The sequence below is a fragment of the Streptopelia decaocto genome, assembly GCF_964273445.1.
Source record: "Streptopelia decaocto genome assembly, chromosome: 4".
Classification (NCBI taxonomy): Eukaryota; Metazoa; Chordata; class Aves; order Columbiformes; family Columbidae; genus Streptopelia; species Streptopelia decaocto.
This window is the reverse complement of record NC_138658.1, coordinates 5,779,646-5,851,734: the sequence shown is the minus strand read 5'-3', so window position 1 is coordinate 5,851,734 and position 72,089 is coordinate 5,779,646. Positions and strand designations below refer to the sequence as shown.

The 72,089-nt window shown below is 38.0% G+C and overlaps 1 protein-coding gene across 1 annotated transcript; it reads left to right on the top strand.

Annotated features, from left to right (window-relative positions):
• Window positions 1-37,509: 37,509 nt before the first annotated feature.
• Window positions 37,510-67,319, top strand: TACR3 (tachykinin receptor 3; the record flags this gene model as incomplete). The annotated part of the gene is made up of 5 exons (XM_082050774.1): window positions 37,510-37,985; window positions 53,039-53,227; window positions 54,658-54,808; window positions 63,739-63,935; window positions 67,004-67,319. The coding sequence occupies 5 exons, from the start codon at window positions 37,510-37,512 to the stop codon at window positions 67,317-67,319; spliced, it is 1,329 nt and encodes a 442-aa protein (XP_081906900.1).
• Window positions 67,320-72,089: the final 4,770 nt, after the last annotated feature.

The window sequence follows — 72,089 nt, the reverse complement described above, 5'->3', positions numbered from 1 at the left end:
TCTGCTACATGACCCGCATTAAGCAAGTATTCCTGGGCGACACTTCTACCACCAGTTAACCTCACGATTGCTTTATTTTTGATTGAAAACTGGCTCTCATTCTTGACACCTGACACAGTGTGACTTATGCCCGGTAGCCCACAGAGAAAAAACAAAGCAAGCATAAACTTAGCACCTGAGTCATTGACAGCATCCAAGACATCACTCTGTAAAAGCGTTAAGAACCAGTTAAATGCTGTTTAAGGCTCTGATAGTATTAGTAGTTTTACTCCCACCGTGCAGAATCCCATCAGTCATTCAGCATCGTGCCCACTGCTCCCGTTTCCAAGCAGACATAAAGAAAAAGTGTGAAGCAAAACTTCAGAGGAAATGAAACCAGCCATTTTTTTCCTTTCCTGCTAAACTCGCTCATTCCCCTCCCCAAGTTACCTATTTGCTAATGCATGGGTGAACTGCACTGTGGAGCTGATGAGGATTTAAACACAAAAAGTGTAAATATAGCATTCTGTATAGTTTGTTTCATACACTTTACAAGCAGCTGGAAAGGACTGAACAGAGTGTTTATGTGTGACACATGTCAACGTGTTTCTATGTTTGCATTAACATTTTTTCTCTTAAAATCTAAGAAGCTGAAGCCCTCTCTAGCATAGCACATTAAGCACACTTGTGTTTGCACATGTATTTTCGATTATGTATTTCACAGGATCATTAGCGGGCCTTGCACAAAAACAATTTATGAGCTTATTAAATTCATCCTTGTAGTTAAATTCATTACTACAAGTTTATTTCTGTTTTGGAACTAGATATATATTAGTTCTGTTTGAATTGGATAAATGTTTCATCAGCAGCAATATACCATTATATTTTCATTTTGTCCTTTAGGATACAAAAATGTTGTTTACATTTTGAGTTAATGCCCATCATTGAATCATAGAATGTTGAATATAGAACAGTCTCCTGTAACTTGTTGCCATAAAAGTTACTTCTCGGTGTAGAATATGGCACAATTGCGCTCATTTCACGCTTTAATAGAACAATGATTCAGATAGTTGTATATGCAACTAGGAGGAGATGACTTTTTCAGTATCCAGTTGATTTAGAGATACTGCAGATGGATTAAATTGTTTTAGACTTACACCAAAATACTAATGTAGCTTTCATCAGTTCCAGCATTATAAAAATTCCAGTTGTACCTTCTGATGTTAATTAGACACAATCACTTAAATGCATCTTTGTAATTACATCTAAAATTAGGTCAGACCCTGCAGGGAATCTTGTAAATTTGTCATCATGTCAAGCTGACAACATCTACAGCATTCCAAATTTCACTCAAATCTCCTGTGATTCTTCTAGGAAAGAAATACCTCAGCACAAGGGCAGAATGGAATCATTAAGAACAACTGCAGAACTTCAGTTCTCAAGTTCTTTGTACATATAAAGATATGTTTCCCAAAAATTATTTCAGAAAATCAAGCAGACAGGATCTTTGCTACAGCAAATAACTCTGCGATGGAGCAAATTTTAAGCCAAGGGACTCCTACTAGAGACCAGTATATTGTAATAGAATTAATAGTGTTACTATTATACTGTAATAGTATTAATAGTATTAATAATATATTCTATCTGAAATGTTTGGAAGGAACACAAGCACCATTAGAAATCAATGGAGACTACTAGCACTTGGCAAGAGAAAACACGATTTTAAATGACGATGTTAAACTTTGTTTTCCAGGCTTCAGGTGCAGATGCCAGCACAGTGGGAAAAGCGTTAAAAAAGAGCTTTCTTGCTTTAAGCAATAATTCCACAGTCATTCATACATTAATAAACATGAGCAGAAAATAGAATGGTTCTGCGACAGCAGCCTCAACCTACAGAAACAGAGAAAATATGTGTGCAAAAAGGAGAGGTGCTAAGTAATTTTATTATTATTTATTTCTATTACAGTATTTTTTGCCTGCTGACTAGTAGCTAGGTTAACTGTATTATTGAAATGCATGCAGCATTTTAATAACTGTTTACATCTGTCAGTCCAAGATAACCAAACATATTCTCTTTGGACAAAATATAAATCTGACTTCAGCGAGACAACTTTCTCTATGTGAGCTCTCTTCTTTTCTCTAATGGAGATAAATAAGGTAAGGTAAGGGAAAGAGGAGAGGGGGAAGAGAAGCTACTTAGAGATTATACCCATGATCAACATTTGTGTAACAAATATTCAGCTGAGTTATCTAATTCCCTCCATTGAGTGCCTTTGAAAAACGTTATCTTTCCTTCATAGAAATATGTGCAAGGCAGTTTGAAATGAAACAATTTCCTGTTCCTATGCAAAAAAAAAAGAAAATGGGAAAAAGCTTCCTGAATCAAAACTAGCAAATGCTCTTGACTTTGCAAGAAAATCAAGTTTATTGGGGATGTTACACTGGAGTATTGACAGTACTGCTAAGGTGTAGGTGGCAATTTTTGTAACAATAGGAAGAAAAGTAGAAATCAATAGACTGGAAATCAAAATCAGACTTTTTTGAAAATTAGCTGGAAAGCTGCTAAGTGTCCATATGTGGTTTATTACTTTGCCACTTAGGACACTGGCTGTCTAATAAATAAACTGAATGAAGAGTCCATAAAAATATTTATCTCTATTATAGAAGACGCCAGCCCTCAGAGGCTTTAGACAGAAATTTCACCGGCAGCTTTCCAGAATTTTGACAGACATGAATAAAGTCAAACCAAAGGAAAAACCAACAGCTGAGCTCTCTGTTGCTGATGTTTCCAAGACAGAGCAGTTCAATGATTCATCATTGAATATAACCTTGCAAAATGTCAGTAAAAGCAGAGAGGTTTTCATGCACTAGCAGTCCCATAATTCTGTTTTAACTTCCCTTCCATTAAAATTAAGATCTCCTTGATGTCTCCTGCCTTATGTTCCCTCAGGACCCCGCAGCCCTGATCTAAGAGGCTGCAGTCTTAGACATGCCAGAACATAGATACACCAACAGCTGTGTCAAAAACCACTGAAACTACAGTGAATATTCTCACTACATTTGTTACAGTCTAGAGCTCTGAGTTCACCCCATTAGAAATCCGTATCAGGGGCAAGACTTAGCTTGCATAGCGATACCCTCACCCGACATCCAACTATTCTGACAGTGGGCAACAGCAAATGCCTAAGGTTGTAAGAAAGAAAACACATTTATTCTTCCCCATGTAGTCATCTGGTCACAAGTAATCTGTGGTGCAAGAAATTCTGGGGTTTGAGGTAGTATCTTGGTAATTAACAGCCTCTGATGGCTTTTTCACCTATGGAGCTTTCTAGTTGGTTTTCTGCATCCATGTAAACATTGGCCTTTGCAACACCCTGTGGCAGAGCTCCCCAGATTCACTATACGAGGCAGAAGGAAAAAACTCCCCCTAAAAAATTAAAAAGTTAAAGAGATTAAAAATTCTACCTCTTTACAATTTCATTTTATAGCCCCGATTTCTTGAAATAAAAACCAATACTTGAATGACAAAAACTAAAATAATCATTCCCTTTTCATCTTTTCCATGCATCCCCATCATCTTTCCCTTCCATCTTCCCCTTTCCAGTCAGAAGATTCGCATCCTTTTACTGTTCCGTTCACTCCCTCGGTACTTGCACGGTCTTTGTATTCAGGATACATGGAAAGGGGGTCCCATCTGTATTCCAGTGTAGCACCCTTAGTTCAGGTGGTGAGCTCAGAGGATATCAGGTATAATTTCACTAGCACCCTATTTCCTTTTTGGAGGTATACCGAGATGGGCAACCATTGATGGCTTGCTCAAATCAATGTTTTCTGATTAATCAAACCCTAGACCTGCAGGCAGCTTCAGGGCTTGATAGTATTTCTACCTCCATACCGTGCAAATTGTTACTTTTCAGCACAGACAGAATGAACATTTATGAGCGTCAGATGATCATCTAGTGACAATGCCCCTCGTTAACTTTTTGTGATTGTTCATTTCATGGAGTTATCATCTTCTGAGACCAGTGGTGAAGGAAATTGCTTGGGATGATGGTGGTTCCTAAGTACAAAGGGACTAGGTAGTCCTTATTTGCCCTCTTGCATATTCAGCTCTTTCTTCTGCTCCATCCTTTAGCAAACCAGCGTACAAGCTCCTCTGAGAAGCAGGGCATGCAGGGTATATTCCATACCAAGGAATCCACTCTCATGTACTCAACAGAACCAATCTCCTAGGTCAGCCAAAGGGACATACAAAAGCGGCTACCCCAGCAGTGAGAGAGGAACAACTCTGACAACTAATGGAAATAATCACTTCCTCTAACGGTTGTGCTTTTCCCAGCCTCAGTGTGTTTCCTTATCACAAGCAGTCAACTATGAAAAATACAACCCACCATGACTGTTCTTTACTACTGGCTAAATTGAAATGCTGCAGACAGGATGTACCCACCGCATTCAGGTGGATCTCTCAGTGAGAGTGGCTTGTCTTTGAAAAATCAATTGGGTCTGCAGGAGTTTTTATTCCAGTCTCCCCATGGATCTTTAATGGACACTTGAGAGCCCTGTAGGTATTTAGATACCGTTAGAGAAACATATCTCCTCCTTTCCGCTACGCCCCAATCTGCATTTCTATTTTAATTATCTGAGTGGAGAGACTTATTTTTGCAGTATTTCAAAAGATTAGAATATCACAGTATCTACGCTGGTACACAGCAGTAAGGAGATGGTGGGAGTGTGGAATGCCAGATCAGACTAGTGATTGCTCTAAACCCTTGTCCTTTCTCTGATTAACGTCAGATTTTCACCTTTCTGTGTGAAACCTTCCCTGCCTGCAGAGAAAGTTTTATTCTCTATGCACTAATCAGAAAGTGATGTATACCTTAATCAAATGCTCTGTACAGTAAACAAAGAATATTTTCACCCTGCAATCTTTTAGCCCTTCTACTACTGCACTGATTTTTAAATTCATATATTTGTTTGTTTGGCAGTACTATTCCAGAGGTAGATTTCGGGTAGGCCATGTTCTTAGCACACCACACACTAGAATTTAGGGTTCCCTTGAAACTTCTCCAACTGTCCAAAACTGGATCTTGATCTACACGTCTCTCTTCATTTTCCATACACAATCTTCACTCTAGATTTCAATTAAATTTAATTGAAGACTACTGTATAAAAAGAGAATACAGGTTTTTCTGAGGACTGTTTAAGTAATCCTATCACTAAGCTATTAAAAATGAGTGAATCTCCTATTCAAATAAATGCTAACCTCATCATAGGAAACAGTAAAATTTATCTCTCAAACTGAAGGTATACTGAGCAATCACTGTTTCAGCAACACATTTCTTTTCAGGAAATTCAATCTGATTATTTATCTTCGAAAATACAGCAGACCACAGCCAGTTCTGTTTGACCACCCCAATGGAAACTTCTCATTCTTTCCATTTCAAAAAGAAATGGAAGCTTTGCAAACACAGAACACCATTCAGGCTCAGGAATTTGAGAACACAGACGGGCATGAAATTTTAGTCTAGAACAGGGTATAAATGTATGACTAGTGACATTTATACAGTCCTAAAATTACATTTGGCCCTTTGAAGGCAACCATGAGGCTGATGTGGCCTCCAGTGAAAATAAGTTTGACAGCGCTGGTCTAGAACTTCAGTCTACCCATTTGCCTCACTGAGTGCCCCATTCCTATCAGATGAGTCCCCACTAACTGTTCAGTTCAGCTTACTTTATATATTAGTTCAGTTGATTTTTTTAAATGAAGATCATATTCTATTAAGAAACCAAGAGGATGGGTTGCTGGTAAGATCACAAATCTGATTTTAATATGCCACAACATTTCAGGAAGGACCACAAGAGTTAACCTAAAAGTTTACCAACTTTATTTGCTTTCTTCAAAGTCCTGGAGATGTAATGCCACAAGCTTTCTCACTGTAGCAAACCAGATGAAATTGATAAAAAGTAAGCTTATGAAGTACAACAAAGTAAGAGTGGTCTGTCTGCCAAAGATTAAAGGACAGTTGTATTCTACTGCAGGAATAAAAATAAATTAGTTTTCCTGGAAACTGTCTACATCAGATGCATCTAAATTTACCTGGAAAGCAGAATGTTCTTTGCATGATGAGAATTCATAGGCACTCATCAAAGCCATGCTATTTTATCCAAAATTAAGCAGACTATTTCTCAAGAAATATCAAGGCCCTGTAGACCAGCAACTTTTATTCTAAGTGCAGCAATTTCTAGAGCTAGTTCCTGGACATAACTCTATGTTGATTTTTAAGAGGTCAGGAATGCAGGCAAATGGAAACTTGCAAGGAAGGGATGAGCGACATGTCGGAATAATATTTATTTTTCTTACCTAGAAGTGCTTATTAAAGCAATGGTATCTTTGTTTATTTACAGTCTCGTTCTTCCCATAAAATGCCTTCCTTTTAAGTGAGACTATTTGGTGAAAAACAAGTCTCTTATTGGCTCATGGACCACATGGACTCACTGACCACATCTATGAGCCCTGCTGATATTGCCTGGGAGGTAAAGGGGAAGATTTGCAATGGTGAAGATTACGTACCAGGTTTAAACAATGTAACAGCTTTGGGTTTAAAAAGATGCAGTGAGAAAAGGTGTCCAACCATGAAATAGAGGATTCCTAGGGAAAAGTATAATGAAAATGAGAGAAATATATTTCCCAATAACTGCCTCCCAGCTTTTAGCTCTTTGTTCTACAACTTCCTGAACAAGAATTGTCATCTTTTTTTAATAGCTCTAGATCATTTTTTCTTCTATTAATGTACCCAGTCAGTTTTGAAGACCAGCAAACTTTTGGCATCTGTGACAGCCTATGGCAAGGAATTACACAGCTTAGCTCTGTACTTTGTTTCCGGTTTTTACACTTTGTTTATTTTCAACTTGTCATAAGCAATTTCAATATATGCACATCAGTATTGGAGCAGCTATGGAGAGCAGTCCTGACAGCTTCATTTTTTTTTTTTTTTTGCCAAAATTCTTAAACTTCACTCCTATTTTGTGCACTCTTGAATTCAGTGAACAAACTATTTTAGAGTCTTTGAACCTAAGTTACCTTATATAATAGATATTGAGATGGTCTGTTTCCTTAGACAAGGAAAATCCTCTCAGTAGATGAATTATTTTGAAATTTCTTTCATTTGTGCAAAACTTTAGTAATCTGAAACTATTCAGTAACCTCTGTTACATCTACATAATTGAAGTTCCACTGTAATTAGCTGTTGTTCTAACAACAAGATTGGTTGGAGGAATTAGAGCAGTCCTCTTTGGTTTTGATCTTTAACACTGTTAAACCTTTCCCAATAACCAGCAGTATTGACTTTTGACAACTCCCTCCTGGAAGAACAGAGAAAGCCAGCTAACTATTTGAACTGTTAGTATTTGCCTTTTTTTTTTTTCTTTTCCTCCTATATCTACATTCAGCTTCTAAATTTTTCTGGGAAAATTTGTTCCTTTAATCGACTGAATTAATCACACATACCTCCCAGTGAGTTGCTTTCCTCTCATTTCAAATTTGCCTCTACAGCTATGTAACACTATGCTGGTTACTTATTCTATCACTATGGTTCAGGACCTCGGGAAACAGGTTTAGGTTATTCATATAGTAGCGATGCTGCCTTGATTATCTAGGGGTAAGTGAGGCAAGACTGTATTTTTAATATAAAACACACATCCCTCTGCAAATCCTACCTTGGCAATTACTAATATAGAGCACTCAATACAGATGCAAACTGTGCACGCTGGGATCAGCAATTTGGTTTGGGGAATGAGGAGAATCACAGTAGGAAAATGGAATAAAGAATTGAGGAAAATAAAAACTGTTCCTGAAGAACCAGTCAAGACATTCTCAGGTACTGCTGATTCCAGTAGTTGGCTGACAGATGCATAGAGGACTAGTGAGTAAGGTCTAATGCATCTTAGCCTGCCTGAACCTCCAAGGAAAAAGGATAAGTCTGAAATAAATGATTGTAATATTGATTGTACAAAAAATCATCAATCCAAGCCTTTTTGCAGGTTTTTCTACTGCAGTTAAGATTAAAGCTGTACTCTGATGGAGGAAACTTCTGTATCACTAGACTCAGTTCTTGAAAGAAAGACCTGCAGATGACTAAGTGCAGGGTTAAAAGCATCGTTATTTAGTGTACTGAACAGCTGTAAACATTGGAGCAGAGGAGAACAACAGTGTGCATAAAAACAAGAAACACACTACCTGCAAATGGTACACACAAGAAAATCGAGAAAGGAGATGAAGGAGCATTTGACTCTGTAACAGTGATACATCTAAGCTTTAAATTAATCTATCCCTCTCTGATCCCAGAGCCTTTGAAATTCCTAAGCTTTGTTACTTCTCTGATAGTAAATTACTCTGAGCTGTCGCATCAGCGCCATACAAAGAAGAGTTCCCTACATTAGATGGTTTTGCATGGCAAGTCAACTGCAAGTAAACTTGGAGTGGGTTCTCTTTGAGGCCACATCATAAGCACTTTGTTTTCTACCATATTTCTGTCACCCTAGATCTCTTTCACTATAACAACTTTTCATGTGAGATAAGACATCACTGAGATCCTCCTCAGCTATATAATTTACCAATTTTTTTTGGCCAACATTCACTCTATTTTCTCATAACTTCATACTTTCTTAAAGTTACCATTTTGTAATCTGCTTCAACTAGTGCAAGTATCTCTCTCATTTCAGTACCCTCAGATTTCACTAAACTATTATCAATACCTTCTCTCAGTGTTTAAACAAGGAGACATTTAATAAAACTGTTCTTAATACCAGTTTTCAGAAAGACTGCTGTTATTCATTGCCTGTTGCATTTACTGTCTGGCTAGCTTAAGATATATTATAGTAACCCTATTCAAGCTAGTTCATACTCATTTTCAGCTAACATTTTATAGGAAATTAAATCAAATTCCAAGCAGTTTATATTTTTGTGTCACTATCTTCTCTCACTGTCTTATATCTCTACCAATAAATGATCAAAATTTGACTGGCAAGATATGAGTGTATTTATAAAAAGAAGATGCATAACAATGTTTATTTTCTTATTTACAGAGGAGCTCTTAAACGTATCCATTAATATTTATCACATGCTGAAATACACTGAAAATCAGTTCCACTGAAAGTCTTTCAGAAAGCGATGCATCATTCTTGTCTAGATTTTGAGAGGTCTTGCCTGACCCTAAAGGTTACACCAACTTAACTAAAATCAACCTTAAAGTTCACTTAGTTGAAGCAATATATGTTAATGGAAAACAGCCTTATGTATTAATTGGAAATAAACTGCAATTTCACATATATCTCCTAACAAGTAAACTGATAGAGAACAGATTTGAACCCCAGTAGGTGTCTCATATGGCTTTGAACCCATTTTGTTACAATACTTTAAAATCCATTTGCGGATGTAATAGTTATCAGCTACTCTTCCTTCTTTCTCATCTCTGCGGTACATAATTAAATATCTAGGCCTTCCTTTCCTCTCTTCGGATCAATCATCTGATTCTTTCACTTTTGGATCAGACTCACACACCAGTTGTGTGACGTTCACCCACCCGAGCTCTTGTCTTTCCTGGCAGTTTGACTCAGCCAGACTGTTTGGTAGAGGGGAACCCAGTGACAACTTATAAACCAGCTTTTTGCCATGTCAGTTTTGATCCCATGTACTAGATTTCCCTCTCTTCCAGAACCTTGTTTCTTTGTTTGTACATAGTCACATTAAATCTCTTGCTACCTTCAGACTGGGTTTTCCCACGGAGGAGGGTTATCCACATGGAATTTTGTGAAAATGCTGCCATTTACTTGTTTCAGTATCACACTCTCCCATCATCAATGGACTGTAATAATTGCCTGGGTGGCTGTTACTACACTGTAAAATATTTTGATGGTTGAGTATATGAACAACAAACTTACTTTGTTGTTTTATTCCCCCTTTTTTCACTAGGGGCCAGACTGGACGGCCTTCAGACATCCCTCCAACTGACATTTCTCTCATTCTGAGAATGTCACCTTGGAAATGAAGCACAGAAGTTATATTAAAATCGCAAATTCAAATATACAATTGGATTGTACATTTCAGTTAGGCTTCAAATCTCTAACCCTACACCCTTACCCTCATCCCTTACTATTCTTTTCACTAGTCTCTAAAGCAAATCCCTATCTTGAAACTCCTAAACCTTATTTCCTTGCACTAACTAACCTCCCAGCTCTAACCCCAGTCGGTAGCTGTAGCTGTAACCTGTTTGGCCATCAGGAGGCAGAAGAAGTGCAGGGATTCTGAGGTTGTGGTGCAAAGAAGAGATTGCTGCTGCCCCAATTAATTCCTAGCAACTGGGCATACCATTTTCATGCAAAATGGCTTTATTCTCTTTGGATGTGTGAACAAACATGGTGTAGGGTTCAGGGCACATCTTCCCAACGTCAGAGAAAGACTTTTCTTCCATTGCAGTAAGAGTGGGATCCCAGCACTTAATTTCTCAAAATGAAGTAAATGTGCCCAGTGCTCTTAGCTTTCCACCTGTCATATGTGATTATCTTTTCTGTACTTATTCAGTGTTGACAGAAAAGAAGGTATGACTGAGTTCAGCATTGCTTCAGTGATTACACTGCAGAAAAAGTGGTATGTTTGGGAAACAGCTGCTAATCCCACTGTGATATATGCTGTTTTCAGCCAGGGATTAAAACGGATGTGTATGAAGTGGTCTATACAGTGCAAACATAGCAATGACTGTGCCATGTAGATAGATGCTATATAGGCACCATACTCATAGAAAGTATGAATTTTTTAATATATGAAAAAGTTACCTGAAAATATGCTTTGGCTCAAGAGACAATGTGATCTAGACAGTGACTTGGCCTATTTAATCAACAAAGTTTGTGCTTTGACACACTGCAAAGGCTTTCTGCGACATAAAAGCTGATTTTCAATAACCACATAGTTTCTGTGTATGCTTCAGAAATCATATCTTCTTCATGGTTCAGAAGAATAAGAATAGTGACTTTTTCTTAAACTGTAAGGAATCATATAAAGTGGATTTTATCAGTGTAAGTCTTGTAGAGAAATATCAGACCCAGGCAGGTCAATGAAATGGTTGTTTAATGAATGAAAATTCTACTTTCTATTGACATTCAGTTAGTAAACAGAAAGAGAATGGGCTGGGAGGGAGGAAAGAGAAGAAGAAAATATAGAATTAATGCCTCCAGTAAGAAATAATAGAATTCTAGGCCAGGCAGAATTTATAGATACAGACCAAACATAAATTACAGATATATAATTTATAGTAGGGGAGATGCTTTGATTTAAAATACCCAAGGATCTCATTAAAAAAAAGAGCAAGAAGTCACAAATTTCCAGATTTCTCCCAGCCGTATCTCACAAAAATTCCTTTTTTTTTCTGTGAAGATTAGTCTCAAGAAGATACTTTAGGGAGATACTTATTTTAAAGGAGTAATAAATACAGACATAAATAAGTCACAGTTGGTCTAAGAAATTCTCAAGACACTGTATTCATGCTGCGAGAGCCAAGGGTAAAAGTAATAAATGGGGCTGTGTGACAACTGGATGGTTCTGTGGAGGAAAAACAAATCATTGCAATCTCCAGAGATATGAGACACCAAATAATTACTTCAATACATTAGTTAAACTAATGAGTTGCAAATGTGTCCTCCCCTCCTGTCCCCTGGCATACATTTTTGGTACATGCACCATTTCATCCCTATTCAGATATTCCACCAAATCCTCCTTTTAAAGATGGAAGAGTCCTAAAGAGAGAACTGCAGCAGCACAGCCCTATTTCTGCCATAATAACACTTCCATTTCCTGCACTCTGTCCCATTCAGTGACTGACCCCTCTCCAGAAATAGCCCATATTTTAAATAATACATAAACTTGATCCCTAATCCCACAAGCATTCAACTACATGTGCATCTGCTAGCTTCAATGAGACATTAAGAAAAAATATGCTTGCGTACATGGCTTCATAGGATCATGTTCTCACTAGTGAAACTAGGATAATGTCATAGTATAAAATGATTAGTCCCAACTTCAGATATTTTGAGGGTTGAAAGGAGAAGTTTCAGCTGTTTCACAGAAGAAAATATGTCATTTTGCCCAAGCTGTTTGCTGAAAACCTATGGCATCTTATGATGCCTTGAAATTCGGCAGCATTTGTGGCTTGCTACAGCTCTTTAGGGTCACAGGTCCCACACGCTCCTCACACACTTGATAGAATTTGACAGCGAATATATCCAAATGTTGTACCAGGACTGTTCAGGTGTTATTTAAAAAAGGAGCAATCAGTGCCAGTTGTTTTTTTGTTGTTGTTTGCTGGGTTTTTTTTTTTTTAGAGCATTACAAGTAGCATCAAAAGGCTGAAGCATAATTACAATGCAACAAATGTTGTAAATGGCTCATTAGGAAATATCAGTTAATACTACCTTTGCATATGCTTTTGGCAGTATTTATAAAAGTACCACCAATTAGTTAGATTTTAACAGCAATATGGAGTATTACCAAAACGTTAACATCTAATAAATACTGATCACAGCAGGAGTTTTCAATTGCCGTAATTACTCGAGTAAAGACCATTAGTGTTACTTCCTCCCAGCTAAAACATCAAAGCATTTTTTACTTCATTTCATTTTCTTCAGATGCTAATAAGTGTCAGCATTTTAATTCATCTTAATGCATTTATCCTTCTCTTTGTCCAATGCCAAATTGTTGTTTATTTTCACAAGTTGATGCCATGTTATCATTACTCTATTTTGTTGTTGTTGAATCTCAGAACAGCAATGTATGCAGCTATAGAGCACTCAAGACACAAGTGTGGGGGAATATTCAAACAACAAACATTGGAATTTCATTCTTTCACAGTCTCTCTGGCCCACCTGTCTCTGTCTTTTTTCACCCTTATATCAAGTCAGGTTTAGATCCCAAGACAGTTTTGTTTCTTGAAGTCTTAAAGTCACAAAGTCTAAGTTTCATAGACTCATAAACCTCCTTGAATTGAAACCTGCTGGTGCTGATGGTGTTAAATGACTTCAGGAATAACCATGTAAATATGTTTTGAACTCTTCAGCAAGCGACATTTTTAGAGGAATTAATCTGTATGTGAAATGTTTCAGCCTTGACACTTGCTGGGGTTCACTCAAATGCTTCCTTAAAAGAAAAGCCAGAAACAGAAAAGCCCAGCATTACTGCTGAGTAATGGCACTCTTTGTTTTTTCTTCCCCTTCTAATGCAAAGTCATGTCTCCAAAGAATTATTTTTCATTTCTTTGGTTTGAAATGTAAAGTCAAGCCTCAATAGCAAGAAATACATGAAATGTCAGATATTGCTGCTTCTATTGACTGTCAGAACAACTGGCTTTTTCACCAAGTACAACTTAGCATGATGAAACAAACAAATATATAATCACAGAATGGTTTAGGTTGGAAAACAATTTTAAGATCATTGAATCCAACAATTAACCTCGCACTGCCAAGTCCACCACTAAACCATGTTCCTAAGCACCACATCTACACGTCTTTTAAATACACCCAGGGATGGTGACTCAACTAGTTCCCTGGGCAGCCTGTTCCAATGTTTGATGACCCTTTCCATGAAGAAATTTCTCCTAATATCCAATCTGAACCTCCCCTGGTGCAACTTGAGGCCATTTGCTCCCATCCTATCACTTGTTACTTGGGAGCAGAGCCCAACCCCTCCATGCTCCAACCTCCTTTCAGGCAGTTGCAGACAGCGATCAGGTCTCCCCTCAGCTCCTGTTCTCCAGGCTGAACAGCCCCAGCTCCCTCAGCTGCTCATCACATTTGTGCTGATATCAAATACAAAAGCTGCAGTTTTACTTGTCAAATCATCTCTGAACGCACCCAGATAGAAGTGAGAGTCCAGACTCAGGACAACTGAGCCATGGATCCTCCAGCATAAGACATCATCAAAACCTCTGTCTTGGTAACAGAAGTGGACCTGTCAGTTTGTGGCTGTTGGAAACCCCCCGTCCCTCTCCTGGTCTCACAGGCATCTCAGCTGCATGGATGTCTCTTGTCAGATGGTACAAGGCAGCAAATACCCTACGAGGAAGAAGAATGTAATGATTCCACATTACAAGAATCAGAGCAATCCAAACTCCCAATATGCTGGCAGGTATGGTGGTTGGTGAAAATCTTGGTACTCTGAGAATGAGATGCAGAGTTCTTGATGCAATTAAAGACCCTATGAATGTTCATACTCTCTACTGGACTTTTGCTAAGTTTTGGATTAGGTGTTATTTTTCACCCTCCAAAGGAGAAACCCAGCTCTAACTAGAGACACAAACCAAATATTTCCCCACTGAATATTGCTGCAGTTTAAACCTCTGTGACTGTATAATACGTAACAGATGTATTATAGGTACTGTAGCTCTGATAAACACTGTGTCTTTAGTGAAAATATTTTTTTGAACTGGTATAAAGAGCACTAGAATTGTAGTAACTTTTGGTACTGAAACTACTTCTAAATCTAACCAATTCAATATCAAAGTAATGTAATTCAAGGCATTGTAGAACATGTCAGACAGTAAACACATACTCACTTGAAAAAGCTCACGGTCTATTGCCTTTGAGCCTTCAAAAATAAGTAAATAAAATGCAGCCACAGATGCAGACAAATTCAAGACACCAATGACATTAAGCTTTTACAGCATCAGAAAGAGAGAAAGGGTAAATTGAATTCAGATACCCTCTGAATGGAAAGAAGTAAATTTTCCACTCCAAGAGATATCTGCATTCAGTATTCTTCAATAATAAAAACCCTAGCTGAGCATCATAATAAACACAATAACAAGATATTATAAAATATATTGAACAGGAAACTCTCAGCACTTTTGATGCAGTATTTGCAGAAAAATCCCTAGTGTAGGAAAGGATACAGTTAATGAATTGTCTTTACATTTCATTTAGTTTTTCCCTTCAAAAAGAGACAAGAATGCAACCAGTGTGTAGCCATCAGACAAAACCAGCTTGTGCACATGAGCACCTACTTCATGCAGAGAACAAATGAGCCCTTCAGTTGTAGTGGGCATGGCAGTAAGGTGCACACCACATTCCTGTTCTAGGAACTATTACAATAGAGCATCCATACTCTCCTTTGAAAGGAAATCAAGACTCATTGTGTCCATGTAGCTCTTTTAACACAATACACCAGGAAAAGTGTTAAAGTACTGACCCTGGTAGTCCAGCTTTGATACTCAGTGTAGACTGCAAAGAAATTTTCAAAGAAGAGTATTGAAGAGAAATTACTGCCCAAGGTCAGTGGGAAATCAAATAGCAAAGTTTACAGTACAACCGTGGGCTCCTAGCTCCACTTAGTCAACAAATTTTGGGCCACTCTACTCTCCTTAAATACTTGCTTCATGTGGATCATTTATCTTCTTGTCCCTCTTCTCCAACACCAAGTTGCTCAGCAGATGCCCATTTACTTTCCTGGCAGCTCCTGTGTTGCTCCCACTTTTCCATTGGAGCCATTCATCACTCTTTGCCTTCAGAGCCCAACTAAGGATCTAACACGACTTCAGCTGAAACAAGAGGCAAAAGCCCATCCTGATCCTTGCCGCAATAGGAGCTGGATGCAAATTAGCCTACAGTCTTCTGCTATAGTTCATCCCAAAGGGACAGAATTAAAAATGGTACTGAACAGAGAAGAAAGTAGGTCTTATAATACCACTGTACTCTCAAGACCATAGTAAGGCACTCAGGAATCAGAAGACAATCGCTTGCAGCTATTTTTCTTTTCTCTTATCCCTCACAGTCATCTTCAGTCTATCCCTACAGTTGTTCACAAGGCTGTGGTGCAGAGTGTGGGTTGGTGCCATGTGTTAAGCAGGACACATAAGGCAGCAGCTCTGAAGCCCCTCCAGGCTGTGCTTTTTGAAGTCCTCAGCAGCACCAACAGCTGCCTTTGTATGCTGCTTCAAGTTCCCATCTTTCTCTCTCAAGTCCTTATTCACAGACAGCTTTCCAGACAATCAGCTCGAGGAATGAAAGCTGTGAGAAGCCAGTCAGTTCACTTGTAACAGCAGCAGCACGCTGTGTTATTTGTATCTATTGGCCAACAATAACGGGGATGGAAATCAATTTAAATTTGGCTTATTTCTTCAACTATAAGAAGGTATTTTATTGTTGCTTCCACTTTGATTCAAAGTTTCTAAATCCTTCCTTCAGTATTTGTTGTTAGTTGTGTTTCTCTAAACAAATCTTAAACACTAAATTTCCGCAAATAGCTGTGTTTGCTCAGACCCCCATCCCACAAACTAAACACAAATTATCATCTTTACTGTTGAAATAAGGGCCAGTTCTAACAATGAATTTCATAACTTGTAACTGTAGCATGGCAGAAAGAGGATGAACAGCTACTGTCATTTCATCACCTTGAAGGAAAGGAGCTTCACAAAAGCGTTCTTCAACTCTTCTGTCTTTAAACCAAAACATTTTATCAGTAATTTATACAGCTGTGTACGGTTGCGATAGTTGGCAGTTCAGCGTGACTTCATTCGCATTTGTTACAAACACTAAACTTTATTTTTTGTGCACTGTACTTTGACTCATTGCTCTTTTTCACTGCCCTCTATTCCTCCCTAATTATGTATCTGTGGAAACAGACACTAAAAATGCAGCTCTGATTTGATCCTCTGTTATTCTGTATTTAGCCTGTAATATGTGGCTTCAAATGCGAGACACAAAACCTTTTCTTTAAATACAAATGTTTCTTCTGAAATCTTGTATCTTGAATATAAAGGGGCCAAAACCACTTCCATGGTAATAAAGGACTTCTAAAATCTAAGGTCTGGTTATCTTGACCTGACATATAACTGGACAGGTGCTAAAGCAGCAAAGAATCTTTTTCCAGAAATGTTTAAAAATTGTATGTTCTAATACCAGTCCTTTAAAATAATTATGATTTCTTATCAACTAGAATTATTTTAATTCACTAGATATTTAAATATTTTACACCTTAAAAAGTGTTTTTATTTCAATTTCCTGCCATTTTCTGTGGATTAAATTAAGACTAACTTAAAGCCCTACAAATTCAGCGTCAAGTTTTTTTATAGTCCAGAAATTAAGGGGGTTTAGTTTTCTTTCATGGTCTTCATTTAGAGCAAACTGAAGTAAAAAACCTGGACTTTGTAAAGCAACAGAGATAGAAATGGATTCAGTTACTGCACAGATCTCATCATCGGTATTTTATGCCTTTCATGTCAGTGTCTGGACAAGTGGAGAGAGGGCTGAGGAGAGATAAATGAATTGTACAAGAATCAGTTCAAATACATTTTCTAATAGCACTGCCATCGGCTTACATCAGCTTGGAAAACATAGATCTTTCTGTTTAGTCTCCCAGTTTTATTTTAACATGAGGCTGTTCCAGGCAGCAATGGCACAGGAAAAATGACCAAGGACAAGTCAGCTCTTTCGAACTGCCAAAAAGAATGTTTATGCTGCTGGTTGAACTGAGTACAAATAAGATAGAAAACGGCTTCCAAGGTAGCATGGGAAAATTGAGCTAAAAAGATATTCAGGCTCAGGCTTGGATTTACCACTGGAAGTAGAGGAGAGCCTCACAACAGTGCTGGGGGTGCTCACTGACACTGTACTCGGGTAGAACATGCAGCTGAGCATTCTTAATACTCTTTTACAGTAACATCATCAAGGGACAAGACAGGCAGTGCTCTTGAAACACAAGCCTAAATCACAAACATTTTGCACTGATTTGCCACAGGGCTTCATTAATGCTACTTATCCTTCCCGTTTATGAATGCTAAAAAATGCTGGAGCTAAGAGCCATCTGATTGCTGGAAAAATAATGTGTCTGCTAAGAAAAGAGAGACAGAGTACATAGCACAGTGATATACAGCGAACATAAACACAACGTTGCTGCACATAAAGGGATGGTAAAGTCAGAGGAGCACTCTGCAAGCTTTTAGTAGAACAAATACAGGAGATATAAACACAGCAGTTTGGCTGATGACATCCATAAGAAAGCAACACAGTAAAGAAACATTGAAATATTATCTTCTGTAATCCAAGACTGCAATTATAATGCTTATTTAAGATTCTCAGACACTGTGACTGTGGGATGATACAGAAAAACAAATATACAAGTAATGCCCAAGGAGGCTTATGCTGTCAATATCTGCTCCAGACAGTGCGAACAAAATGGATGATTCAAGAACTTCGTACATTCCTCTTTGCTAAAGTGTTTCCTCAAATATTTCTCCATTCTTGTCCATTTTCAGTCACTCACCTCCTGCACTCAGAAAAGTTTTGAAGTATGAGTGTTTGCATTCCAGCACATCCTACAGGTTTCTTAAGCCATGATGCTTAAGATGGTTCTGTGTTACGGCCTGTTCTGCACTGTTACAATAAGCGGCGGAAAAGACAAATAACAAAGCTCTGTTAGACTAGGTTTCCAAGGCAGTGAATATTTCTCACAACGTGAACAGATGAGAAATGGGATTATACAGCCTCCATGTGCCATCCTTGAAGCAGAACTGAAAATGTAGAAAGGCAAGCAGTTGTCATCAAAACTCCCAAATTGCTGGGATTTCTTTTCAGAGTCTCTGCCAAGAAGAGATGGCAGCCAAAGCTATTATTTCAGTACTCGGAAACAATGTGAACTAGCTGAAGAATTCACCTCTGAGTTCAGGGAGGCCATGTTGTCACCCTAAGCTATTTATCTCTACTAGAAAGATTGGGGTTTCAGCTTTATTTCCAAAGCCAACAATATTTTTTGCACCATTTGAGCAAATAACACTTATGGGACCAGCCATTATACACAAAGAAAAAAAGGCATAGGACTCCTATTAGAGTCTCTGTATATAATGATAATGTTGGGAAAGAAAATGTTTTTCTCCCTAAATGACATGGAAAAGTCAACTACTTTGGCTTACTATTGGCCTAGAGGAAATACATCCTATCAAAAACATCGGGAGTTGGATTAGGTCCATAGCTGAGACAGATGATTGTTGTTCTTAATACAATGATTCATGTGTAATAATAATAGTGAGCATTTGCACAGTGTTTCTACTTATATTTTCCAAAAAGCTTTATAAACACTAGTTATTTAATTCACAAAACAAGCATTCAAAGCAAGTGATTATTAAGTAAGTACCTAAAGAACACAACCCAGAGATGTTTTCTTTAACCTTGTCTCACACTTTGACTTCCACATACTTCTAACATAAATCTCTGCTGGAAAAATCGCTCGGATAATTACTGTGAAATATTGTTTGTGAGTTTGTTTTTCTACTTCAGCCACAGAAATGAACCATTTAAAAGATAGTCTGTCTTGCCCTATTTGAAAAGATCTCCCTATAAATTAGGGTCTTTGCATTCAAACAGCATCAAAGGACAAGCAATGAGTGACCTTGTGGAAGGTGGCTATTCTTCATTTTAAATGCTGTTGCTGTCCTAGCTGGTCCTATGCTTTTGAGCGCAGCCAATTAGACTGCATGCTCGACCTTATTAACAGCAAATTGAGCCGTTTCTGCTCTATGTTCCTTTCTGCTCCCAGCCAGCTAAATATCTTCATGTCATTGTACTTGGGGAAAAAAAGACATTTCCATTTTTTTTCAAAAGAGAATAACCAGCTTGACTAACATTTAATAAAAGCTTAGTTGAACTAATATTAATAACAGCTTGGTTTGGAAGTCCTTCTTTGCAATTAATTCTGCTACTTTTACAAAGGCTTGCTTTAATGGACAGTAGCTACAAAGCTCTGTCTTTTGTGCTTCTGTGTATCTACCAGCTGCTTCTTCCTCAAGGCAAACGCCTACACATTTTCTCAGCTCTCCTCCTTCTCTCTAACTAGCACCAATCTTTTAGGTTTCTGCAAGGTGGCACCACTCACAAGTCATTACAAAAGACATGACGAACGCTCTCAGGTTGCACAATTTATTCCTGGGCTTCCATATCAGAGGGAGTCCAGAAATTCTTTACAGAGAGAGTGGTCAGGCATTGGAATGGCTGCCCAGGGAGGTGCTGGACTCGCCGTCCCTGGAGGTTTTTAAACTGAGATTGGACATGGCACTTAGTGCCATGATCTAATAAACGGACTAGAGTTGGACCAAGGGTTGGACTCGATGATCTCTGAGGTCTTTTCCAACCCAGTCCATGCTGTGATTCTGTGTGACCTGTGTAACCTCATCTGGGTGTTCCTGCTCCGGCAGGGGGATTGGACTGGATGAGCTTTCGAGGTCCCTTCCAATCCCTGACATTCTGTGATTCTGTGACTGGTCTGTATTTCCCCAAGTCATAAAAACAGACCAACAAAGTCAGAACATTTAATCACCAAAAATACAGCATTCTCTTCCAAGAAGTACAATTCTATACCTCAGTTTAGCTGGTTTTGAGATTATCTGAATGACTGTCATCATGTAACTGACAATAACTTTGCTTTACTCCAGGCTCAGAGGCAAACACCTTAGCAGTTCCTTGCAGTTTGTTACCTTCTACTGCACTAGCTGAGCTACTAAAAGGTTCACAGTTCGATATCACCTACTCTAAATCAAAATTCAAACCCGAATTCTTTAAATGAATGCCATTATTGTACTACAAATAATTTCATTCTCCTGAATGATAGTGTATGTTTGTAACTAAAAAATTACCACTAACTCTTATTCATGTTTGCAAGTACATAATTTTCCTTCTTCAATGTCTTCCATTGACTCCTACAACACCTCTTGCAAAATGTCAGCAGTCTTCTTCAATGACAGTATCTATTTTGTTACAGTGTTTGATTTCTTATTGTTATACCATTTAATTTATTGTTTTCTTAAAAAGAAACTGTATTGACCTTTAAGAATTAGGTATGACTGACATAAATGTAAACAGCCTCCTGCCTTTCTGAAACAAATGCTAGTTTTCCCCCTTGCCATTTAGGTTGTCTTCAGTTTTCTTTTCTGTCAGTGTAATTCTTAGATGTTTTATCCCAAGAGAATGACATTCAGTTATGCAATCAAAGTGTTTCTGGCACAGACTTTGATTTTCAGATACAAGGCAGAGTAGAAAACCAAATTAATCAACAAGCTTGATTATGACTAATGAGGGATTAAGTATAAATTCTGCTTCTTTTTTTATGCTAGTTTTGCCAGATGAAGGATACATTTGTCCATTTCTAATCCAGAGTCCTACTTGCTTGGAGATTAATTACTTAAAGCTGTTGTTTACTTTTCATCTACCCTATTGCATATTCCTTATAGAGAGAATCTCTGCATGTTACACATGATGATCGTCTCCCTCTGGAAACTTTAAACCCACCAACTTCATTCAATAGTTTTCTCTAGATTTTGTGGTTTCTATAATTCTGAATGGCACTTCTAAAAACTACAGTTGAAGACTACAAAGAATTTAATTGACAAATTCAGAATACCATCCCAGCTAGGAAAATCATACAGAATTTAGAAGAAACCAACTCATTTTTATATGATGTAAAAAACAGGTAGCATGTAATAGGGAATAGTATTTTTCTACAGGTTTTGACAATCTATTGCTGTTCACATTTATGTAATTTTTTAAAGCCTTTTATTTTCTCTTGATACTCCAGGAAAATATAAACAGGTAAAATCATATTACTGCCTCAGATTCTCACTGTGCAACAAAAACCTGCCCCTTCATTTCTCATTAGCTGACACAAAGATAATTCTAAAATAAATTAATTGACAAAAGCCCCAGCTTTCTTCCACCAGAGCCATTCCTGTGTCCCATCTATCCTAATCTATCCCTTCTCCCAAGGGGTGGCTCCTTCAAATAGTTATACAGCCAGTCCTGTTCTCTCTCTCTGGCCACCAACTGTTCTCTAACACAAGAACAGTTATCTCAAGGATCCAAACATTAGGATTCTGATCTCAGAAGGCAAAGTGGTCCACTGAAAATCCTCAGTTAGGGGAAGGAAGGCTAAAAATCTGCAGGGTCTTCTCATTTGCCTTCTGGTTTCTCAAGGTACATATGTAATTTTTCAAATTCCCTTCTGCAACTAAGGTTAGTAGATTTTTTTATGAAAGAAGCTTAAAATCCTGTAATAACAAGTCTGCATGTATATAAAGATCTTTACCAAATGAGTCAGTATCAACACATATGTTTGTGGCTATGGGCCCACCATGTTAGACTTTAACTGGCTGTTTTCACTCAGACACAACATGGCAAATCAATGTAGATATTCCCAGAGCAGTCAAAATTCCAATAGGACATTATAAATTGTTTAAAAGGGTATAAAGAGAAAAACACAATTACACACGGTATGATTCTATAATGCAACTACAACCATTCAGAAAAAAAAAAAAAGATTCAGGTAACTAGAAGATTTGCAGAGAAAGGCGACAATATTTAACAGGAACTCTATATATGGTGTAGTGTACACATGAGGGGGCTTAAAAATACTGGAAATCCTCTGCTTGCCAAATAAATACATCTAATTCATCTTAACTGATTTGAAGAAAATGAATAGAGAATGGTTATTTCTTGAGTTTTAGAAATAAAAATATCAGAGAAAGTCCACAGAAATTATCAGGCTACAAATTTAAGGGACAAGATGAAATGCTTTTCAGCACAAGATATTGTTTACTTTTGGATCTCCCAGCCAAATGATGTATATACCAAAAGTCTAAATAAAAACATTTCTGCTGGGTCTCAGCATGACTATTAAACATGGTACCATAGATCTGATCTCCTCAGTAAGTTCCCAGGATACCAAATAATAAAAAGTGCAATGGCACACCAGGGGAAAGACTGTCTTACATTTCTCAGGTTCTTTCTGGTTCTGACACAGAAAGCTGGAGCTGATCAAAGCCACACAGAGGGTTCTGCTTTATCCACCTTTTTACTGGAAAAGACCTGGTGCCCAGGTCTTCACCATCTTTGGGTGAAGGCCATCTTTGTAGAATCATCACTGAGTAACCCTGGACTTACCCAGAACTACTGAGGCCTCTTTTATGGGAAGAAAAAAACAGCAGCAGCACCACTATGTGAAACTGTAAGCGGCTGTTGAAAAATATTGTCATTGCAGTGGGAATTCAGGAGAGCAGTTTAGTTCACTGAGCTTTCTTTCTCTTAAAAGCTGAAGCTTTTTTTCTCTAAATCAGGTTTCACAGATGCTGTCCTAACCATGAAATACTACTTAGAGTTAGAGCTTTGTGCTTCGAGACTTAACATTAGAGGACTGGGGGAGGGATTTCCACTGGACCAATTGCTCAGTAAAGTTAATGGTAAAGATAGACAAGCTTTAAAAAATATATGTATAAAGTAGCACCTTTCCATGGGATTTGGAGCTAGTACTGCTAATGATTTATAATGATAAAATACATTCTAGATTTCTCTATCAGTATAGGATTCCACCGTAGACAAAAGATGCAGAGCAGACAAGATTATTTCAGCTTTCTGTGATGGGAGATGTTTCCTGGATTAGCTGATTAATTGCAATAGCACAGAATCTTGCAAAAAACAAAGCCTGTGGGACACAGAATGTTCTGACAGGCAAAAGCTCAGCACAAAGGTGACAACTTGCATTGATTAGCATATCAATATGGATTTGTCAGTCATAGAAACCTGGAATGCCAGGTTGCACTTCAATTTAAAAACAAAAAAGAACAGTTTGCTCTTCTCAAATAAGAAGTGACAGCAGTGACATAGTCAGCTGATCGCTGCAAATTGATGGCAGGTGGGGTAAGGGAGATGCAACTGGATAAATATCTTTACATGAAACAAACTATTTTCTGCCCACAGTATCAAGCCAGTATTTTCTGACCTTAAGGCTTTGGGCTGCCCGTAAAGAGACGGCAAGGGCTGCATAGTAGGCAAAAGAAGAAATGTCAGTGTGTCGTTTGGTCCTGAATCAAGACAAAACCATCAACAAACAGCTTGAGATTAGATTTTTCCCAAGTGGAAATTCTCAGAAGTTTAGATTTAAAAAGAAAAAAAAAATATGTTTTGCCGTATTTCACAGAGGAAATCACTGCCACAGTCCACAAGTCAAATGCTTTCGCTTGAGGCTTGGAGACATGAGAAGCATCTAGAGTCTGTAGCAATGGAGGCTGAACAAAATCCTGCCAGTGAAAGACAGGAGTCTAAACAAAACTGTTCTGTGTTGACAGATTAAAACTGCAATATTTTTAAGTCATGCTATGGATGTCTGTCAAAATGTGTCATTGTACAAGTGTTCATTTTTCAGTCCTTCTTCCTCTCTCCCCCTGCTTCAAACAATTTGCTTCAACTTCCAATTATCTTCAGTGCTCTCTTTCCAATCTCCTGTTTTCCTGCTATTTATTGATTTGCCTTTTACCCTTTTACCCTTCCTTTGGATTTCTCCTTTCCCATTTTTGGCCTTTTTGTTCTGAAAGGAAGTTGGTTTTAAGGGCTGTCATTGTCCACTGCCCCAGCTCCAATTACCCTTTCCTTCCCCTTCTTGGGCATCCCACACACTTCCTCAGTAAGAAAGAAGAACAGGAGGCAAAAACACTGCTTAGCAGCAGGGAACATTAGTTCATCTTTCTGAGGAAGCCGTGTTTCATTAGGGCAATTCACCCGAAGTACATGTGCCAGCTCCGGATTCCCCTCTATCATCCGTGAAAGGAAACGGGTGCTCTACAGCAAGAGTGATGAAGGGCCCTTTCTCTGCCAGATTAATCTGGAAATAAAACCACTAGATAACCCTCTGAACACAGAAAGTCAGACACAAGATTAGTTCCTTCAGCCTACAAATGCTACCTCTACACATATTCCTGCCACTACAAATCCTACTTGACAAAATTAAATTATCTGAGCAGTTTAGTGAGACAACAAACATTTTATCAATACCCACCATCTATATTGTTTTTCAAAGAGCAAAAGATTTGTAAAACAGCCTCAATCCCAAGCGCTTGCTACAGGTATGAGAACAAATTCTTTTCAGACAATAGCCTGAAGGGAATACGGGAGATTTAATCAAAAGTGTTTTTTTTTATTCTGCCTGCCTCAGGAAAGCTAAGGAAGACTCACATTTTAATCTTTAAAATCACAGATCTCTGAACTCTTTTTATAGCTGTTTTTGTAGCTATTCTCTTATAAGAGCCATTCAATTGGGGAAGGATAGTTGGCTCTGGTTTTTAACAGTAAGGCTTAGTTTGTAAATTTGTAATACCGTGGAATTCATTTTCACTTGTCACTTGTTAGAGCAATGATGCAACTACAGGGTACAAAACCAGCCTTAGGACATCTGTGTTTTGTCTGTTTATGTTTTTGAACGAGGGTGCAGGTGTGTGTGAAAAAATCCAGGCTGTGAGCCATTGTCTTTCCTGTTTACATAGACAGGAAAGGGTTTTCAGCTTGATTTTTAAAAAGACCAGCAAAACTAGAAGGCATTTTTAGTATGGGATTGCTACCTGGTGCCAACCCTAAATTAATAGTATCCTTTAATGAGAACAACATCAACAGATTAATGTGGTTAGAGAAACTGTCAGCTGATCAGAGTCCAACACTGTGGATGCAACAACACGTTATGGATGTAGACAGTGTCCGTCCACCTGCCTTGTCTCTGTGATCAGGAAAGGAGTAGCAGTGTTATCTAGTAACTTCTGCATAATAGCCACATAAAAGCTGTTTTCTTGTCCCAAAATCAGCAACAAGGATCAGAAGTGGCTTATTAGCTGCAAATTATGGAGCTGTCACAGCCCCTTCATCCTTAAACTTGCCACAGTATTACAGGTTTAGTTCTGACTGCTCCATCTCCCTTAGGAAAAACAAGCTATCCAATAAACAGATTGGTCACGAGGCCAACTTAGGTCTACAGAAGCTGAAGTCAATTAGTTAATGGAACTTAAATTATTGCAACCTGCAACTGAGGATAAACACCTCTAAGCCCATGGCAGGGAAAACAAAACAAACCAATCTTGCATCTATTTGCTGATTACTAAACTTGTTTAACTCCCAATTAACTGTAAATTCCATAAGATGCCTGAGATTTTAGGACATCTCTCTGTTTTCAACATCAGTCTCAGAGCAGAGGTAGCCCTCACATGAAAAAAAGTCTTCAATGAAGTCGTCTTTTTCTTGGCAATAAAATCTTAAACCATATTAAAATATGGTTTCTGTGTTTTTTTTCAATTAAAAAAAATACAGCATCTTTCTTTACTACTCATCTGTACTGTACAGAATGGGAATATTTTAACCATTCATTTGAAGACCTACTTGCTGGATAAGGGTTTCTTCTCAAAAGACTGATGATGTATACTTGTTTTTTATGAAGAAAAAAAATAAAAATGACAAAAAGAGAAAAAACAAACAAAAGAAAACTTTTCACATCAATATTTGAAACATTAAAAAAAAAAAAATAAATAAAAAAGATAGTGGGGTTACTTTTCACACCTTGCTTTCTGGGGGAGTGCCATTACTCATGCTAGCAAGACACAAGAAGCCAGATACATGCATAATTATGTATTGGAAGGGAGTAATTGACAGATACTCTACTTGTTTGCAAGTCTAAATTTCTTATAGTCAAGAAAGTGGGAGCAAGTATTTTGCTTGCCAAGAACAAGCTTTTTACTATTGCTAGCCCAATCATCATCAGAGAATGGAAGGACATATTATTTTTTCTTTCCATATTTTATTTTAAAACAAAGACAACCCCTTTCCCATCTTTCTTAAAATACATCAACTAATTTTCTAGTCTTTTAGCACAGCAGGCTATTGACAGTGGCTAGAATATCTTCTTGATAGAGCTACTAAGGTAACTACTCTTACTACAATACCAGAGATCAAGGGGAAGAGTTGACCGAAAGCAGTAAAACCCTTGGCTGTCCCAAGATACTTTTACTGAAACCTGGACATCCTTACTGAGAACTGGATCTCTTTATTGAAAATTAAATTTCTCTGACTAAATACATTCAAAGTGCGTAAAACTCAATTCTCTGTTGAATTATTTGTTTTTGTTTTTTTTTTTAACTAAGCAGGAATGAGGGATTTTTCAAAGCCGTAAAAGAGAAAAACCTCATATCATAAGGCATAATGGAGAAACCCTCCAAATGTGGATTTACCATTTCATTGGCTGTCTAGAGCTTGCCTAATCTCCTGCTTGCTTAAAGAATCAGTGGCAAAAGCAGTAATCAATAATCTAATTACATTTTGGGAAAACATTTTGGGAATGCACAGAAAGGCAACAATGAACATTTTCAGGGTCTTAACCACCTGTCTTGGTATTCCAGTTCTGTCCAGCTGCTCAGATCACTTGCTATCCAGCTGTTTCAAAGCCATCTTGAAGAGGAATAAGAGAACTAAAGTGAACACTTTAGAGAAGCTTGCACTTTTATAACATAGCATTAAATGGATAGTAACAGTTCCAAAATTTTATCTTTGCCTTGAAGAACAGAAGATGATAACGATAGTATAGTACCGTGTAATACAGCATAATTTAGTGTAGTATAGTCCATCAGAGCACAGCACCGCTAAAGAGCATGCAAGACCAGTCTTCACATGAAATAAACGGAGAGACCGAGTCTAAATCAGAATAAAAAATCACCACATTGTTACTTGAGAATGAATAATAATAATAATAAAAATAACATGGTGATAAAAACCTAAGTACCTTCCACAAAGTTCCAAAATAATTAGTCACCAAATGTGAATGCTAATATTTGCAGCTTGTCTAAAAAAGTAAGAAGCATTCTTTACAAATTAATTTAGTCACTACCTTTTGCTTTCAAGTCTCTTCCTCGTTGCTACTGCTTCTTCAAAACTGGTGATGTATGTTGCATCCACAAAAAATAAATTAGTCTAATTCATTTCACCTCAGAAAATAAATGGCCCTCCTCTCTGTTGTCTTCACAATGCCCCTGGAACATGCTGAATTATTGAGAAAGGACAGCTCATTTGCAACAAGATTCTGCCTGCCTGACACTCAAAATAGAAGAAAGGGTTTGTGATTTAGGACATAAAAAAGCAATCCAATTTTTTGCAAGGACTGGCACACGCAGAAAAGCTTGGGACGAAATGACAGGCATTTGGTTTCCAAAGTTAAGAGCAGCACTTTGTTGATGTAACTGGTAATCTCGGAGCTTAGAAAGGAGACTGGGAGGATGGGAATTCTGAAGCTGAGAGAGGAACCAATTCCTCCAAGCCGGGTTGTGCTATAGCCAAACTAGAAAGCGGGTTTCCACAAACCCTCTTCAATGCTCTTAACACTCAGCAAACCATTATCTTTTGCCTGTCACTTCTCTAGGAAAAAACCTAAGATTGAGTAAGAATATGCTTTTCCTTACTTATTTTTCCAGTAAATATAGCACATTCCACATTTTCAAAGCTAAGAACTGCGGGTTTTAAGCAGTGCCAAGAATACTAAACAAGGTTTAGGTATCATAAAAATGTGTAGCAGCCAAGTGGTTTAATAAGTCAGCTGAATTAAAAGAAGAGGCAATAGGAACACTATCACACACTAAGGTAAAACTAGTACAACTCGGCTCTCTTTTCTACAATTTACAGAATATATCACCTGAAGAATCTGTGGCACTGCAGAACAGCCACAGACTAAGAAGTACCAGTATACTTGAAACATTGTGTTCTAAAAGAAGCCCAAAAAATGATAAATACCTTTCTTATCCTTATGAAGAAATAGTTTAGAAAATAATTTATAATTAGAACTTACTTTTAGTCAATCTCCTCATTAGTCATCATGTTAGAAGAATGAGAGCTAATAAGAAAATGCTTGCTTGAACTCTGCTAATTGACTAGTAATACTTCATAAATGAGAGAATAACGTAGTCCAGAAAATACGTTTCTTTATTGTACAGGAAGAGAAATCACCAAGAATAAGTGTTTGATGGATCAGACCCCATAAGGGAGCTAGCACATCCTATTACATAAAATGAACAAAGCAAGGAAAATATATTCAGCACTCCAAATTATTCCCAGAATTATGATGAACACAGAAATCCTGGCCTGATTCATATCTAAATTATATCTGCTCTTCTGGATGATCTCCACTACAACATTTTTGGTGGGGAACTTTTAAGTATTTCAAATGATAGCTAACACAAAAAGAGAAAATGAAACCTTAATTTTGATGCAGAGGTTTGAGCTGACTTTGCTCCCCAGAAATCAGAGTAATTCTGGATCAACATCAGTGTAAATGAGATCAGAAACCGTCATGAATACCTAACCCAGCACCTTTCATTCTTCCTTAAAGTGATTTCTGTGAAGAGTTTAGACTGCACACTTTCTAATGTATTTTCTGTAATAATCCACTGTGCTATAGTACTTTTCAGTTTTATTATTACTACTATTTGCAATGTTCAGTTCTTCCTAATTCCTTCATCTGCTCTGGTTAATCTGTGTCACAGAGGTTATGGATATTAAATGTGATGATTTACTTTTTTTTAGAAAGCTTCAAAATGCAATCATTCTGCTTTTCCTTAAACTCTAAGCAGTATAGAAAAATGAGCATAGTAGGAAAGCTTATTTGATCTTGTGAATAAAACCAGAATGTTTTAAGAAAACCAGTTAACTGAGCAGGAAGAAACAGAGGAGCAATTTACAGAACCACTTGCAGCAAACTTTTCAGGGAAAAAATATCTGTTGTCTGGAAGGCTTGGAGCATGGAAATTGGCATATTTCTGGAAAATCTTCCATTAGAAAAACCAACAAAATTACCCTCTTCATCACTCATTCTCTTATTTTGCTTTTACTATCATGGCTTTTTGGAGGTCATAATGACCTAAAAATCTTCAAGTCAATTTGTAATCAGTCATATTTTCTCACCATTTTGGACTGTAATGTATTCCAAAATGTAGAACAGGAGAAAGCTAATGTTTTCCCACATTTGAGAGAGTACCTGAGAATGTTTTCTCTTCATCCTTTGCTTCCAATGCACAAAGAGACATTTTAAGACAAAGTTTGCTATGCTGTCATAAGGCTCCCTTCTATATTTGCTACACAATTTGCAGATACAGCTTTTCTACTAAGTTATTATTTGCTTCCCACATCAGCAATTACAAAATTCACTTGACTCTGATCCTGCACTAGCGTTTAGCATTTGTCTAAAAAGTATCTTTTGGACAAAAGTCATAAGAACATAGTAATGTCTTGTGTAAATTTATACCTTTTTAATTTTTTTTCCCTTGTATAACAAAGACAAGAGTAACAAATTATTTCTGTGCTGCCAGAGTATGGTTTCACATAAGCATTCCAATCAAACAGTCTCCTCAAATGCATGAGATTGTATCTTTTAGAAATACTTTGTAGACGGTGTTCTAAATCTCTGAATTGCCTGCAATGCTTTATGAAGAACAATCCATAAAAATTATTTTTAATGAAGGAAGCAAGTAACACTGAATATTCTCTTGATACTACAGTGATAGTAAGATAATACCTCCTGTTATTAAAAAGCAAAGTCAAGAAGCTTCATTGTTTTACTTTTCACATAATGGTGAAACATACATGGCACCGATGCTTTACGTAAAAGTGGATAAAGCTACTTGAAAATCTTATTTCCTGATTTCACTCAGCACCGAGTTACTATGATTCCATTCCCACCTCCTCGTCTTGCTCAAGACCTTAAAATATGCATTGTATTATGTACAAATATGTATGTACATTTTATTATATATAACATATATTCAGTAACTCCAGGAGACAGGAAAGTCACCAATAAAATCCTCCTTAATTTGGACGTTTGGAAGGAAACAAATAGCTGGAAAGAGCCCTGTAGGAGACAGAGAAAATTGTTGTGCCAGTAGGAGTCTTTTCTATTGACTTTAGTGGACTTACAAACAGGCCCACAGGAATTTCAGGTGGCAACAGCAGCTACCCAGTAGTTTCAAGACTGTGGTTTCAGAACCTGCAAGATCTAATAAAACACATTCTTTTCAACTCTGATTTCTAGGACCTTATAATTCTGTTGTTAAATGTAACTTTAAAAAATATTTAAGCAATTAAAAAGAAGAAAAGAATATGGGGAAGCATGTTTGAGTGCACACATATATGTAAGTTCCTAGTTCATCTCGCCTATGTCATTAGACAGGAAATTGTGCCGTTGGAGAAAGATGAAAAGGCAGAGGTGCCTGGAATTACAATTGCAAATAACTGGTCTCCCACTGGAGAAAATAAAGAATGTGTGGTGATTAGGAAAAAAGAAATAATTCAGTGAAGATTTCACACTAATTTGTGTCAGGGACTGCAACACAGCATGTAAAGAGGGAAAAAATAATCACAGAATGTCAGGGATTGGAAGCGACCTCAAAAGCTCATCCAGTCCAATCCCCCCACCAGAGCAGGAACACCCAGATGAGGTTACACAGGAAGGTGTCCAGGCGAGTTTTGAATGTCTGCAGAGAAGGAGACTCCACAACCCCCCTGGGCAGCCTGTTCCAGTGTCTGTCACCCTCACCAAGAAGTTTCTTCTCAAATTTAAGTGGAACCTCTTGTGTTCCAGTTTGAACCCATTACCCCTTGTCCTACGTTGGTTGTCACAGAGAAAAGCCTGGCTCCCTCCTCCTGACACTCACCCTTTACATATTTATAAGCATTAATTAATTCTCCAAGCTCCAGAGCCCCAGCTCCCTCAGCCTTTCCTCACACAGGAGATGCTCCACTCCCTTCAGCATCTTTGTTGCCCTGCGCTGGACTCTCTCCAGCAGTTCCCTGTCCTCCTGGAACTGTGGGGCCCAGAACTGGACACAATATTCCAGGTGTGGTCTCACCAGGGCAGAGTAGAGGGGAAGGAGGAAAGAAGACTAATCACAATAGTCCAAGCAAAAGTTTATTATTAATATATTACATACTGTTTCACTCTGCCTTTACCTCCTCTCCAGCTATACTGCTGTCAGGTAGAAGAACCACTTGAATCAGATCACTAAACTATTTTTTTTTTCAAAAAAATTGCTAGCATTGGACTTTCTAGCACGTCTTTTCCTCTGCAAGCCCTAGCTGACCAGGAAAGCAAATGAATAAGAACTATTTTTCACAAAACAACTATGCCCTACAAATTACATTTTGACACAGGAATCTCACTGTACCAGCTGTTCAGCCCCGTTAATCACGTCCTGTGTGCAGCAGCTGAAAAACAGAGGGCTGAGCTATGCTGGTAACAATGGAAACTTTTTAGCATTTCAGGAGGGTCAGAAGATCAAACTCTCAATGGCTGAAAAAATACTGCTGGTTCTTTCTTCGGCAAAAAATAATAAAAGTTTTCTCATGTGAAATGATTTTGAATATTATCTATAATTCAGAATAATCTTCATTTCTATTTAATGTTAGTTAATATCCCATAATTTACCCATAGACCTGCAGAGTTGTACTTTATTCTAAAAGTAGTTTCAGCAAAGTTGTATCTCAGCATCTCATTCCAGAAGAAAACTTGTCTCTAATTAGTTCTTTGGCTCTGACTGTTTCTACCTTTCTGGCCCCCTCTAGCTATGAGAAAGATCCACAGACAATACTTCTGGGTCTGGCCTAACCCTTTGCTGCAACATCCTTACTCACATGCTTGTGAAGTCGCCTGATATCCTACTGAGTCATTTTCAGTTGGTGCCAGGAAGAAGACACTTGCATTCACAAGTAATAATCGGAAAACAAGTTCAAGCTGAGTTTTCCAACTGTGTTTTACGCTACAAAAATAAAAGCAAACTGTTCATAATATAGGTAGTCTGACATTGTCATGACAGCAGCACAATGCTAACAAGCAGCCGTAATAAATAGGACACTGTTGAACGTCCTTAAATTGCAAAAATTCTCCTGCCATAGCTAAAGCTTTGTATGACTGACTGAAGAACAGGAGATATTAAAGTTGAAGAAAAAGTTTGGACCAGCAAAGCTGCTGCTGAAGGATCATCTCTTCCAGCTTGGGGCTAGAGGAAAGAGGCAGGGAATGAGGCCATTAGGCTAAGCCTAATCAAGCAGCCAAATCCAAAACCAAAAGCAACCTTAGCAATGCCCTCCGTGTTACATACAAAGGAAAGGAAACACAGAGGCCAGGTCTTGTGACACAGAACTGCTGTGGTGAGCAGGGATGCAGTTAGCCCTCACACTAAATACACCTGCTGCTCAGGCTGCTATTTTGTTACAAATCCCTACAGGTCCACTACTGCTGATATTCTCTGGCTCTTTCCCATAGTGCACAGATGAATTTAGTGGAAGGTTGATTTCAGAGTATACCAGAAAACCTGTAGAGGACTAAGTCATATCTCATAAATAGCAAAGAATGGAATAATTTCCAAATCTACTTTGTACTCAAGATGCTAAGTCAAGATCTTATCGTCCACTCTGGGCTCAGCTCCAGAAAGGTTTTCTGGAGCTGTAAAAAAATACTGTCAAGCTATGTAACACAAAGGAAAAAAAAATAAACAATCACAGATACTTCCCTGATCACACTTTGGGTATCTCTTTCACATTTCTAAGTACTTCTCTGAAGCTGGGAATGGGGAAATGCTAATAGCTGCAAGTTTAACCACAGCTGACTGTACAAGCACAAAGTAGCTATCAGCAGAATAGCAAAAGAAAATAGTAAACAGTAGATGACCAGAAAGCAGTCACTCTAAAACTGAGTAAAGTCTTACCTAGAGGACAACGAAACATTCCCACTGTGAATATGCATAAGCTGGAATGGGCAAAAGCATAAGAAATCACATACCTGTAGCAGTTTTAGAAGAAAATACAAGAACAGTTACTCTCTACATTATTTTTCTAGAAAAGCCTGAGGAAAAAAAACCCATATCTTTGTCTTTTGTACTGCTCCTTTGTGTAAGCTTCACCACAGTCAGGTAGGTTTTAGTACACAGAAGTTATCAACACAAATGTTTTCGCCAAAGTTGGTGTGGAAGTTATTTGAGAAACTGAATGCTGGTGTCCTTCAGCTGACCAAAATTCAATCAGCACATGCATAATCAACACAAATTTTGATGGAGAAGCACGGTCGACTTTACTGTCCAGGTGAATTCCCTCCCCATGCAAGAGCCCATTACTGCCTGCCTAAAATCTTTCCTTAATTAGTTAAATAAAATGATAGCAAGACAGGTGCTAAAGGGCAGGTCAACCAATTTCTTTGCTGTGGTCTTTTGGATGTTGGTGAACTTGATTTTGCACCAATTGATTGTACCAGGCTACTCCTCTAGTGTTTTAATAAGAATGAAAGCTTGTGCTCAGAGGAATTTTTTCTAGCAAATTTTTAGAGTCATCTCCAAAAGGAACAGCAAATATTTCCTGTGGAAGGCTGATCCAGTTGCCCAACATCTGCCCTGTGCTGTTCAGTGCTCAATTTCCCCAAACAGCACAGCTCCAGGTACTCAGCCACCTCTTCTGCCAGATGTGCACACCTGCCACAACACAACAGATAACATCCAGCTTACTGAGCAAGTGACTAATGAAAAATCCAGGCTGTCCATCATGGAACTATGCTAATGATACAGCACAGTTTTTCTTCTCCTTGTGTGTGGATGAGAGGGGATGGGAAAGAGCACAGTGTATAAAGTTCCCTTGCAGGAGTAGAATATTTCCTCAGGGCACTCCTGAAGAGGAAGGCAGGAATCTATGATGCTTCCATTTCTACACTGCAAAGCTGACCCTTTTGTTCTCATACTGTGTTGGTGGCCTGGCTGACATTTTACAAAAACAGAATATAAAAAGCTTCCTGATTTTTGTTTAAAGTCTCAAGGACTCAATTTACTGATAACTTTGCTTGCGTAATGGGGTGTTGACTTCTACTAACTTTGCACACTGTGACTAGGAATGTATGAGAACAATTTCCCCTGGGGGCACTGTAGAGGATTAGGGAAATGCATAAGGGGATGGTCTCTCCAGAACACACGGTATGCAATTGCAAGCAATTTTCCAAGACAGAGAGCTAGAACCAGCTTCATTCCTGTCAGAAATGAGGATCAAGAAATCAGACTCCCGCTCTCAAAGTCAAAATACAGCTCATAGTTTGCAGTGCTGGAATTTGCACACAAGGTCAGAATGTGACTCCATGAAATATGCAGAGCGAATAGTTCAAACATGGATCCTTTTTGGTTTCTATAGAGGGGAAGTTATGGCAGGTGCTATAGGGTATGGTGTTCCTATATGTTTGCACTCTGCTGCACACCCAGCAGTACTGTGTGCAAGTAGTAAGGTGTCTGTGTCTGAGGAAACTGAGGAAAAGGAGTAAGAGAGCTGAGGTTGGGAGAGCTGGCTGGAAGCAATAGAAGCACGTGGGACACAAGGACTCGAGCTGCTGGTGTGAGAATGTGGAAAACACATCAGCTTAGTAAAAGGATACAGTCTGGAGCTCCTAGTTTTGGTATAAAGGTGGAAAGGTATATGGCATGGGGCTTTGCTTTCTGACTCATAGCCATATGAAAATCTTGAGTGAATTTTCTGGAGTCAAGAGTTGAGCATCAAAGTTTACACTGTAACTAGTCAGTCCAGTAATTCTCACTCATTTGGGAACCATTTTTTGAATACTTTCAACACCCAGACTCACAGAGATTTTCTTTACCATAGTTAAATCAACTTCTTTCTTGGATTTTGCCTGGTTTTAGATCATTTGTTACAAGTCAGATTTCTTTGCCCAGGTATGGTATTCTCTCAGTCTATCTCACTAGCCTATTTTGGACAATATGATACAAGAAGTCCTAGCTATTAACCCTCCATCCAGCACCCACTGATTTTACCAGGAGAATGCACCTGAAATACTCAACTACTTATTCTTCACTGCCTTCCCAAAGTCAGTATGGGATCTCTTGAGAACACAGCACAAAGCTCATTGGGGAAACAGCGTGTGAACTTCTGCTCCCTCCTTCAGACTCAGCTCCAGGGAAAGGGTGAAAGATGATGCAGGCGGAAGATGTGAGACTCTCAACATGGAACTGTGGGATTAAAACCAGTGGTTTTGCTGTGATGAGAAGCTCCAGCGTATGGGCAGATTTTAGACATGCTGTAGCAAAGGGTGGTGCTCAGTAGAGCTGCTGCTTATGATCACGTCAGCTGGTAAGACCTGAGAGGCATACAGAAATTGCAACAATTGCAGTCATTCAAATGAAAACTGCAGTGAAGTCCTGACAATTAAAGGTAAATACAGCAGGGAGGAAGCACACACAGGAATATTTGACTTTTGTATGAAGCTTTTGTTTAAAAAATGTAGGAAGTGTCATTGCTGATAGGGGTATTGTACAGCTCCCACCGCTGTGATACAGTTGAAATCTCTGCTGATGACAACTAGCAGCTCTGAACTGCTGAAGCATGGAGGAGATCAGCACTAAAATACATTTTCTCTCTAAAGACTGCAGCCTATTGAATAACAAAGGTTTGTTAAAGTCTCTTGCAATCAGCCCTTGCACAAAGCATGCATTCCCAGTGCCAGCTGTTGTTAATGCATTGACAAGAAAACTAGAAAACATCAGGTGTTAAATTTGCTCATTTACACTTTTCTACCAGTATTGAAATCGCTGCATATAAAAATATTGTTTGTTCAAAATAATAATAGTTCTAAGTGTGGAATAAATGCAAAAAGTAAAAAGAACTAAAAAAAAAAAATTCAAAGATACAAAGAAAACAACCCCTTACCATTTTACCCATATTTAAGGACATTTATGTTTACGGCTGCACTGTGTTTCAACAAAAAAAATCAGTGTCTGCTGAGCATGCAAATGGCTTTACAGGCACCAAAGTTAGTGCTGTAAGAAAAAGATAGTCACATTTTAATTTTATGTTTCTTGATGTCAATTACATATTACAGATTGAAAAGCAAAATTAGGGAGCAGTAGAATGTATTTCTTTATCTGAAAAAGGTCACTATTCTAAATCTATAGTTAGAAGGATAGGTAAAAGGAAAGCATGTACTAAATGAAAAGACAGCAGCAAGAAAGCAGATTTGAATTCATCTGGGATAAATTCATAAATTAATCTGGAAATAGCTTTAATAAAAAGCAGTCTCAGGATGTTCAACTAAGCCAGCTAATTAGCCCTGCAAAGGCAGGGCAAAAAGACTATTTAAAAAAGAGGCACAATAATGAATCTTAAAGAAAGGTAATGTAAAACAAATCTCTGAACAAAACCGAGATGAGAATTCATTTTCCCCGTAGCACTCTCCAGAGCTCCTGAAAGTGCCTGCTGCTGGCAATGAATGAAATAAAAGGAGAGGGAGGGAGGGAGGGAAAAAGAAGGTGTTATCTTACCAGTCAACGGAGCTTGTTGCTCCACTCCCTTTGTGACGCTGAGAACTCACAAGCCTATAAAATGTGCCTTGGCTTCCAGTCCCCTTCTGCTTCAGCAAAAGCAAGCGGTGGCCGTACAGAGAAAGAATGGGATGCTGTTCCACTCAGAGGTAGCTCTCCTGACTCGACTGGTACAGCAATTCTAACAGTTTGAACACCATAGCCAAAGCTTTTTCTGACAGATCTCTCCTTCCCCGTACCTGCTGTGCTGCCTAACTTCCTTTTTTCTTTCTTTCCTTTTCTTATCTGTTGGTGGAGATTTTGGAGGGTTGGGAGAGGGAGGTGGGAGGGCACATCATTCCTGGAAGAGAGGAGAGGAACATCCAAGATGACTTCTGTCCCCACAGCCAGCTGGAACATGAGCATGAGCAGCAGGTGGAACAGGAGCCAGGCTGCAGTGGGCGATCCCTGGGGACAGGCATTAGGAGCACAAGCTGGAAATGTTTCTCCCCCTGTAGCATCCTCAGCAGCCAACTTCTCCAATCAGTTTGTGCAACCCTCTTGGCGCATTGCCCTGTGGTCTCTGGCTTATGGTGGTGTGGTGGCAGTGGCTGTTTTTGGAAATCTCATTGTCATCTGGATTATCCTGGCTCACAAGCGCATGAGGACTGTGACCAATTACTTCTTGGTGAACCTGGCCTTCTCTGATGCCTCCATGGCTGCTTTCAATACCCTCATCAACTTCATCTACGCGCTGCACAGCGAGTGGTACTTTGGAGAGGCTTACTGTCGCTTCCACAACTTCTTCCCAATCACAGCTGTCTTCGCCAGCATCTACTCCATGACAGCAATAGCTGTGGACAGGTGAGAAAAGAGAGGAAAAGTTAGGGGTGAGAGATTGAGATAAGATTCTCTGCTGAAATAAAAATACAGAGATAACAATCGTTAAGTGATGAGTGGCAGAGTCCTCAATAGTTCAACAACTGTGCTCCTCTGTACTTCTTTAAGATCTCTCCCTAACATACTGTTTTTCTCCATCTTTGGTCTTTCTCCTTCAGCTTTTCATTGCTTTTACTCTCTTGCTTTCTTTTAAAACGAACACTTCCTCTCTCTCTGTTTTGCTTTCCCACCTGTGAAAACAGTATCTGTCCCTCAGTCAATGTCATCCTCATCGAGATAAGGAGTTGTAGAGATTGTGTGTGAAGGGAGAGGATTTCAAATTTCCCTCCTCTTTGTATTTTTGCAGCTGGCAGAGGCATTTGCCTCCTCAGAAATCACTTGAAACTCTGTTTTTAATTGCTCTTCTCACAGACAGCCATGAGCTGCTTGGTTCCTCCTGATTTTAACTAATGAGACTATTTATGTTGCCATCTGTGCTTATCCAGAGGTCTGGTAAAAAAAGTGCTTGATTTTTTTCTAATTACTGGCAGCAAAACAAGCCATTGTGGCTGTGAAAGAAAACAGGACAGCGATAAACTTTACTTTTGTGCTCTTGACAATAATGGAATAGAACAGCTGTGGTCTCCATAGAGTAAAGAGGAGCTGTAGCTGTCAGATTTCCAACAGAGATGCTCTGATAGACCATTTTTCTGAAAAGGTGCTGTGAGTATTCCCTAAGAAATGTTCCTTTCTTTATGATCATTTTCACATTTGCTGTTCTGGAGAGATAACTTACCGTGTGCTTTAGAAAGCAAGTAAATTCCTGAATTTTCCTTCAGATAAACAGATTGCTTTGTACTTCAGATCTTTTATTCCTTTTAGCAATGCACTGAAATAACTCACAAAACTCCTTTCTATGTATTCAGATCATGTTATGCATCTTGTCTGAATTGACTTGGCAGAACTGCAGCAGTGATGTAGTTAAGATTTTGTAAGTTTCAGTCCACCTTCTGAAATGTTATTTCTTGTTTCCAAGTGCAAAGACTGGAAAACGTATCGTTGTACCTTTGTATGTGCTGTGGGCAAGTTCATAATAATGCTTTTCTTTTGGTCTTCCTAATTGCAAATTTTAGGTGGCATTCTCAACCAGATGCATTTCTGTTCCATAAAGCTAAAGATGAAAGAGAAAATGAGAATCTTAGCAACTCTTCTACCTCTCTGCTCTGGGGATCAGTGAAGACAGGAGGAAATCAGTACATTTTCCTTGTTCCCAGCTGTTAACCTCCCATTAATAAGGTGTGTAGTAAGGAGGTAGTGTAAAACCAGTAATACTACCTTTAACCAGACAAATATTTCTTCAATTGTCAATTTGGGTTTAGCTTGAGATTCTCACCTAGCTGGAGGTTTTCAGAAAGATAAAAGGGTTTTAGCTGATGCTGAGGATTTAACTGTTATTACTGCAGCTGATCATGTCATTAGCCAAGGGGTTACTAAGATGCTCTAAGTTTTTTTCATTTTTCTGACAAAACATCCATAGAGATTTAGTACTTACTACCTTGAAAGTTCAAAAAATTACACTAGGAAACTGGAAATGAAGGTGAATATAGTTTCTTGGGAATCTAAAGGGTGAATTTCCAGAGGGAGTAAAGAATAGCTCTGCTCCACACTAACTGAAGTGCAATGGTCAGGTTGAAATATATTGGAAATGCTTTCCTTGGTTTAGCAATGTGAGACACTGGTGCTCAGAAGTGAGTCAATTACTATAGCTATTCACTCTGATCTATTTCTTGTCTGAAAATCCCCTGAAGAAATAACACTTCCCACCCCACCACATCTTCCAAGCTCACTTGCCTCCAACAACAAATCAACATCTTCCCTTGGGGGGAGCACAGTGAACGGTGCCACAGCCGTGCTTCGGTGAGCTCTCTGGGGTGCCAAGGAGCATCAGGTAAAACCAACAGAAAAGCAGTTCATCCCTCCTTCCCTATTCATACTGCTGTTCCTTTTCCTTTCATACCAAATCCCACCTGATGCATTCAGCACTTTTAACCATTTCCTGGCCACCTCTGCAGAACACTCCTGCAGAGTCAAGAGGAAAACTGAGGGTCAAAATGAATCCCAAGGGAACATCCTTGGATGTACAGACTGCCCTGTTCCAGTGCACAGAGCTGCTGAGTGGACAGTTCTTAAAACTTTGATTCCCATTTGCCTTCTGTAAGAGTTCAGCCAGTATTTCAGATGGGACACTCTGCTTTAGTTTTGACCCAGTAAACTCAACATTACACAGTCGTGTTGATTTTAAAATAGTTTTTTAAAAAGCTAGAAATTGGGATAAAGCTACTCAGAGAACTGAAATGACGAGATTGTATCAGATGATTTTCCAGTAGAAATTGTTAACATCCCAAAATACTGAAAGGTCAGGGGGCTCACTAAAAAGCATGTTGTGATATGCTCCACTGATCATTTTAGAACACCCAAATGTTCGCAGAGTATGAATGAGTCACTGTGATCAGAGGTCATGGGCAGTACCTGTTTCCTTTCACATCCGATTCTACAGGCCACGTTGTGTAAGTTGTGTGCACTGTGAAGTTACTGGACTGACAGAGGTTTCTGTGAAGTGGCGAGTGGGGTGTGCTGATCTGGGCCTGAGGATTAAAGTACCCAAGATTGCTGTGTGACCACCTGGTCATTGAACAGAGACTTAAATTTATGTGGGTTTATTCACACTTCTGAGCATCCCTTCCTGGTGGTCTTCTTCCCCTGCCTTCTGCTTCTTTTCTGACAGGCTGTTTGTGGTCTACTGCAGAGATGCCACAGGCAGCTTTAACCAAGCCAGCTCAGGTAGCAGAAGCAGCAGAGATTTTACACTGCACTGCTTCACAGGCACTCTTTTATTCATTCTTCTGTAGCTCAGGCTGCACAGTACCACAGTTAGGTTGTTTCCAGTGCAACAGTTCCTTTAGCTACCTTATGGGGATAAACTTTTAAACCAGCCCAAAACAGAGTGAATAGGGGATAGTTCTGGAGCCAATATGCCCTTTCCACTGGCCAGTGTGTGATTCGAAAAGGTCATGTGTCTTAACTCCATCTGTGCCTACTGGCTGTGGTACAGCTCTTGGGCATCTTAAAGACCCACTGTCCCTTCCTGCTAGTTCTTAGCATGCAAAAGAGGTGGGTCATGCATGCTGGCAATTAATTACCAATTCCAAAATCGTCTCAGTTCTGTGTGTGGGCCTAGAAATTATCTTCAAATATGTGACGGTTAAAGTGGAAGTTTGGAGATGCAGCAATATAAAATAACATGCCTTCAGTAGAGTATATTTTTATGCATTTTTCCTGTTATTTGCATATCTACAGTATGACTTTCCAGTTATTGTTCTCTCAGCAATCCCATAATGGCATCCTCATTTCAAAAAGTCTAACTCTTTGTAAAAGCAACTGCTCCAGAATTAGACAAGGTATTCTAACAGTGATGGTGAGTAGTTACTGACCCAGTTCACATCTTCCCATTTATTGGCTTCTTGGTATGCAAGCAAACTTTTGCTCTTTGATGTGCTATTACATATGTATTAGATATCTTCATATACAAAAGTAATTGAAAAGAATGACACATATATGCCAATATTTCACACACATGTAGATTAAATTACATTTATGATACACCAACATTCTGCATTACTGCAAAACAGCCTACAAAGCTCACTGCTGCTCAACATGGGTCAACATAATAGCATCAAAAGAATCATGTAACTTTTTTTAACAAATTATTAGGAAAAACGATGGATTTGACCTAATCCTTTCTAAAGATCAGATTCTGCCAAATGTTACCCATCTATCGCAGCCCTATACTGCAAAAATCCCAGCCCATTTTTCAGTCAGCTACTTGCAGAGTCAAAGGTATTGCAATAGATGAATTACAAAATAAAGTCCAATGTTAAAGAGAATTCCACTTTCATGCACTTTTTTGAATCACAAAACTTTCCTCATATGTTGTGTTGAAGTAAATTCTGGAGCTGTTACAATTTGCTGCCTCAGGGAGCCACGAAAAATGGAAGTCCAATAATTAACTTCAAATCAAGATTTTTGAAGTAAATCACCATTTTTAAAACTTAAGACTTCATCATGTCCCAAAGTCTCATACGATTTGAATAATAAGTTCATCTTTCCCCCCTTTTTTGGTTCTTCTGATAGACTGAAATTCTCTTTGTTTTGACCTACAGGCAGATAGAGATATATTTATTCTATATTAGTCTAGTCCAACAGAGGTGATATGAAACTTCCTATTTGTATTTGTTGCACAGAACTGGGTCTGTGACTCTATTTTTAGAAGGAATAAGGCTATTAAAATTAGCACTAAAAGACAGGTATATTAGCACTCTTACCTCTGGTACCCTAGACTCACTGAAGTATGACTACACAGCATCATGTTGTTGACATGGATAAGATGGTGACATTAGGATGGATATTTTTAAAAATTTGATTGAAAATTCAAATAATCAGACAATATGCAAAAGGATGAGAATCAGAATCCAAGAGCCATGGGCCCAGCTTTCTCTTTCCCAACACCCTTATACTCTGCTGAACACCAGACTCAAGATCAAATTAACCTTCGCTAACAGAATATTAGATAATTAGATGATCTCCATGTTTCAGAATATGATTGATTCTTGTTATTAGCAGTCTCTGTTGGCTTTTGGTTGCCCTTCTCGTTTCTTTTTAATAAGCTTCCTCAAGTTTTTACAGTTCTTCCTTTTCAAATGAAACAGTACTAGAGCAGCTTTTTAGGGCTTTTATTGTTTCTGCGGAGATGTTAAAATAAGCCATACTCTAGACACTATTCAAAGAATAAAAACCTTTAAGCTTGACCATAAAACACTGTTCAGGACCAACTCAAGTGCCCCGTGTTTACTTTAGGCTTCTCCATGTAGACACTCCATAGAGCTGTCATTAATGTTGACCAAGATTATATTTTATGTCTGCACAGAAGTCACTGATATCTTCTATTATTATTATTGCATTACCTGCTATCACAGCCCTTCTAATTTCTTTTGGCATGCCACCGTTGTTATTGTGAATTACCTGAGTGTATAATCCTGAATTTTATTTTTTCAGAGTCACGCTTGGAATTTCAAACCATAAAATTCCATATTATTCATGAATACACTTGTCCTTCATGACTTGATTTTAAACTGTATTTAACATTTAGTTTTATTCCTCCTCTTGCACAATCTCCTTTTTTATGAACCTTAGTATTAGTGTTACATTCCTCCTACCTAGTTCCTAGTATGCCTATTACACTAATACCTTAATACAAAACTTGTCATTCTAGTTTCCCACCTTATTTCTTAGGCTTCTAATTGGTCTACAGAAGCACATATACTATTATACTATAGTATATATGTATATACTATACATATACTATTTTTCTTCAACATTGTTCAGTTACTGATGGGTGTTATTAATCACTCTATACACTCATTAGACTCCAGCATAAGTAATATGATACAGGCTTATAAGAGAAAACAAGGGATAAACATGATTCAATTTATCAAATGAAACCTAAATTCATCATGTGTACACACTCGCATCCTCAAAATATCACTTAGGCTCTTCACTCTCTTCAAGTGCACACTGTAAGAGCAATTATTATTGTCACAAAGTAGTACCACAAGGCCTATGAATGAATCTGTTACTGAAATTCTGAAGTAGGCAGGTGGCACATGGAATAATGTATTATCTTTCCATTAGAATACATTTTGGTATCTGTCTTTGCATGAGTTTGCATTCCTGGGACAAATTGGTCAAGGACTTATGTAACAAACATTTTAAACTGATACTCCTGCAAACTATACACAACCATCTTTGATGTTTACCTCAATTGGAGATGATTATTATCTCAATTGGAAGTTAAGTATCTGTTACATGTCCTCTGTGCTCAGAAACACTGAAGTGCTAGGAAATGGGTATGTGAAAAAGTGATCTCTAATATGTCTAACACATTATGATAAGGAGTGCACAGGGCATGATCCTATTTTGTGCTCATATTGTAGTGGTGTCAGCAAAAGATGCACACCAAGATGTATACTGGTACTCATATTCTTGTATGTGCGCTTGGAACTAAGTGTTTTGTGCTTGGTTCATGGGTGAATAGAGCAGGTTGAAGCGATGGCCAGCAGGAAACCTGCATCCCCAGCCAGCTGCCCCTACACAGAGCTCACTCAGACACACCTGCAGCCTTTGGTCTTTCTCTCACTCCCCTTCCCTCAAACTCTCTTATCTCCAAGTAAATGGTTTCCATGCAAAAGAATAGACAATTTGCACTGATGACTGGACACCTCTGGTGTCATATAACTACACAAAACACTACCTGCCCTACCAAACTAAAGTTCAATACAGCTTTTTTCCAAATTTATGGATGACTTCATAACCGTGGCTTCACGAATCAGCCTTGGTTACTGCACATAATGACAGGAAAAATGCAAGATATGCCTTTAAAATCATCACTATTATTAATATTCTTACTTTGCCATAGTTGTCATCTTCCATAGCTGTCAAACTATAGAATTCAAATAGAAAATCCCTTCCTCATTTCTCTGTGTTCCCCAATTGATATCTTAAGATGAAGCACATCATATTTCCGGATTCCAGTATCTAGGCTGCCCTCTAAAAAATATCACTCCTCTGAATTGGAGAGAAAATTTGAACAGGAGAGTATTAAGAGTTCAAAAATCAAGAGGTGAAACATAAAGGACTCTTAATGACTTGGGGGCCTAAAATGGTTTTCTGGATTTGACAATTCTCTTCCTTTCTTTCTGAGAAAATAGGTGAAATAGTTTCTGCAGAATATCCTGATGCAATGGCTAAGAGATTCAGACTGCCAGAGACATAGGAAAAATAATCCATTTCTTGCTATGCTACCAACTCATAATGATCAGGCAAAAAGAATCTTTTTGGGTTTTTGTCAAAATTCACATCAGGGTTATGTTACTGATAACATACTAAGTCAGTTTGGGAATAAATATAGGCATAACAGCTATTTTTCCCTCTTTATTTTGCATTAAGAAAATATTCTATTTAACAAGCTGCTTTCAAAAGATGCAGTGAAAAAAAATGAGGTTGATAGGCAAATATCTTGAGGGGTATAAGCAACATTTACAACAGTGACTAGCCCTAAGTGTCCTTGTTCCAGACAGGAAACAACATCTGACTGGTTCGAACCATCCATTCAAATGAGAAGTTCCTTTTATACAGTCTTAGCCTTAAACACCTTTTCTCAGTGCCCTTAATTATAGCTTAATGAAAACTATTAAAAGATGTATCTGTGGTTTACTATTTAATGTTGCCTGCAGTACTTTTCAAAGGTAGTCAAGGGTTGGGGTTTTTTTGTTTTTCAGGGGTTTTTTTCCCCCTCTTGAATATTATTGCCTATATGCATATATTTCTGACTGGTTTACCAACCAGGGGAGAAATTTGTGTCATTGACATATTTGGGTTTATGTAAAATAAAATCATTTCAAAACAACTGGAGAAACAAGAAGGAAGCCATTCAGATGGCAGGGTCAGAAATGTAGCCAATAACAGAGTGGGTTGTAGTCTGTGCAGACAGAGCTGCTTTTGCATTAATATTGGTCCTTGATAGCCCAGGTAGCTCGTATTTAAAGAACCGGAGAAATAGAAGACCTTTCCTATCAATTTGCACAGGTATAGAATACATTGTGTAAAATTAATTATATACTTCTAAAATTCTAGCCCATTGCCAGTTGCCAAAATGCTCCTCAAGCAGACAAGCATTGCACTGTTGATGAGAACTCATCTATACCGAAGAATTTCTGTATTCCTGTTTTAAGGTTTCTGTTAAGAGGTATCCAAAAGCAAGGCGTTAGACACTAGTCCTGATTTCAGCAAAACTGCCATGTTACCCCCTGCTCAAAGCACGACAGCCGTTCACCAAGGGCAGCACATGTGCCTCTGGGAGAATCAAGGCCCAGTTTTCCCTCTGGGATGTTGCCCACTCATCTCTTAAATGTAAAATATATTTGTTTAGCTATCATGCTACCATACACTCTTCCTTCATGCTATTAGTTTTAAGGTGATGTCCATGTAACAATGACATTGCTCACTGTAGATCCTTCTGGCCACCAAAACCAGCCTTATTCAACAGTCGGAGACAGAAATGCTCATAGCCACTCTTCCTGCAGAGAAAGTCAGTCTAAATAAATGAATAGACACCACTAGAATGCAAAAGTTAAATACGTGGTTTGCATAATACAAAAAAAGCCTCTAAAATACCACAGTTCATTCCATTCCCTTTAGTCTACTGTCTCCACCTTACAGAAACCTTTTGTAGGATTTTCCACAATGATGTTTTAAATAAGAGCAAGGACTCAATCATCATCATAGGAATAATCATTTCCCTACCTAAGTTTCTTAACTATCAGTTAATTCCAAATATAATGGTAGGACACAAAGTTTCAAAATCAGCTTCTGTTTTACGAGCATAACAGCACGTGTGCATTGACGAAGGGAGTGCGCTCTGGCTGCCATTGACGAGCCACTTACATGCAAGTGTTATGATTTTCTCTCAATCTCTTCCTTTGTCAAGTCCCAATCTCCTGACACAATTTGGGGCCGAATTGATTACTTTTTTCCCCATTTGAGTTTATAAACACGATGTAAACAGGCGAAACAAATCACTTAGGATGATTAAAGGGTTCCAACTGTGTCTCCAGATGGGCATTTGTAGGATCCAATTTTAAACACCATTTTGTTTTAAAAACATCTTATGTATTTTTGCTACAATTTTCTAAATAATATGTTAAAGAGGGAAGATTTTCCTTCATGTATTAGTCAGTGTATGGTGTTTTACAAAAAGATAAACTAGGATTTTTTTTTTAATCTTTTCGACTGTCAGGACCATAATACACAAACTTCAGAAGTGCTTACAGTACTTACCAGCTATTTGTCTCTTATGTTTTGCAAACTAAGAAAGAGAGCTACATGATTATGCTGTCATTATAACTACTGTCTTAAAGAGTTTATCAGTGTTAGTCAAATGAAGACTGTCTCTATCCTCATTTCAGAGAAAACAGATTTTCTTCATTTGATGAACCCAAGAAACAAATACCGAACAGTAAATTGTAGACTCCAGCCAACCTGAGCAGTTCTGAAGGAAACTAGATCTGTTCTGACCCCAGCAGATAAGAAAACAGTCTGGAAGGAAAAGAGCACTGGAGCAAGCACACCATGGGGCACCAGCCATTATATCTTGCAGCCTGACTGATTTTTTATTAAGTTAGATGGAAAGACTCTTGCTGACTTCTGTAGTCATTAATGAGGGACAAAGACGGACACAAGCCAAAGCTGGAAGAAGAGCAATTACAGTGAAATATAGCACGATCACCACAGACCAAGTCATGTGTCTAGTGATGAAATTAAAGTGCTATCTAAAAATGCTTTCAAGCAATACATAGAACCTGGTGCAGATGTTGAATAATCCACATTCTTGCAAGAAGTGTTGGCTTGAGTCTCTACCTGCACATATTTACATCCCTAAGCTTCTAAATGTGCATATTCCGTCTTATAATTGTCTTTCAAGTGGTAGTGTTTATGTTGGGTGGGGTAATAATGGTTTTTGCTTGTTGTAATAAGTGAGCACAGTGAGATAATTATTTTCAGTTGATATGTACTTCAGATTCATCATGACTGCTTTATTGTGCAGAACAAGCTATCTGTGGCATTATCAGCAGCTACCGCTGGAGTCAAAAAGCATTAGAAGTCCAATCCTGAAATCAAACTATCTCAGGGAGAGTTCAGTGCCCTTTGCTTGGCAGGAGGTCCCATTGCTCCAGCCTGGTGAGTGACTGAACAGTAGATTGGCATAGCAACCCACTGAGTAATGTTTTTGTGGCTACAAAGTGCTTTTCAGTGGTGCAACAGATCTTCAGTTGCTTGTAGCCATTATAAATCCTCCTTCAGATCAAACGCCTACCATCTTTTGGTGTCCTTAGAGAAAGAGGTGTGGGGAGGTCCAAGGTATGTGTAGAAATTCCACAGAACATGGTGAACCTATGAGGGGCCTCAGCGCTCACTGCTTTCAGAAGGACTGCAGAAGTTCAGGCCACTTGAAAGAACAGTGGAGAAGCAGAACAGTCATTAAGATAGATGACACTGGGGCATCAGAGAAGTCCATCTCTTCCCCTTGCATGCAGCTGATGTTTGGGTGACCACAACAACTCTGGGAGTTCTCTCCCATACACCTGCCAAGGCAAAAAGGCTTGCCACCACAGAACACTACCATCAAAACATGCTTTTCTACCAGTTTTACTTACCTGGGAATCTCTGGTCCATTTGGGCTGATTTTTCTCATATGTATTTTGACTTTACATCACCCCAGTTTCCTTTCTTATTCTCTTCTCTCTCAACCCAATTTCTATCTGCTATTACTCTAAAGTGCTCCTTTCTTCGCTTCTCCTCCTATTAGTTACTCATTTTCTTGTTCCGCTTCTATTCCTATTTTTGCATTCAGCAAACTGTTCCCCTGTGTCAGTTCCTTTGTTTTTGCTCCAGATCCTGTATCTCATCATTATTCCTTTCATTCCTGATCTACTCACACAACCCTCTTTTTTCTACACCATGTTCAGCACCATTCAGTGTGCAACTCGGCTTGTCTGCTGCCATCCCTTGTAACTTGCACTTTGCCATACAAAATACATCTAAGGATACCAAACAGAGCCTTAATTACAGAGCTACATCCTGAAAGATGACAGACAGTTGTCAGCTGTGGGTAATGGGGTCAATATCCTGCATCATACATCCACATTATCCTATACTTAGCCTCCTCACCTCACTAATTTTCTGAGTGAGACCTAAGCACGGAACCTCTAGCCTGTGCTAGTAGAAGCTTTCATTCTCTGGCCAAAATGGACAGGGATCAAAGGCAAGTGCCAACGGAAAAATTAGCTACTGCTCCTTCAGGTTGAGACTAATAAGACAGAGAAATAACTTACCACCCTTAGGTACCAGCAGTGACTAGATAATGTTTCCAGCAAACAAAATTATAGTCAGGAGTGGCTAAGTCTCCTTCGCAAATGCCAGCTAACAGTGCAGGAAGGACTCAGTTCTCTGCTTGACTTCTTTTGGCGACGGAGATTAACATCCAGAAACAGCTCAACTATGGAGGTGGTTTTTAACCCGCAACTGAAAGTCATTCCACCTTTTCCACTATCCTTAATTACGGCAGTGACGGCTTCTCTAGGAAAATGCTACCAAATTTATATGATAAATTTGAGTGAATGTAACAACTGCAGCTATAAAGCAATATATCACTATGCTAATTAAGCTATTTCATTTCTAAGAAAAGCCACTTAGGGAACAAGTTAGATATTTCATTGTAATTGTTAGTGTACTGGCAAATAAGAATAAATTAGCTTTGTTATCAAAGGCTCAGTAGTAGAGAGCTGTTAATACTCTCTGGTCACCCAAGTCCTTTCTGCACAAAGGCATTATCGAGGGAATAGTCAAGGGTCCTCCACCTTCTCCCCATCTTGTTTATTAGAATGACTGCCTGCTATGTTTTTGTAATCTATCTTGTGCAAAAGCTAGGCTGTTGGTTTATTGCTCCGATTTCAACAAGACAAATAGCCTGCTTTTCATCTGATCCTTGTCCTTTGACTTACCTCACTCAGCCAATAGTTAAAATTTCCAGCAGTACAGCTGTATGAGTCATTTCACACAAACAATCCACATCTTCAAAGGGCAGTCACCAGACAGGGACATTTAACAACAGAATTTTATCTTAGCCAAAGAGAATTATTGCTAGTACCTATTGGGAATAAGAATAATACAACTGGGCATAAGAATAAGGTGAATGTAATAGAAATCTGACAATAGCCTATAAAATAATATCAATGTGCAACGTAAAGAAAACTAGCAATTGAAAGGAATGATTCCAAGTTAGGAGATGCCTTACGAGTCCCACAAGCATATAAAAATGATAATTTGTTTATGGGTTATCACCTACTAAGGTAAAGTTAATCAAGCATTTTGGACAGCATCTGGCAGCCCACACTAAAGCTAGCTCAATTTGAAAGACTGGACTCATGACTACAAATTTATCTTCATTACCAAGTTGTATTTACTCTTTGGAGAACATGGGGATAGAGGGCAACAATGCAACTGATGTATATTTTCATGAGATCTGCTGCTCTCTCAGGACAAGACATCCAGCACTCAAATAACGCTATTCCATAGTCAGCGTGCAATAGCAAAAGCATCAATTTAGCTGAACACCATCCCCCCCCCCAAAACAAAACAAAACAGGCAGGTAAAGGAGAGGGGAACTCATTACCTTGTGGGAAAAATATATAAGTGCAGAAAAAACAATGCAAAAGGTATAGGCTTGAAATTCTAGATAGGGAAATTGATGATTCAGAAGTGAAGTTGGTTTACATCACTCTCTGTTTCTGAGAACATTTAGACGTTTTAAGGTCTGAGCACAGTTACCATGTCTACTAGATGCTGAGTACAACTATGGTGGCAGATGCTGGATTTATCACATATTTGATGGTTAGCTATAAACAGCATTATTTTTGCTAAAACACATATCTATTCCATAATTGCTCATCTCTCAAGTACAACATTTTCAAAAAGTAGAAATATCTTGAATGAAATTTGTTTCCCACAGCAGGTAAATATGGATGCAGAAGATTATTTGCACAAATTCTTATCAGGAGCACTATCTTATGAATATTTTTATTTTTGTCTTGCAGCTAGTGTCTGTACCTAAAAATCTTGGGTAATTCTGCCTATAACCAAAGTGTGTACTGTAACAATTAGGATTTTGCACCTTCCTTCATTTTAAATGAGTGCTGCTCTTCTAAATGTAGCAGAATATAACTTACTCATGAAAAAAAGGATTGATTCACATCAATGGCAGCTTATCCATTGATTTCAATGGATCTCAATTCAAATCTTGCCTGGATTTGAAAGAACAGACCCAAGTAGTCAACTAACAGTATAAGAAGGGTTCTCATGGTTTGACTTTCTAACTGTATTTAAAAGCTGAATCAAGCAGGGACAAGGGGCAGTTACCAGACTGGAGACCTACAATGGAAACAAAGAGGACTTTTAGGAAATCACTGATATCCTCCATTAATCTTGTCAAAGGTGATCAGATTATTGGACACATGTACTGTGAAAAACAGTGAAAGTGTATGGGCCACAATTATTCTTTAGCGATGAGTTTGCTCCTTGCAGAATTAATACTAATCCCTGTGACAGATGACAAACTATTGAAACTGATCCAGACATCCAGAAGTTTGGAAAACTCTAATTAGTAAAACATTCACGCTGGTTTTCATATTCATCCCAGTTTTCTATCTGCTTCAGGTTTTTTTCATAATATGAAATTGAAAATCTTAAAACAAACAACAAAAAAAATGTTTTTAATTGCGTTCGTTTCCTTTTGACTTGCCCAGGTTATTCCTGAGGACGTTCTAAAACATGACTATTCTAATTCTGATTTCAGAAAAGCCATGGTTTGGGAAATGCAATGTAGAACATCAGTGCTACCAATGGCTCCAGAAGGGCAGATATTTGGTTTCCTGAATAAGCACAGATACATTGAATACTCACATAGAAATTTCTTGATCTAAATTGCTGATCTACTAGCTTCTACATTAACTCACAAACAGCACTGTGTTTCAATCACAAATAAAAGGATTTTTTAATGTACTTTGGGAAACTCTCTGGATCTGAAGGAAAATATTAATGGTAAAACCATTTCATTGTGTTGTTTTGGAAAATATTAGGATGCCAGACTAAGTAACACGCCGTTATGTATTCAGCATGCTACACTGGTAACACAATATGGACATACATATAGTCCATATCTCCCTGGTTTTATGGAAGTACAAAAATTTCTTTAAATGTGATTCTGGCTGATACTTACCAGCATTCCCTCTAACAGCAGAAGACATTTTGAATAATGTTCCTATTTAATTAATGTGATTAGTGGTTTTGCAAGTCATTATTTGGTCATTGTTGAATGAAACAAAGTAGTGTGATCAGGGAAGCTGGTGGAAAATACGTTAATTCAAGGTTTAGCCCAGAAATAAAAGCAGCAGCTGTGCTAATTAAAATGTGAAAAATGCATGAAGTATGCGATATGGAGTCTATAAAATACAACATTTCTGTCTCCCTTTTTTCTTGCATCTGTAACAGAGATCAAAAGATAGACAACAATACTCGATTTTCTTTTACTCTCTGTCTTAATGCCTTCCTGATGTTAATTTTTCCTAAAACTTCAAATTGTAAGTACTTAAGCTTTTTAAAGTTTTCTAAAGTTATCAGCATACATAGATTGCCAACACAATTACAGGGGCAGCAAGAAGAATTCTGTCCTACCTGAGAACACAGGAACTGAGAAAGCAAATGAGATGTTTTTGTGCTTTATGCATCTATTTCTCTTGGTGCTTTTATCGCCTCTAAATTGCCTGAGGAAAAGCTCATATGGCTCCTCTCCCAGTCTCTGTATGAACCAGTGGCAGGTCTGGGGCTTTTTGGCAGACGATCCAACATCAGTCTGTGTCTACTGAAATAAAGGCGTGAGGATTTATCAGGTTCCTGTAGCTTTTGGACAGATGACTAATAATCCTGACAGCTTGGCTGTTAATTTTTTAATTAGAGATAAACCCGGTATTATGTAGCAGAGAAACAGGGGATCCAGCTGTATTGTTGCTTTTCAATCAGGTTGTGCAGTAAGAGGATTAACTAATTCTTTGAGAAATAGTTGGTCTACTGGCATACATCTGGTTAACTGCATGTCTCCCAGCTTTAAAATAATATTTAATGAACCTTCTTTTTCTTCCAGCACTGCTTGCATGGGGGCTGAACCGCCCAAAGAGCATGATGCCATCAGAACTCCACAAAAACAAATTATTCTGCTTTTATCCTTCTCCCAGTCCTAAAATTCAGCTGATTCTAGATACGCCTTAATCTCTGCAGGTTTCTTATGCACAGGTTTTTGGTTTCTCTTACAGGTACATGGCCATTATTGATCCCTTGAAACCAAGGCTCTCCGCAACTGCTACCAAGGTGGTCATTGGGAGCATATGGATTTTGGCTTTCCTGCTGGCCTTTCCCCAGTGCCTATACTCCATAACCAAGGTGATGCCCGGGAGAACTCTTTGCTATGTAGCATGGCCGGGTGGTCCAAAACAGCACTTTACGTAAGATTTTGTTCTTTCAAACTTGTACATGGTGGTGTCTGCTCTTGCAATGGACTTGGCAAAAGCTGTAGAGTATCATGCAGATATTCTACGTGCAGTATAACTAATAGCATTTATCCTTGAGAAATGTTGAGCAAATTTGCTAAGCTAGGAAGACAGATCATTTTAAGCGATAAGTGAACACATTTATTCTTTTCCACTTCTGAGTGTTCTCCATGCCATGCTGCATGTTTACAATCATTTCACTTTAGATGGCTACTACTATACACACAGAGATGGTCTGAAATGGAGACAGAACATGTAATTCAAAGCTAGCTTCCTTTTCACCCTAACCAGGAAAACAAGGATTTCCAGCCTCATTTGTCCTAATGAGATTTTTTTTTGTCTGGATTTCTTAATGAGAGTACTGGATTTTCCCACTTTATACTGTTACGCTATCACAATTACTCATCTCAGATATCAGATCAAATAAGGAAATCATAAAACCTATAACTGGTTCCAGTTTCTGAAAGTGTAGAATAACAGTAAACTAGATTTTATATATACTATTTGTCCCTCTGGCAGAATTAGGAATAAGTGGTTATCTAGCCATAGAAACATTATCTGCCTTTTCATGTCTTCATCGGCATTTAAGATGAACTTCGTGTTCAAGGCTGAAAGCCTGTGTAACCATCCAGCATGAAATTTAACCTTTTGCTCTCTTTCAGGCAGGTGAAAGAGGCCCTGATTATACATAATTTTATCACTTCAGGAGCCTTTCACAGATATGTCTCTTTAGGGCACTAAGTTAACTCAGGACAGCTGGGGATTCTTCACTGATCATTCACTGGGATTTGATCTCAAGATGGTATTTATCCAGGAACTAACAGGAGACAAAATACGTTATGTTTTTTCTCTCCAGTGCTTGTGTCAGCAGCAATGACTATGTTGCATACAGACAACAGATTTATGTTGCCTATGTGCAACAGATCTGCCATATGAAGTGCATTGGGTAACACAGGACACTTATTAGGGCCTTTGTATAAATATATTATTTAAATACTTATTTTCCTGTTTCAATTATGGTCCAGGCTAGACCTTAAAACACCTAGCTCACCCTTAGGGTATTTGGCTGTGCAACAATTAAATCAATTCAGGTAGCTATGGACAAACATACCTTATTCTCCAGTCATTATAGAGAGTCATTCTTAATTTATGCTACTGCAAGTTCAGAACCAGAACTAGAAACCCCATATAGCACATGCATTAAAACATAAACAAATTTGCAGTGCAACTGAAAACTTTCAAAAAGACAGTAAAAACACCCAAGGACTAGCCAGTCAATATAAAATGTGCTTTGTGTTACAGCAGCACTCTTCACTTCCAGCCACCCATCCTGTTGGTATAGCTCCTCTAGAAGCACTGCTCAGCTCAATGCTTTTTCATTGCAGGTATCATGTCATTGTGATTGTGCTGGTCTACTGCTTTCCACTGCTTGTCATGGGCATCACTTATTCCATAGTGGGAATTACCCTCTGGGGAGGAGAAATACCAGGCGACACATCCGACAAATATCACGAGCAGCTCAAAGCTAAGAGAAAGGTACTGTCCCATTAAATCTCATTAAGTGAATACTGATAAAAACATCTGCAGTTATGTTGCAAAGTATTACAGTATATTCCTTCAGAAACACCAGGTCACTATAAATAACAGTAATGAGAGGTCTACTTCACTAAAAAATATGATTAAGTTTGACAAGTTGTCTCCTGCATTCGCTAGCTGTTCTTTTTGTAACTTTACTTTTTGTCATTAAATAGAACATTTGAATTTTTACTTCTTAGTCCACATGTAGTGGCACATACTGTGTCCGATATGTAGAACTAAGCCCAAATGTTTAGCCTTTACAGAGCTAAAATATTGAGTTTTGAACAACGGGCTAGCGCCTCTTAGGCCAAATTCTCATCCTACTGAAAAAAAGTTCATCTTGCTGTAATTTTCAGTAGATTAAGGCCCATATATCTTTGAGATTGCTGATTGGCCTATTCATATTGAATAATTTAGGTTTTAAATCAATAACTTTTGGTGAGAAATTTATTTTCCCAGTTATTTTCTTTCAATCTTTTCCACTGTAAGTACTACCTAATCTAACAAGACTGTGGGTTGCTTATGAACTATTTGACTATTTCCAGGTCAATTTTCATAATGTTGCAGTGCCATGAAGGTTTCTTTCTTATAAGATTCTTTTTCTTAACCTAACTTTTCTTCTTTGATAAGGCAGCCCTTCTGCTTTTTATTTCTGACACTTCTTTCATACTAAAATGCATCTAATCTTCTGGATTTGAAAAAAATGGTACCCAAACATGGACTTCTAATTCACAATGAGTTGCTCACAATTAGTTGCTCAGTTTGCTTCCTGGTACTGTATGTTTGAACAGTGCTATATCCTACCTCACCATAGCAATAGCAGAGTGCAGCATATTCAGTTCTGAGACAACAGAAGACCCTCTGCAAATAGAACACTGATGTTTCCACTTCTTCCACCACTGGGAATATGAAAGTGTTTTTTTTCCCCACAGACTACACAGGAAAAAGTTGCTATGGCAGAGGATATATGAAAGGAAATATTAGGATCATTTTCTCATTCATACTTCTTCAGACTCATAAGAAACAAGTGCAAAACTTTCTATGGCAAGTTTCAGTTGTCAGAATGGTAGACGTGCCTGGACAGCTTTACAATATGATGTGCAATGCCTCCTATGAAGCCAAAGGTGTTCTTTGTTTTTGCTTGTACATAGTTTAAGAGGACAAAATGTTAGCCTCTCTTAAGGAAGCAAAATGCAGTTTGACTAATATTATTACTACTATTGCCTGGTAACAGTTCAAAAAGTATTTGGAATGTGAATGGAGAGAAAATGCTGAAAAATCATCATGGAAAACTAACCAGTATGTTTTGCCTGTTTGTCCCAGGGTGAAAATATTTGACTTATTTCAAATGCTGAAAGTATTTCAAAACATCAGCATTTCACTCTTTATTACCATTACAGTCTTTGCCATGCCTTTTGGGACTTACCCAGAAGTGTATTTTCAAAGTTACAAAATTACCTTTCCTACAAAGCACAAGCAGAAGATGATTTCACAGGTCAGTTAACTGAGCTATTACCAATACTTCACTTTCAGCCAGTGAAAAGAAGGAAGCAAATACCCAGTGGAGGGTGCCTGGGGTCTGATCGTAAAGGCAAACTGAGAAATCACTTTCTGTAACAGATACACTTTGCGAAGGCAAGTGTGGCCAGAAAATTATTAACAGAAAACTTGAAGAGCCAGGAGATCCCAGAATTTCAGCACCTGTTATCATAATGACTAAGTAAAATAAATATCTTAGGTCATAAAAATTGAAGGTCTCTGAAGACAAAATCTGGCTCTGACTGCACACTATGAAGGGTCTAATTAAAACCTCCGAATACATTAAAAACAGCATCTCTTTTGAGCTCTGAATATATGCAAGAGACAAGGCATATCATCCTTAATTAAAGTATTTTAAATGTGAGAGAACTGGAATGCATGCCTTCAACAACTGCAATAAGGGGATTAAATTATGCGCAGATATATTGTAACTGCATCGGTGACTTTATTGGCAGAGCTCCATGACAGCTCTTCAGTTCCACTGCTGTGCTCTCCAGCAGGATTTATGAAATAACTGGTATTTGGATAGATGAATAATAATTGGTCATTCATGGAGATGAACTGATAGACCGGAATATAAATAAAGCTATCACTCAGCTTGCCTCTGATAACAGAGCCATTGCTTTTCCTTTATTCAAACAAAGAAATAAAGCTGGTTTTCTTGATACTTGGCATGCAGATACCTAGACATACAGAAAGTCTGTACTGGCTGCACTTATATTGAAGGAGAAATACAAACCAGCAGACTGCATGTTTCATATTATGCAGTAATACAGTGCAAAGTATGTTTGATTAAGATCGTTTGAAATGGTATTTAATGTTAAGAAGGTAGAGAGCGGTTCATGTAAGACATCTAAAAGAAACACTGTTCACCAAGAGAAGATTTGAAGCTTGAGAAAGTTGTTAGTAATTCAATAGTCTCATCACTTCACACGTGTGACTGTGCAACGCACCTTGATTCCTTCTGAAAGAAACATCAAACAAAGGAATCAAAGAAATTCACAGTACGCAATAGAGGCTGGGCAACACAAAGTCATACTTAGTATCTTTACACTATGGAGTAGTTTATTAAGGGATAGATTTTGTTAATTTTTTTTTTTTTTTTAAGAAAAAAAAAAAGGCGACAGAGTAAAAGCCCAAAGCATTACGGTGTAGCATCAAAACCTGTGGAATACTGAATTCATTATGTGCACCCACAAAGGTTGACACAGATTTGGAAAAACAAGACCATACTCCTAACAAGCTTATTCACAAAAAAATATATTATGAGAATATTACATTGTGAACTAACATATCACTTAGGAATTCTGAAGTCAAAGATTTTTTCTTATTAACAAGCAATCACTAAGACTAGATAGACAAACTAGTTAGAAACTGGCCCATTCATAAAACCTCATGTGGTAGTTTGCATCCAGCCATAGGAAACAAAATATTGGGCACTCTGGGTCCATGGATTTATCTTACATGTTACTTACTATTTCCTGCCAACACCATCTTGAAACCCCACTTTTATCCCTAGACATTTGGTCAGATTTCTTCAAGGTTGGAAAATAAGTGCAGCCCCAGGGGACCACACAAAGACATTGCAAGTTTAATACCTTCCCAGTTATTTAAGCAATCCATCTTCTCCTAGCTTTTCCCAGCATGAGGAACAACATTCCAGTCTCCAATAACTTACATGTTGTATTCAATTTCCAAAATGGCATAAGGGAGTCAAACAGTTTAATATAACAGGAAGTTAATATAACTTGATTATCGTAAATTTCAACACCAGCTGAAATCAACTACTCTACACAACTTTGTACCAGACTACAGACTTCAAGGCATCTCCAAATCTCCACAGCTGACACTCTATACTGAATCATCACCTATATATGTTTTTTAGAAGTCAGACAGCAGTAACTACAGAACCTTTTGGCCATTATTCAGGTTAATGGTCTAGCAAGCCTGCACATATGTCTAAATATTCACTTCTCCATGTTCTGTATGCAAAGAGGACCAAATCCTGGAGCACACAGGCACAGGGACAAGGCATCTGTGTAACAGCTCATCCAAACTGGCCATGTAACAGCAGACTCCGAAAGAGACTTATATTGTCATCTTGTCTTTCCTACCACTTATTTATTCATGGGGCACCAACGTTTCCACCTCATCGATTCATTTGTGCTTGTGCTTCATGGACAAAACTGACTGCCATGGTGATGGAAGAACATTTTATTTACATACTGACAAGGTTCCCCCTCCCAAAGGGGCACGTGCACTTATCCCCTGGGAAGGTGCCCCCCTTCTCTTTGGTTGATTTTATGTTTCTCAGAGTGGTAAGTGAAACAACCTACCTATTCTATCATGGGGTAAAGAGGTGCAGAAATTCAATTTGTTATAAGTAACATACACCTGCTGCTGAAAAGAGGTGCCTGTGCCAAACTGCAGAGAATCTACAATATTCCAAATGTACTTTTTAGAAACAGGTGAAAATCACCACCTACACATAGAGGTGTATCTGTGTTATGTCTATTGATACCTTCACATAACAAATTTAATCCTTTAACTTAAGTACTTCAGGCTTTAAAAGTTTCTGTACTACAATATTCTATACCTGCTGTAAACACCTTTATGTCATTACTCATTTTCTGGTTTTACTGATTGCATCAAAAATGGGATATATGCTTTTTGCAATGTTAGTTTGATATTTTCATTCTTCCAAAAGAGCACAGAGCAGAAAAACACATTGTGAGTTCAGACATTTTCTGTGAACTGTGTTAAAGTTGTATTCACATGGACAAATAATATTAATGAGTGAGTAAACTAAAACATTCTTACACTGTATGGGTTCTTATAGGATTTGCTCCACTTCTCACATCTGCATAACACCTAGGAGTAAAAGTTCTGAAATTAATGAAGTTATAAAGTGTGATATTGGTGCAAATGAAATCAGATGTCTCATTCCTGACCTTGTAGAAGCATCAATATCAAAGATGAGTTAGAAAGGCAATAAGGAGCTGCAGAGCAGATTGAAAAGGAAATTATTCCCCAGCCTAAGTCTTGGGTATTGATGGCAAATCTATATTTTGCAATGCAAATTGCTATAGCCCCCTAGCATTGACTGAGTCTCGCAGAAAAGTGTATTTTATTCCTAATCTTTCAAGAGCTGTTCTCAATGCTATATCTGAGTCAGATTCATTTTTCTAGCTATTTTTCATGCAAAATAGAAAGAACAAAACCCCCATATTTGCTGCTCTTTGAAAGTGTAGCAGAATCTGTTAGTTCCTTTTCACTTGTACTGCTTCAAATATTTCACAAGAAAAGCAAACTTGCTAACTTCAATTCCAATGAAGTTATGTCTGTTTTGTTCTTTCAAATACATTTTTTCTCATTATATACCATTCATTAATGAAAGAACGTTTCTTACTCAGAGAGGAAGGACTTAAAGGAAGAGGCAAGATTCAAAAGCACATAATTAGCTATTTTTATAGCCATAGTTTTTCTTAGACATAGGCAGAAGTACATCAATATCAGCAGAACACATTGATTTAGATTTTCCATCATATCCCAAACCTAGCCTCAAGACTTGCCTAAAGGTTGCACAACCAAAAGACTCAGTAAAACTCTTTTTAACAAATGAACAGAAATACACCCCTTTCCTCTGGCCATGCTGCCCCCAAAACACAAAGGGAGACTGAGCAGAACACCAGGGGAAAATGATGCCACTTGGGCACCGGTTGGTGATGTTCATGCAGTCACACATTTTGGAAAGCTCCACAGTGAAATGGTAGCAGAAACAGAGCTTGACATCCAGTACAACTGAATTCAGTATATTTCTGGTTTGCTTGCTTTAGAAATGTTTCCTAACACATAAGAGCAAACCTTATTAATTAATACTATGCAACACAGAAAAGAGAAGAAAGCAATTGAAAAAGGGTAATATCACCAAAGAAAGCCAGAACAGGCATAATAAAAAGAAACAAAGTACTAAAAAAAAAGTTAGACTCTCTTTTCTACTCTGCAGTTGTACCTGCAAAATGTCATTAGAGATTTTTTCAGTAAAACATCACAGTGTACTGGGAAAACACAACTGGGCTTTTGTGGCAAATTCACACTTGGCCTGTTTCACTTATTTTCCCTGTGCCCTAATTGACCTTAACAGTTCACTGGCATTCATCCATCAGGATTTATACCAAGTAAAATCAAGGTGCCCTGGGTTTATAGACCCTGAAGGCAGTTTGTGTTCATAGTTATTGATATCAATAAGAAATGAAACTTAACACTGGAAAGACCAAGGGGATGGACAAGAACTGCAGCCATGAACTGTAAGGGATGGCCTTGCACACCGTGTGTGCCTGTCTCTGAAAGAGGAAAGGAAATTGGGAAATAATCTCCTTCCTTTTCAGCTTATTCTTATTCTTTTTTTCCTCCATTTCTGCAAAAACATACTCATTCTTAGCTGATGAAACAAGACATAACAGTGCTCTTCAATTCCTCTTATAACTTCTGTGGCTGACTTCAAATTCAAGAGTAACTGGCCTGCATTTCAAACAATTTTATGCCACACAGACTAGCAACGTCTCACTAGTCTTCTTAAGTAACATGTCAAGGAGTGAATTGTACTACTTAAATACTCAAAAGAATTACAACTCAACCTTGACTTTTCTTAAACATCCATTTTGGCTGGAAAAATTAGCACATTTTTGTTCCAGAAGTAATACTTTACACATTAACAAGGAAAGCTCATGCCTCCCCCTAACCATGCATATATCAGTGTATTACCATTGCCTTCAGTGAAACTCAGACTGATACAGCTTTACCTGAGAGGAAAATGATACTTCCCATTTTTATAATGGGTAATTGTTGCTATTTATGAAAACCAGCTGCAAACCTGAATGATTAAGAACATATTGTGCTTCAGTCTGCCGTTTCAGTGACTTGTTTCTTCACAAATTAAATCGAACACTAATGGCCATGTAAAATCATCCTTTGCTAGTCTAGTATAACTGTTTATTCCAGAAATTTCTGCATTCATGATGATGATGACTTGCTATTTAATCATGGGTTTCCAGACAGAAACAGCAAGAAGAAAATTTTGCGATGAGTTTGCTGTTTTTAAAGATGAGTGTTTTGTTTTTGAAATAAGAATCTAGTTGCCTGAATTTGTGATAAAATTTTTTTAGTTGAGCATTTTCTTTGGGTCATACTGTAAATAGTTATTTTGGGAATAAAACCTGAATATTACATATGGGTTTAACCAAAACTTAATTCATTTTGTATTAATGTTTGAGTGCAGCAGTTGAGATAAAAAAGACATTATTTGTACAGGCTGTGAAGGTTAATTTGCTTTAGGAGACCTCTAAGTAGACTCCTGAAGCACTGCTTGCCTTGCCCTTTGATAGAACACAGTCAACTGGCCAAGAAGAATTTGCATGTCAGAAAAAAACCAAACAACTTTCTTTCAAAAGTGCTGTTAACACAGTTAAGTATGCCCAACTGGCAACCTGCATTCTTACTGTGATCTCTAGCAGCTCTGAGGCATGAGCAACACAGTGTTCAACCGAAATCTCCACTGTTTCAGTTCTTAAGTGCTGTATGGATGAAGTGTTCAGTATAAATATGGATTTTCCAGATAACGCTTTGAAAATCTGGAGACAAAAATCAGACCTCCAATCCTTTCATTTAGTACCTATGGTATTCCAATGATAAATAATTCTAGGAAAAATTTCATATGCACAGCTGCTACTGCAAGACTTACTAATTAAATATCAAGGCAAGTAATTAGATTCTCAAGTACTCTGAAATTACAGAAATCCTGAATGGTGTTGAAGTAATACTTATTATTCCTGGCAGATCTGAAAACACAGCAACAAGCAAAGTGCACCTGTAGGTCAACAGACAGAGAGTATTCTGGTTAAAAGTCTGCACAGTGTGTGCAAGGCACAGGTGTGAATGCCCAGCAGCGGAATGGTGGAAGTTATGTCCAAAAGAGTAGAAAAGACACGCTGTTTCATGATAAACTGTGATTTGATAACGTATTTCTATGGCATCATTCCAGAGATACAATTTAGTCCAGAAATATCTATCCACTTACAGTCACAACCTCTTCCCTGCACCAAAAATCATCTCTCATACAGTCCCATATACATGCCTAGATATAGACATACAGATGTACACTTAGTAAAGGTGAAAATGATACTATGTTCTGATGTATTGTCTTCCCTTATAATACTGATCTTCTGCACTGGTTTACAGTTAACTGATGAAAAGTGCTTTAGAAGAACCAAATACTAATAATGTTGTATGTGTGGACAGATGTCCCTGTTGTATCTTTAAGAGGTGATCAGTATATGTATCCGTAACAGTAAATATTCTCCTAAGAAAATCTTGTACATTGTAGTCCCAGCCAGCAGGAAAGGTTATAAACTGGTGCCAGATACTAAATGAAAATTTGCTTTATGTTTCTCACAGAAAATGTAATATGAGTTAAGGTCAACACCATAGTACTTATATGTCAAATTATTTAATTACATTAGCTGAAAATTTTATTAAATAATGAAAATATTAACCTAAGACACATAGGTATGGGAAAATTTAGCTCTTTTTTCCTGGCAAAACTACAGACAGTAGAAAATGCACCTTGTAAAGAGAAATGAAAGGAACTGTTGATCACAATCCCTGTGATTCCTCAATATTCACAGTACAAATGAACAACAGACCTCCCAGCACAGATCTATCATGTCTGGTTTCATTTCACCTGCAAAAAGAAAATCTGCTGTATAAACTTGTGACATATTGTCTTGAAAATGGTAGCTGGGCTACCATTTGGCATTGCTGAGGAGCAAAAGGCAGGAGTGAAAATTCTACATGACTCACAACTTTTCTCTTGAGTTTCAGCACAAACCAGAGCTCCTCATCATTTGTGCTCGATGGAAACTGTGGTAGCTAACAGATGTTACGATGCCTACAGAAAACAACAAATAATGATCACCAGCCAAGGAAGTTGTTAGCCTCTGAAATTAAACAGGATACTGCACTTGCTCATTTCCTTCAACCTAGTGTTTACTCAAATCACATCTGATAGCTGGAGACCAGAATTATACTTGCAGACCATAACAGAAAAAGATCCCAGTGTCAAATAAAGGCCAAAATGAGATGTCCAAATAAAACAACCTGTAATCTTATTCCACGATGAGGCATACAGAAAAATTTCAGATCAAAAGGAAAGTTATATAAAAGCATATTCATCTTTGCTTTGACAAACTTTAATAATCAAATGCAAGAAAATTAACGGATGTAGAAATGCTAGTCCAAATAGAAAAGGCTAATGTATATTATAAACCAGTATTACTACTTTCCTCTTACAGGTGGTAAAAATGATGATTGTGGTTGTGCTGACATTTGCCATCTGCTGGCTGCCCTACCACATTTACTTCATAGTTACAGGGATCTATCAACAATTAAACCGGTGGAAATACATTCAGCAAATCTATCTGGCCAGCTTTTGGCTTGCCATGAGCTCTACAATGTACAATCCCATTATCTACTGCTGTCTCAATAAGAGGTAAGAGTTATGAAACTGTTGGTATGCATGACGTCAATGAGAATATAAATTGTTTAAATGGGATAAAAGACAAATAATTTTCACTTTAATAGTTTTCAGTTGCGGGGTGGAGGGGGGGGGAAACAAACTTCCTTTAGTTTGTAGTTGAAATGAATCAAATACTTTAGTCTACTTAAAATTTCAGACCAAAAATCAGTATTCAGAAACCAACACTTCCCATTTCCATACGCAAAATTTAAAATCTGTAGCAATGTAGTATTTTTTGGCTTGCAAAACATTAAAATAAAGAAGTAAAGATGGTCATTAGTGACTCACAGTGCAATATGTACGTTCATGAACTATTTGTAGCCACAAATTTGTTTCGCAGCACTGAAAGGATATAATATAAAATGTGATTTACTGTGTATTTGATACCTCACCATTAGATTTCTACTGAGCTCTGAGGTCTGTAACAGGCTTACAAAACAAATATTTATATTTTCATTACTCACTACTAAATTACAGTACTGTTTGAGAGCAACGCTTTGTGCTCTGAATTTCAAAGGCACTGCACTTGTTGAGTTTGGTGAGATTTTATGGATATTTACCAATCTGAGACTACTGGACTGCAGAATGAACTCACGTTTTTCACCACAGCTTGTAGGACCAGGATCTAAACAAATATCATCCTGGCCATTCTATTTTTCAATATTCCTTCTAGAATTACTGGATAAGGGCCACCAAGAACAACAAATCAGTTCACAAACTCAGTCAGTATGAATCAGTCCTGAATAAGTAATAGTAAATATTATTTGAAATCACTTTTGAATGAGCAGTCAGTGTCAAATTTAATTCATGACAAGATTCTTACCAATTTTGGTAAGTATTTATAAAACCCAGTGCAACACATTTTGAATGGAGTCTAATGAAGTGACCAAATCCTGCTGAGTTTTTATGGGTGTAAAAGCACTGGAGTCTGCCTCTTTCATGAGGATAGTTTATGATACTTAACATTCAAATTCTTTTGAAATGTCAAGGTAATGCCTGACTTCACACAGCCCCTGCCCCTTTTGATTGTTTACAACTGTTCAAAGAAGAGATAAAGTTTTTGTAAGCAAGAATGAAATCCTAACTCAAATGGCAAAGTTCCCATTAATTTCAACAGAAACCAGATTTCACTGGGTCTCCAGTGTCTGCAAAATCAAAGGTGAGGAAGAACCGAGCCTCATATATTCTCAATTACTACCATAAAACCCCCAAAACTTTGCCATTTTCTTCAAAAACTTTTAATGGCAGAGTTACAAAAGACATTATGAATAAAAAATTCATCTCTCTGATGTGGCTGATGTTGACACTTATACACTGCAAAAGTAAACATCTGGATTAAAGAATAAAAATCAAAAAAAATTTCATAACTTTGAGCCACACTAAAGATCACCTTCTTCAGAATTTAATGCAAGAATGAAATATTGGTGAATGTTTTCGTACAATTAAGTTCCATATTGCAATCAAGAAGTTGAAACTTCTGCTTTCTTCTCATGCAGTATGAAAATGCAGAATGTTGCTGGGAGTCAGATCAATTCATGCAGTAATGTCACCTCTGTTAGATCTATATCACAGTTATAGCACTTATCCCCAGCCTCATCTTCCAGGCTAATTAGAATCTTACGTACCCAGATAAAAAGAACATTATTTCAAGTCAAACAAAAAACATGCCCTGAAGGAAAAAGAGAAGGTGAGACAAAAAATAATACAGTCTAAAGTTGTTTAGGTTTTACAGATTCCTTCACTAAATCCACTTCCAGCGTTTCCTTCAATATTTTTTCATAATGTGGCCTGCAACTAAAGAGAGAATAGCTGAATAGCAAGCTTCCTGCTGCTATGTCAGCATGGGACAGCCTGTGGCAAACAAACTGAGAAGGAAAGAAAGTTATTTCTGTGAGATCAGTCAGATTTCACAGGAAACTTAATCTAAATTTCTATTTGTAATCATCACTGTGGTAGCTGAACCATTGCTCCAAAAAGCCTACAGGCACAAACACCACACATGATTGTTGAAACAAAAACAAGAGAAGCAAGACAAGTAAGAAAGTCTGGTAAGTTTTAGGTCTAGAAGAAAAGGTATTCTTTTTCAGGTTACACATAAATATACAGATAATTGCTTTTCTAATATATTTAACACCCATTCTGGAAATGCACACACACAAAAAGTAACAAGAGTTTTTATAGTAAGTCTCTGCCTCTGATTTGAAATAAAAGAACATTGTGTGAATATTACAAGCACTAATGCGCTAAAGCCTCTAAATTCCCATTTGTACATTGTTCACATTCAGTTTTCAACTTCCTAGCATCTTCTGTAATTATTAGAAATTATTTCCCAGATACATTATCCAAACATTAGTCATTACATCATTCTTATGTAAACATCTCTGTTAGACAGTCAAACACAGAAGAGATATTGGAATGCAGAAGCTGGGGCGGTGTTTTAGAGAAAAGAATGCTACAAAGTTTCTCACTGAGAGAACATAAAAATACAGGTGCAGATTCCATCATATGTGAAATCAAAACAACTTCTGTGAAGACAGTGCTATGAAAGCTGATGTCTGTTTATTTAGGCACGGGCAAACTGAGTGTCAGGAAAATACCAATAATAAAATGCAGGGCAAATAACTAGAAAATTGGAAACCAAAACGAGCTGTTAGCACTATGTTTCTTACCCTACTCAGACTTCAGACAAGCAAACTCCCACTGGCTTCACCACAAGCAGAATTAGGTGCAAGATAATCAGCCAAGTCAGTGTCCTGTCAACATGGTATAGTGTCAGGGGTGCCAAACTCATTTTCACCAGGGGTCACACATCAGCGTTGCGGTTGCCTTCAAAGGGACAAATGTAATTTCAGGGCTGTATAAATGTAGGAGTAGTTGCATTTATATGGTCTTAAAATTACATTCAGCCCTTTGAAGGCAACCACGAGGCTGACGTGGCTCCTGGTGAAAGCGAGTTTGACAGCCCCGGTGTATGTTTTCAGACGAAGGCCTGCGGCTGGCTCTCGCAAGCACAAGCTTTAACCAAGCATCTTTCCCCTCAGGTTCCGAGCTGGCTTCAAGCGAGCTTTCCGCTGGTGCCCCTTCATTGAGGTGTCCAGCTATGATGAGCTAGAGCTCCAGACAGCCAGGTTTCACCCCACCCGTCAAAGCAGCCTATATGCTGTGTCCAGAATGGAGTCCAGCATGACAGTGGTGTTCGACGCTAATGATGGAGACAACACCCATGCCAGCCGTAAGAAAAAAGCAGCCCCAAGGGAGACAAGTTCCAATGGCTGTTCACAGAGGAATTCCAAGACCGTCTCCACAGCCTCAAGTCTCATCAGTTCACTGCACACCTCAGTAGATGATTATTCCTAAGCATTTGATGGTGACAGTTGCTAGAAGGGCAGCACTGGACAATGCTCTCCTACTTTGGGACTAGATATCCATACCACAAGAAAACAAACGTAATTCCACTGCCAAACCCTAGCTATAAATATCGTGAGACTTTTACACATCGCTTCTTTGCGTTGAAGAGAAAAAGGAACTTGACAACATATGTATGAATCAGTACGAAAGCACAGTCATACCTTATACATGGCAATGTTTGTAGGGATTACCTAAAATAAGCCAATAGCATAAAAAATATTGTTTTAACTGTGTCTGACCTGTGGCATCTATGTTTCACTTACTGAAATGTAACAGGCTCCTTTACTTATTGAAGGCGAACTGTACAATGTTTTCTATTACATGTATTAATTCTACAGTAACAAAGTTACATAAGACCTAATTAAAAAATTTCTTTATAATGAAGACCTAATGAGCCCCAAGTCAATTCAATTGGTTTACAATTTAGCCCCACTCCCAGACAGATGAAATGAAGTTCACATGAATGAAGTTCAGCTCTGCTTGCAATGGTACATTTTTTTCAATCGCATATGAAAAATGTTTGTTGTTTTTGTTTTTTTAAAGGAGAAAATCTCTAAAAGACTAAGTTAAATTATACTGAAGTTTCTATATTACTGAGCATCAGTCTCCAATGGAACACTTACTTTCAGGAGGATATATTGCTTAGATGAATGTCCTATAGCTTTGCATCTTAGTGCTAAGAGTAAGCTCCTAACAGGAGCTTTGTGATTAACTTTAGAAAGGTCAAAAAGTTTAAACTGGAGATTCACATGTAAGGACAAATACCACTGCAGCAATGAACCCTTCTCTGTGGAAGATACAGTAACATGTTTCACTATGAAACAACTTCACCAGGAAAAAAATATATCTATTTGGACTATTTTCCTAAATTTTCCATAGCTAGATGCATGGATGCATGTAAAAATACTCCTCTGTCTGCATCTGAAAATGTGTTAGGAATTATTACACAGACACTTTCCTACACAATTCAGTCAAAATCCACTGACGATCACTGTTGCAAGGAAAGCTGAACTTAATGCAAAAGGGTGCAGAGGGCAGCCTGGTTGTGTGAATGTTTGTACCCAAACAGTTAATCAAAACTTAGGCAAGAGTGTGAACATCTTCCTAAGGTAGCCAGACCAGCACAGGGGAGTGTGTACATGGCTCAAGCCAAATGAGTACCAAAGCTGAGCAGTTAACATATGAAAATGTGTAAAGAGAAAGGCTTGAGCAGGCTTTAGCCCACATTCCTTCCTAGCAACTGGGGATGCCAGCATCATGACAGTAAGCATATCATAAGAGACTGGTAATAAGAATTATGTTTGTATTGTGATTCAGCTGTATAATCAATTGCTATATTCTGCTAAGTGTAATTTGTATTTTTATTGTGATTTCAGTGCATTGCTGTATCACTCTGCTAAATCAAACTCACGTGTAAGGTCAAATATGCTCAAAGAAGTAAATCTGGTATTTGATATTAAACTTTCCATGTGTGGAATAGCTGAAGAACCTGGTCGTAGGGTATTGTACTCTGATAAGAACGTATCACAATTCCAGATTCACACTCTTCCTACCCACTGCAGCAAAGAGCTCTGCTCATTGATGGCTTTCCTTTTAAATGCCCATTCATGCTTCTCAACAATCTGCATTTCTGAAAAAACAGCTCTATTTTCCTTCATGTCATAGTTGTACTCTCACTTTTCCTTTAAAAAACAAAGTGCATAGTAATCCAGAAAGTGTCATGCAATGCCTATGAAAATATTTTTCTGTTCTTCCCCTGAAATACTCTTTTTTTAAGAATTTAAAATCTTCACAGGTGTTTAACAACTCTGCTGAGAAGATTCAGGATAGCCACACACATGAAAAACGAACCTAGGCATATTAATTTGATGGTGATATATTAGAAAAACATCCTGTGAAGTCCTCTGTATGGCCATGTACAACTTTTTAGGAACATACAGACAGAAAATGTATAGCTGTTAAATAAACTGTCTTTTCTAACTACAGCTATTACAAAATCAGTGTTGATAAACATCAATACGTAAGTTTTAACAATATGGTTGTAGTGAGATTAATTTATTGTTTTTAAATGGAAAGTATAAATCTTAAAAAGCTGTATATAAAAATACAGCATCACAAATGTAGAAAACATCATCCTCATATAAATTTTATCATCCTTGGGTGACAAATATTGAGGAAGTAATGGTGACTTGCTCACATCTGTCTTTAACTAGTGAAACAATTCCACTTTACTAAGTGTTTTAGGATATGAGCTCCTGGACAAGTAATCCATTTATAATCTCACTATATTTTGGTGGGATAGAGGTGTCAAAAACACCTCAGCATTCCTGCAGTTCTCCTCTAAAGTTACAGTTTATTCTTGTACAACAAATGAAGAAATCTGTGTTCTTAATCACAGCATTGCCTTAACAAAACACTACAATGATGCAATGGTCCAAATCCATCTCTGCCTCAGCCTCAAAAAACATGAAGGGTTACACAGTTAAAACAAGTAGCACAGCAAAAGCTGTGACTGACAGCAGGTTGCATTTGAAGGACCATTTCTGCAAAAACATTTTTAGTAAGTGTCCTGGTCACTCTAAAATTCATCATAGGCCTCCTGACACACCTCACTGAAGGCAGAGGAAATCAAGTCATTCTCAGCTTGTGCCAACAAGCTGAGAGGTGAGTTAAGGAAAACAGACATACACAGAGGTAGGTTCTAATTGAGAGGGGCATAACAAAACTCTCAAATACCTACAATTCAACAGCATCAGGAAAGATCTTCTGAAACGTGAGTCCTCCTCCTAATACTTCAGCCCAGGCTTGTACTGGGGTCTGCCTCTAAAATGTTTATCCAATGAAAAGACTTCCTTACTCTCTGAACTACCATTTTGCAGTGAGGTTCTCTTGGTATAAGACAGGTTTAATTTTTGTATCTCAAGAGAATCATGTTCAGCATCAGTTTTCTCCGTCATTCCCTTGACATTGGCTAAACTTGTAAAAAAACTTAAACAGAGTGACCAAAAGGTAAACTTGATTACATGTAAACACAAATCTTTGAAAATCATTCAAGAGAGATTTATAATACCTTTTTCTCAATTCTTCCATATAAAAGCATGGCGTTGAAAATAAAATTGAACTCCGAGTATGCTCAGGGTACTCATACAAGATGCACGCAGTAGATTGCAGTCTGCAGCTGTTTGATTGGAATCCCTTGATCATCTCCCCTCCATCTTATTGTCAAGGTTAGGAGGCACACAGCCATGAGTTATTTGCAGCATGGTTATATCTGGTAACTTAATGTGTCCATTGAGGAAGGTAATTCACCAATACTAATATGTATTTTCAAAAGTAACATACAACAGGAACTAGTATAGAAAAGGAGAGCAAAACAAGTTTGAGAAGTCATCTTTTTTTTAATCTAGATAAAAACATTCAGGTATGTTTTGGATGTGGATGTTTCCCCTTTAATACCAGTGAATTTCTTTCGCAGCAGTAAACAAGAACCTTCTATTTCACAGATATAAATTTCAGAACCTTTCAGGCTGTTCTCTGCAGAAACTACAGAGTTTATAGAAACACTTGTTCCTGTTGCATTTATTTCAAGACTTTTGAAGTTGCCTCAGCTCAGGTAGAAATTTAAATCTGCTCTACTGCTTCATCTAGTTCAAAATGAGCTTTGCATTTAGAGTCCAAATTACTATGTGCAGTTTGCTAATGAATATCTCCATATATCGCTATAAAAGATGCAGGAAATCCTGCTTAGGAGAAACCACTGTTTACAAATGTTGTGTGAGTTCATTGTATCAAATAATGTGTTTAGCTCCATTTAAGTCATCTTGTTCATGAGCAGATTCAAGTAGTTCTACGTTCATAATTCAAAATGATTTGTTGGGTAGAGTCAAAAATAATTATCAGTCCATGAGCAGTTGCTGCGGGTATTTAAATTCAAATTGTTTCAGATGGGTTCATATATCACATGGTATGCTGTTATTGGTTAATTGAATTGCCTCTCTCCTCTCTGTAATACAGAAACATGCACATTTACAAATATCAAACCTGCCTGTTATGAGTACTCTGTAACACAGGCTCTGGAATCCCTATTTCCAGGTTTCCCAGCAGTAAGTTTTTTGCTGCAATATTTGTGATGCAAACAAAAAGGGACACCAACATCAGTCAGAATTGTATTTCCAAAGCACACTCACTTTGAAAATTCATGTTGTCCAGCTTGCTTGGATTTACACACTTTAGATATTAAAAAAACTAATCATTTAATCAATAGGCATTCACCAACTGAATGCTATCAATCAGCAGCTCTTCTGTAACATCTCCCACACATGAAATCACATGCACATGAACTAACAGATTGAGTCTGTAGACACTAGACACACAGCAAGCCTCCAAGCCTTTGCTTCTCAAATGCAAAGGAAAACTTTCTGCAGAGCGTCTTCCAGACTGGCACAGGCCCTGCCAGATGAGGTCAAGGACAGCAAAATGTTCCAGCATCAAAGGACTTCACAGAGTAGCCCAGCCAGCCACTCTGTCCTCTCTGCAATCCTGAAACTACCTCTTGGATGTTAATGGAAAAACTTAACAGCCAGCAACACTTCGCAGTTCAAAGGTGCTGCTTTGGCCTTGCACTAGAGAAACGAAGGTTTGTATTCAGAAGTGTGTTCTAATATGTTCATAGTGTTCTACTCGTTTTGTTCAACTCTGGAACTTTAAAAACATTTAGGC